Source organism: Mus caroli, unplaced genomic scaffold (genome assembly GCF_978045245.1).
Source record: "Mus caroli unplaced genomic scaffold, Mus_caroli_1 scaffold_4, whole genome shotgun sequence".
Taxonomy (NCBI): Eukaryota; Metazoa; Chordata; class Mammalia; order Rodentia; family Muridae; genus Mus; species Mus caroli.
The window spans coordinates 26,521,409-26,593,497 of NW_028227259.1; the positions used below are offsets into that span (position 1 = coordinate 26,521,409).

The 72,089-nt window shown below is 43.0% G+C and overlaps 2 protein-coding genes and 2 pseudogenes across 2 annotated transcripts; 2 read left to right on the forward strand and 2 right to left on the reverse strand.

Moving 5' to 3' along the window:
• Nucleotides 1-1,932: 1,932 nt before the first annotated feature.
• Nucleotides 1,933-6,110, reverse strand: LOC147005061 (disks large homolog 5-like). Its single transcript, XM_085836150.1, has 5 exons — nucleotides 5,947-6,110; nucleotides 4,800-4,959; nucleotides 3,436-3,579; nucleotides 2,620-2,803; nucleotides 1,933-2,122 (listed from the first exon to the last, which is right to left on the reverse strand). Exons 1-5 carry the CDS (start codon nucleotides 6,083-6,085, stop codon nucleotides 1,946-1,948), a joined length of 804 nt encoding a protein of 267 aa, XP_085692276.1. The 5' UTR covers nucleotides 6,086-6,110; the 3' UTR covers nucleotides 1,933-1,945.
• Nucleotides 6,111-30,371: 24,261 nt separating this feature from the next.
• LOC147005062 (14-3-3 protein eta-like) lies at nucleotides 30,372-31,318 on the forward strand (annotated as a pseudogene).
• Nucleotides 31,319-51,781: 20,463 nt separating this feature from the next.
• On the reverse strand, nucleotides 51,782-56,003 carry LOC147005063 (disks large homolog 5-like). Its single transcript, XM_085836153.1, has 5 exons — nucleotides 55,840-56,003; nucleotides 54,693-54,852; nucleotides 53,341-53,484; nucleotides 52,525-52,708; nucleotides 51,782-52,027 (listed from the first exon to the last, which is right to left on the reverse strand). The coding sequence occupies exons 1-5, from the start codon at nucleotides 55,976-55,978 to the stop codon at nucleotides 51,851-51,853; spliced, it is 804 nt and encodes a 267-aa protein (XP_085692279.1). The 5' UTR covers nucleotides 55,979-56,003; the 3' UTR covers nucleotides 51,782-51,850.
• Nucleotides 56,004-59,049: 3,046 nt separating this feature from the next.
• On the forward strand, nucleotides 59,050-66,796 carry LOC147005064 (chromatin remodeling regulator CECR2-like; annotated as a pseudogene).
• Nucleotides 66,797-72,089: the final 5,293 nt, after the last annotated feature.

Genomic DNA, 72,089 nt, shown 5'->3' on the forward strand with positions numbered 1-72,089 from the left:
CCTAGAGCCCCGTAGTCCAGCACCATCTTTCTATTCCTCCTTATTTTGTCCTTCATTCACTCTCTCTTCTACATCTCACTTCCCCTCTCTAAAAATCTCAGCTCTGCCTTTCTTCCCCCTGCCCAATAAGAGCCTCTAGCCTTATCTGATCAATTAAGATTTCACCTGACTGCACCTGTTTTTAGGGACTCTTGAGGGAGCAGAGCACACAAACAGCAATATTCCTTCCACCCCTTTTTGTTCACTTAAAAGGCTCTGAACACAGAAATAGCAGTGGTAATATCAGAGCCGTGTATACATGCCTGGCAGCCTAGGACACTGAGTGTGGGCAGGTCAGGCACTGTACCTACAGATCTTCTGAGTTTCTCCACTCAAGTGGATTTGAACCTGTTCATCTAATACAGCATATTCACTGGAAGGGCAAAAGCCAACGGCAGGAAGTGTGGGGATGCCTCACAGGTTAGAACATCTGCTACTCACTAGAAGACCCACATGGTACCTAACAATCATCTCCAGGAATGGTTGTGATTCCATCTGTGCTCTGAGGGAAATGTCCCTCAGGAGAAGCCACATACAGTATTATATTCAGTAGGAAAAACACCCATTCACATAAATGTTCAACATAAGTCTAATCAGCAACAGCAAAACAAAGCAAGTTTATGGTCAAGGACAACAGCATCTTTTAAAAGCTATTTCCCAGCAAGAAATGGAAGGTCATTATGTCTGTTGTGTGGTTATCACTTGACGAAGATGAGCTTTGTGAATGCCTTAAAGAAACAGACAGACTAATGCTCTGGTGGCAAGAAGCAAAGCTTTACTGATTTCTACAGCTTAAAAACATGGGTTATGACTTTGCCAATTAGGCCCAAACAATAACATTTTTACATAGTTGCACCGGGCAGACAATATTATCATTTTTGGAGTCATTTCCTCAGAAAGAGAACAAACTTCACAAGAAGAAACTGTTATCTGCAGACCCAAGGACATTTTCCTCTCCGGGTAAATATTAACTCTTGACTAGAAACAAGGAAAAACTCTGGCTCACAGAAAGCCATGTTTAGACATCCCTCCCTTTCAGGAGTGACGACCCCTGAACTTTCTCCCAGTTAATGGCTCTGACCTTTTCAGGCCAGAACCAAAGGGAAGCTATTGTTCGCCTCAATCACTGATGCTCTGTTGCAAGTAAACTGAGGCATATGGCTCTGGCCTTCCTGATTTATTTTGTATTCCTTTCTGAATGTGTTTATATCCTCAGCAGCTCTAGAACAATGATTGTATATTCCTCAGTATCTGGTTCACAGGATCATGAATGAATGTGTGTGTGTGACAGAGTGCTATATGTTAGGAGTATGAGAATTCATGACACCATGGATGCAGTATGGCAGTGATTACATCACCAAGTGTGTGTCCATGGGGTAAATAAAATTATTGATACACAAAAGTTCATCACCTTGTATACCCCTAGGTGGCTATGACTTTACTATATAGCCCTGGCTGTCTTGAACTTACAAAGATCCATTTCTGGATGTGAGTTCTAGGTCTACAGCAGGGGATAGAAAACCTGAATAAGGAAGATGGTCTCAAAAGTCACGACTTGCAAATCCATTTTTTGCATAAGAAATAGAATTTTTAAAAAATAGGTTTTACAATTTCAATTAATATAGAGATAAAGGCAAAAATAAACAATGAAATACAAGAACAAGAACATATAACTTTTAAATAACATAGCAAAAACTCAAAGAACAAAAAATGAAAACTTCAAACAAAACTATAAAAAAATTATTGTTCATCTTTTTTCTTCACTTTTAGCAGCACAGACCTATAGCCTGTTACTCCTCTTGGACATTTGTTAGCAGTGCAGTCACCTCCGTTATCTGCCAAGAGGAATTATCTGAAGAGAAAAGGGAATAACACCCTGAATCAGCCATGGCTTCCTAGTTAGGGCCTATTCCCACTCAGGACATGTGATATAAAGAGATTCATCTGAGGAAGATTCATCTGAGGAAGATTCTGGATGCTGGAGATCAGGGTCAGCAGGGGCCTCCTGGCATGACAACGCATTTTGCAAGATGGTCTCTTCTTTAGCTGTGGCCAATCCCAGCTCTCTAGCAGTTTCTGAGACCTGGGAAAGGAAGGCAGTTACTAAGACACAGGAATGGTGGGGAAAGGCATGGCAGCTGTCAGACCTTTATCTCCCACTACCTCATCTTTACTGGACAGTCAACATTAATATGCTAACTGAAATTACTGATGTGAAATCTGCAGATAGGACCCAGAATTCACTCAAACCTCCACATAGCATTCCACCTATCTGAAGACATGCATGCAAGAATGTGACATGTTATTCACCTGTCACCCTGAGTGGACAGAAGACTAAAGCAGAGTTGAAAGGTTCACTTGCCAGTGATAATAGTGCCTCCAAAGAGGCTAATTCAGAGTCTCACAAGAGGCTAACTTCCCAGAATACTTGTGTGAAAAAAGAGCAAAGAACAGCTACATTCCATGAGGAGGGCGGCTGCTTGGAAGTATGGATTAGAAAGTTGGTGGGAGGAAGCAAAGATAGATTCTATTGTGCCAATTATCAGATAGTCATAGCCTGGCCGAATTGTTTGTCCCTACCTGATGTTCTTTAGTCTCCAGGTTGTTGGTCTTCTCCTTTTCTTCTGTACCACTCAGGTTCAACTCCATCAAACATTGACGAATGACGGCCCAATCAGCCAGTACTTCCTTCTTCTCCTGCTGCAATATTGCCAAATTCTTCTTTATAAGATTCTTCTCCAGCAGGAGCCGGCTGTGCAGGTTACTGGAAACACACTCTGCATGGTAAGTTCCTGCAGCCTCCTCCTCCCATTTCTACTTACAGGTCCCATTAACCTGACATGTACCCTGATTCCTGTGAAGACCTAATACAATCCACCAGGATACATCCATGACAGCTGTACAAATAGCAAATAGCCATTTCATGGAAGAAGAAATTTGTGCTGCAGTCCAAACACCAAAAGGGTCCATGTTTTTCCAAAAGAAACAGGGATCTCCATCTACTCATGACAGCCCATGCATTGGGACAATACCAATTAGTAGGGTGCAACTACAATCAGGGTAGTCATTAGAACCAAAGGGAGGGCACTCTATCCTCATATTACACCTCACTTAGCTCTGTAAAATCCTGCCTGAGCCCCACAGGCCCAGTACAACATAATAACCTTCTGATGATCTGAATCACTTGTCTGTTTAGAGGCTCCTGAGGATGCTTGGAGAACACTGGCAGTGGTAACAGTCTCCTAGAGACCTAGGAAAACTGAGTCCAAAAATCCAAGGGACACTGATGCCTAAAAAGCATAAAGTATAGAACCAGACCTGCAGTCTCCCGACCAGAAACAAAGGAAGGCAGAAATGGCCATTTCACAAGTGTTGGCCTCCAAGACAAGTACTTACCGATAGAAATTTATCTCCTTCATGAGCTCCTGCTTGTTCTCTCGGGCCTCCATGTTCTTGTTCTCTAATTCATGTAGGAATGTCATGATCTCCTTCTCCTTTAATTTCAGTTCTTTATAGTGTCCATTTGGCCTGTGGTAGGGCCTGGCCCCAGGAAGACAGAACTCCATAAACTTAGGCTTTTAGTAACACATGAACTCAGGCTGGGTCCTGGACTACTGCAGCCATGGAAACCACACACTGCATTCTAAATGCTGGGATTTTCTTAACCTTGGGAAACTGGCTATCCTGGCCCCTGAACACCAGAAGCTAGGCATCTAGATTGAGGGTGCCCTGGCTCCCTGCATTACTCAGTAGGTCTGAAGGGCAGACTAAGCAGTTATGTTCTCAGGGTTCTAGGCTACAGGTCTTTACCCACCAAACAGCTGTGATGGTTTTTCCCCTGTTTCCATAAAAGGGATTCTAAATCCTGGATACCTAATACTGTAGAGACAGTTATTATATATAATTCTGGAGATGAGTCCAGACATCACCACAGATTTATAATCTGCCCCCAAAATACAAAAGTACTAACACATGTGACAACATAGTCAAAGTGCAATGCTATTTAAAGTGGGGACTACCAGGCCTCAGGACCCACCTCACCTGGATACTCTTAGGTAAGTAAATCCTCAGGCCAAAACACCTACCCCTAGATTCCAAATTGTGGAGAGAAATTAAAACATACAAAACATATTCACAGGTCTGTACCTGTGTATGCACATAGACTCATAGACTTAGACCTATACACAGGATGGAGAAACAAAGAGTGAGAGAATGAAAGAGAAAGAGAGACAGAGACAAAGGGAACACAATGAGAGGTAGAGCAATGCATGCAACATTACTGCCTCAGAGTATAAGGCACACAGACAAAGAGGAACAGGCATGAACTTCAGGCATTCTAATCAAGCACTGAGAAGAACCATGTGGGACCAGGCCCCTCCAGCTGCTACCTGGAGGTTCCAACACTCAGTCACCTTCGAAACAAGTAAAAACACAACTACAAACTCCCATCACCTAGCAACCTCCTGTCAAAGGCTTTCCAAATGAACCCTAGGAAATCATCACTGCCTCTATCCCTGAGTTCTTCACTCAGACTCCAAGTTCCTCTTTTCAAGTGGAGGGAGCAGAAGAGTCTATTTCCCTTCTCGCTCCTGACAAAACTTCTGGTGTGGCCACTCGTCTAATAAGTATTTAGGGGCATGAAGTGAGGCCCAATTATGTTCTGTTGGTATAGCTTCCTAGAACCCACCCCTTTAAAAGCATAAGATGAAGGAGGCATTGCAGACCCCGGAATGACATCACAGGTATGGAGCAACGTATACCTCTTGTTCATGGATCCCTCGGTCACATAGATCAGGCGATCTCTCAGCTCATTTGTCTCCTGGGTAGTGAGCTGGATCTCTTTAATCAGCTCGTTCTCTTCCTTCTCAAACTGCTCCTTGCTCATGACAGGTATAGGGGATGATGTCTGTCTGTGAGCCACTGTAGGTAGATGAATATGAGAATATTTGATGTGAGAATGCAAAGAGTGTGGACTTACCAAAGAGAAGGAAAAAGGCCTGTAACCTAGTGACACCACCAAGAGATTGGTCCCAGCATGAGATTTCTTCTGAGTGGATCTCAGTTCTACCATCACTCTAGAGAGATCAGGTGATGTAAGTAGCCAGATGTATCCTCATTCCCCCTTAAACGTGCTTATGAGGACCAGAGAGATGTCTTCTTCAGGGAACAACTTGGTTTCAGAGCCCTGAGCCCTGTGGTTTCACAAGTCAGACTACAAATTCACTATCACAAGTATTTGAGATCTTGGAGATGCTCAGATATCCAACCTGTTACTCTAAGCCAAGGAATTGGCTTAATAAGTCAGGCAGGGGGAGAATATGTTCATCACAATGATCAACTTCCCCCCTGAAACACAAAACATCCCAGAAATAAAAATAGAATCCCCCTCTGGGTCTATCAACTACTTGTTCTTTGTTTACAGTATAGAAATGGCTGCCACCCACAATTGGTGATAAAGAAAGTTAAGGTAGGAACTGTCACAAACAGGAGGTCAGAGTAGTTCTGAGAACATGACATCATGGTCTGGAGCACCATTCTCTCCCTGTGACTAATGTCAGATAACTACAGGAGCTAAAAGAAGCCATGGACTGAAGTGCAGGTATTCCTTCCCTCAAACTGGCATAGCTTAGACCCGCTGTCACTCCTGATGGTCTCATTCTGTCCCCAAGTAACACCCACAATACCCAGTGCAAGTCAAGACTTGAAGTTCATAGCCTAACAGCTTTGACCTTGCCAACTCCTGCCTTAGGGGATGGAAAAGTACTGTTCTGATATCCTTGATGATTCAAGAATTGTGATAACCATGGAAGTTTTTTTGCTACCCAGAGTCTCCAGTTCCACATTACTAGAAAGGCCAGCTCAGGCCACCCCTACCAGGAAGCTCAACATCCACTTCCCAGGACTTACTCCTCATTTGCCAAGTCCACCTCCTTCGTCCTTCATTACTCTCAGATGGAAGGCCAGCATCCTTCCTCCCCTCTCTGGTCTCTCTCCCATCCACATTGGTTCTCTGAAAAAGTCTACCAAGTCGGGCAAGCAGGGCCATCACTGCAATGTCCAGTCTCTGACTGAGAAATCTCAGTCAGCTTGTTGTAACTACAACACTGGTGACATCACAGAGGTTGCTTAGAACTTTCCAGGAGACAATAGAATGTCCAAGAAGGGACTGCTGATGTCATGGACTACATAAAGCCTTTGGTTCTCTGCTAATGTTCTCCCTGTACTGACAGGAAGTTGAGCTGCTCTTTCCTGGGGCATAGCCATTGAGCACATCCTCCTTCCAAAGCCAGGGTTTGCTCTAGGCTTGATTGGCCACACCTAAGTAATTCCTATGTATCTAACTCTGTGTTTCCTTTCCAAACCCTTCTCAGAAATATCTCATCCTACCTTAAATTTTCCTCAATCAGCAATAGGAGCCATTAAAACTTAGTGAGAAATCATACCAGTTTGAATATGCAGCCAAAATCTACTCCTGTCTAATCATATACAGGTGCATGAAATCTCATCCATTCTGAGCCTTCAGGGCTGGTTGCAGTGTGGGTGTGTGTTAGGGACCACACTCATGAAGCCTTGTGTTTAGCATTTGAAATTTGCCCCAAGATCCCTTAGGAGGGAGACATGCAGTCATCATGCTTCTGACAACATTCTAGAGATCTTTTGGCAAAGGAAACTGAAATATGGAGCCACCAATGTGTGACCATCAGATTGTGTGGGGGCTTTTCTCACTGCACCAATCTCACCGATCAGTATTGCTTATAGCCCTCTGTGTGCTAGACCATGAGTTTCTGTATGAAATAAATAATATATTCAACAGAGGTGCGGATGTGCAGGCAGAAAGTATAGGGTAATACTATAGACATAGGTTAGTTGACTGGGCAAGGTCCTAGCATCTTGTATTTGGGTTCATGTTTGGCCCCACAAACCACACAAAACCCAATTTCCGTCAAACATGAATGATTCATTAAATGCAGACCCTAAAGTTGATTGATCAGAACCATTGCTCAGGATTTGTGCCTGAGCCATAGCTCAAAAAATCTATCTTTGTTAACTTATAAAGACAGAAAACAAAAACCCAAAAACCAAACCAACCAAACAAACAAAAACAAATGAAAAAACAAAATTAGTTCATTTAAAGTTAGGGAAGTATCCAGTGCTCTGTTTGGATCAGGCCATTTTAGATATAACTGCATATTGACCCTTAATTTGAGGGGTCCCATGGAATGGTTTATGTACCATTGTAAGATTAACAAACCTCATACAGAACACAACAGAATGTGGACACCATGACTTTGCTGAGTCAAGTTGTTTTCTCTGTTGATGATTGGCTGTCATATGACAGCAACTATCTGAAATAGGGGGCAGACATAGAAATCAATGACTTTTGCTATACTGTGCTGTACATGCCTTAGCATTAGATTATCCAGGTCTCTCAAATGACTAGTTATGTTTCCACAGTACTTGGAGGCCCCACTTGGAAGCTCAAATATAGGAAAGTGGAAGCAGAATTGTCTGAGCTCAAGGTTAACTTGGTCCACATGGGGTATTTGAGACCCTGTTTCAGAAAACAACACTGAATCACACGCTACATCAAAGGCTTCACTTACCAAGTCTTTTCTATTATAAAGAACTTACCATTCTCTCCCTTCCAGTCTTTCTTTCTGGGAAGATGGAGAAGTGAGAATGATCTTTCCATTCTAAGGACTATGTTCTCTGTTTCCCTTAGCCCACATTAGGAAAAAATGAAAGTGAGTATCATCATCTGAACAACTGATTAATATCCACTGCTGGTAGCGTGATACTGTGTCTATGAAAATCTTAGCTTCCTTTAGTGTTGCTGACCCAGCAGGAAGTATTAAGTGCTGAGGCCAAAGCTCAGAGAACCTTTCAAGGGGCTAGACAGAAGCCATCAGCGACTCTCCACATCCTTGTCCTGAGATGAAATCCAGGAGCACAATGTGAACTTGGTGGCCAATTTACCATACATCAAACTTCTACCTCCACCTTTCTATGTTCAGTACAGGAAAGTGTGCACGCACCTCCATGCCAGATTGATCTTGATATATGTCCCAGGGCGCAGACTTTTTAGAGAGTTGGTTGTAGTCAAGCAATTGGTGCCCTCAGTAAGATGTGAAGACTATCAATAATAAGTGACCACACTGTATTTGTTTAAACATTAGTTAAAAATTGAGCATAACTGAGGAATTGGAAACCAGCTCTGCGTCCTGGTCTTTTTGTGCCTATACCTTGCTCAAAAGGAAGGTGGGAGGACAACTTGGGTTCCTCTGCATGGATAGAGTGAGGTGAAATCGGCACCGACCAGTCTGAGCAACAGTGCTGAAGCCCTTTATTTCAAGTAAAACACACATTCTCTGTCCTCCTTGAAAGTGCTCCTGTTGAGGCCATGGACCTTGTATAAACATGCTAACATCATGCAGACATCTTTCCTAATGATACAAAGTTCTCTCTGGTAAGGCTTGCCCCCTTACCATATCTGTAGGAAATTTGTTACATGGCAGCCGTCAGTCTATTTCATGCTTTTGCCATAATATGCTTCCAAGTTGTGATGGTTTGTATACTCTTGTACCAGAGAGTGGCACCATTTGGATGGGTAGCATTGTTGGAATAGGTGTGACCTGTTTGCAGTAGGCATGTCACTGTGTGTGTGGGCTTAATACTCTCATCCTAGGTGCCTGGAAATGGGTCTTTTACTAGCAGCCTTTGGGTGAAGATGTGGAACTGTCAGCTCTGCTCGTGCCATGCCTGTGTGGATGCTGTCATGCTTGATGATAATTGACTGAGCCTCTGAACGTGTAAGCCAGCCCCAATGAAATGTTTTTATAAGTCTTGCCCTAGTCATAGTGTCTGTTCCCAGCAGTAAAACCATAACTAAATCAGATGTTGGGACAGCCATTGAGGGAGGGGGCAAGCATGCGGCTGCTTGAGCGAGTTTGCAAGCTACTCCCCCAGTGCACTACCCCTGTCCTGGCCCGCCTCTGCTTGAGCTCTTGCTAAGCTGAGGGAGCTGACATTTGCTGAGTGAGAGGCGCTGCCCCATGGCCAGAGTTGGAGCTAGCAAGCAAGATTGAAGCAAGCAAGAGTGAGTGAGTAATCACAGCAGGGAGATGTGCCCAGAGGAAGGCTGCATGGCCATGCTGGGCATGCTCTGCTCCTGGTGGGAAGTCCCAGCAATCGCACAATTCTGCTTGTTCTTTCACAAGGCGTTATGCCTGCTCAACTTCGAGATCGAGGAGTTAGAGGCAGCTCTTCACAGAGATGACTTGGTATTTATCAGTGATCTGATTGCCTGCCTGCTTCAAGGCTGCTATTAGCGAAGAGGTATCACGTCTCAGACATTCCACAGCTACTTGGAAGATATTGTTAACTAAGGTTGTGAGCTTGAAGAAGGAAAGCCCAATCCTCTGAGAGATCCCAGTTTTCAAACCTTCCTCTGCGTACATGAGTAGAGATCCTGCATCTCCTCTGTGATTACCCGCTTGTTGCAGATGATGTCTTTGATCTTCTCAAGGGTCTGGATGCAGACAGTCTCCGAGTTGAACCTCTAGGTGAAGACAATTCAGGTGCACTGTACTGGTACTTCTATGGGACACAAATGTACAAAGAAGACCTAGTACACGGAAGGTCCAATGGAGAACTCTCCTTGAGCAGGGAAAGTGAAAGGCAAAAAAAAAAAAAAATGTCTCAAATGTTCCAGGAAAAACAGACAAAAGAAGAGGAAGGCCTGCAAAAGGAAAAAAAAAAAAAAACTACAGGAGGAGATTATATCCAGTGAAAAGCCGGAAGAAAACTCCTTGACGTGTGACATACACAAAAGAAATGGATCCGGAGGGGCAGGCCAAGGTACTTGGTGGATCCTGTGTCTAACAGAAGAATGGAGACAGGTTACTGAGAGCTTCCTGAGAGCCGACCTCTCTCCAAGAGCAGCAACTCTACAAGCTCCTTAGCAGGACTTCCTGCCTGAAATCTGCAACATGATTGCTCAGAAGGGAAAATGTCCACAGGGCACAAAGCCAGAGCTGCAACACAGGTTTATATCTGTCCACCTGCCCATCCAATTCATCAAGCTAGAGGATACTCCCATGCTCACCAAGATAGAAAAACAGAAGCACAGGGGGGAGGAGGAGGAACGACCGATCTTTCTTGCAGTGCAGAAGAAGGAGCAAGATCAGATGTTAAAGGAGGAGAGAATGCAGGAAAAGGAGGAAAAAGGTGAAGGCAGTGGAAGTCTGGGCTAAGAGGAGAAAGCTCAGGGAAGAATGAGCATGGCTATTGGCTAAAGGCAAGGAGCTACCCCCAGAACTTTCCCATTTGGATCTGAATTCTCCTATGAGGGAATGGAAGAAGACCAAGGACCTCTTTGAATTGGATGACGATTTCACAGCCATGTAAAAGTTCTAGATGTGGCGAAGGCTCACAAGAATTCCTGGCCCTTCTTGGAACCTGTGGATGAATCTTATGCCCCCAACTATTACCAGATTATTAAGACCCCCATGGATATTTCAAGCATGGAGAAGAAATTAAATGGAGGTTCATAGTTTACCAGGGAGGAATTTGTAAATGTCACTAAGACCATGTTCAAAAATTGCCGAAAATACAATGGTGACAGTAATGAATATACCAAGATGTCTGACAATTTAGAGCAGTGTTTCCATCGGGCCATGACAAAACACTTTCCTGGTGAAGATGGAGACACAGATGAAGAATTTTGGATCAAAGAGGATGAAAAATGCTAAAAAAGAAGGAGTCAGTCTGGTAGAAATAGTGGAAGCCATGTTTGGACTCTCTCAAGAAACACAGAAGTGTAGAGCAGGAAACAGCCACCAGTAAAGAATGGGGGAAAATCATTGCCCACAGCACACTGAGCTGCCTCCTCAGGGGACAATCAGTGCAGCAGTTCCATAAACTCCCTCCAGAGGTCCGCACATCAAATGGCCAAGGCTTTTCTTGCCCCCTGCATTGTGGTAGGGTGCCTAGTCACGCATCCCTTTTAAACCAGATGAAGCCAGCAGCACCAGGAACGTTTGGCTCTCTTCAAGGATCAGAACCCATCAACTTACATGGCTCCTCTTGAATTCTAGAGGTGCCCCCAGAGGAGCCCTTGCAACACCCAACCTTTGCTATACAGTCTCCAGTTGGAATTAGCAACCATTGGGGATCCCTGCTCAGTGCTTCAGACCTTTCCAATATGGTGTCACATGTCCCATCCTTACAGCTTGGGCAGATGAATTGTCCCAGTCAAGTTGGAAACATGTATCCACCAGCTCCATTCCAGGCAGGATTTATTCCTTCTAGGCATGGTGGGACTCCAGCCCGACCCCCAGACTTTCCTGAAAGGTCTGAAATTCCTCCTGGTCATATTTATCATTCATACAAGTATCTAAATCGAGGACACCCTGCTGTTTGGAATGGGAACCATGGTACTGTAAACCCTGGATGTTTGGGGCCAGTTGAGAAGCCCCACCTGGGTCCAGGACCCTCTCACCACCCTCATACCATTGGTCATGTGATGGATGGCCGAGTGATGAGACAACCTATCCCACCAAACCAGTGGACTAAACAGTCAAGCTTTCTACCTCATGGTGTTCCTTCCTCAGGGTATATGCAGCCACCCTGTAAGTCTGATGGACATGGTTTGTAGACACCTCCAACTCTAGCACCAAGTCCTGGATTCAGAGGGCCCTCCCAGGTGCCCCGGGGGGCACAAGTAGGGGAATCCATGATGGACAGCCCTGAAATGATTGCCATGAAGCAGCTCCCCTCCGGAGTCTTTCCCCCAGGTATGCCTTACCACCCCCCTCCAGCGCACTCTTCCCCAATAACTGGTCCCTCTCCAAAGGTAGCTCATTCGTCATCAGTATGTGTGTCAGAGCCCGAGACTGCATTGGACAACCCTGGGAGTACACAGGAGATGACTGAAACACAAGAGCCTGAGGAAGACCCAAGCCTTTGCCTGGACATGAAGAGAAAGCAGCAAGCATTTGTTCTTCAGAGGGGGTATACCTCAAACAACTACTTCACCCTGCACCTCCCTTGCAAGCCAGCGGTACCAGGCAAAGCTCACCACAAGAAAGGGAAACAGAGGACTTCTGACTCAATAGTGATGCTTCAGACTCTGCAGACACTTCTAACACATCAAAGAACAAGAACACCTGGCCTTTGGACAATAGCTACAGCAGCCCAGCTGTGCAAGGCTGTTTGAGAGACTTCTCCATAGTGGCAGAGATGGGGAATCTACCTGAAAATGAGGTCCTTGGTGAAGCATCTCCCTGTAGGTCAGAGGGGAAGGGCCTTGATGGTAGTGGTCCAGAAAAGCCAATCTGCCCCAGGGGTAAAACATTGCAAGAAGCCATGCTATGCATAGGACCGAATGCTACTACACCTCTTTGCACAGATCCCGGTTGCATGGCTGGCAAGGTGAACCAGTTTTCTCCCTTATACATGCCTGGCATAGAATACTCTAACTCAGCTACACAGTACTCTATGAGTCCAAGTTTGCAAGGCTTGGGCTCTATGATTGGAGGAAAGTCCTCAGGATCACAGCCTCAGTCCTTTCCTCCCAGGGGGTTCCAGGATAATGGTCCCCACCCTGGACTCTTTCCTAGGTACCATCCTCAGCAAGGAATGAGATATACCTACCAGCCTTCTTCTCTGCCTTCCTACCTCCCCTATCAGAGGACTCCTCATTATAAATGTCCACAGGGCTTTTCTGATCGGCAGAGATCTCTCCCTTCCCAGAGAAGCCCAAGTGGACCCCCAGAGAGTCACCCTCCATGCTCCCTCTTCCCAGAGAAGAATGTCCTGTCTAGTCTGCAAGGTTGTGAGACACTAAATTCTGCCTTAACTCCTCCAACTCAAATGGATGCAGTGACTGCTAAGGTTGTTCCTCCTGATGGACACAATTCTGGTCCAGAAGAAGAAAAGATGGACGAATCTGTGGAGAGGCCAGAGAGTCCCCCAAAATTCTAGATCTCGACAACCATGATGCAGCTCCCAAGTGGCAGAACTCACTGTCAACCAGTGTCTATCTTTATGGAACTCCACCACCATCTCTGAGTTCAGGAATGACTTTTGGTTCATCTGCTTTCCCACCCCACAGTGTGATGCTGCAGACAGGGTCTCCATACACTCCTCAGTGATCAGCCAGTCATTTTCACCGCAGGGCATACCCATCCTCTGTGCCTGCCCATCCACATCCCCACCCAGTAGCCACCCAACCCAATGGCCTCTCTCCAGAGCGTTCCCTCAACTTCTGTCACAAAGAGGGCCTAGGTCACTTTCAGGCTTCGATGATGGAGCAGACTGGCACTTGAAGCAGATTAAGAGGCACATTTCAAGAAGTACACAGACCAACGGGATTGCAAATGCATCCAGTCCAGTCACAGTCCTTATTCCAAAAGACCTGGGCGCCTGTGGAGTCACCAGAACAGTTGCTGACTCGTAAAATCCCAATACTTCCTTTGGATCAGAGCTAGTCTAGGGAGGACCTAAGCCCTAAGGAAGTGGACGGCTGCTTGTGGAGACCATAAGTCAGGCCTGGCGGATTTGGAGGAATGAATGCTGTACATCTCTGTCCTGTTTTCCGGTTCCACCTCTTCACTGTGAATCAAGCCTTCCTCAGAGCTGAACAGTATAAGCCTTAGGTGCATACTCTTTAGATAACTGGCTGGCCTGTAGCTGGGATCATCTGCACAGCTGACAAACTTACCCACAGCAATATACCTGGAGTTCTTGCTGGCTTCTCCAAATCCCAAGACTCTTGTCCAGGGAAAATCAATTTAAACTTGGGTGGAGTGTACATGTAATGCTGGAGTGGTGCCTTTAAACTTTCATGAGCAGCTAATCTCAGGTATATATTTGGTGAAGGGACTACTTTAGTATTAATGTTTTTGGAGCTGGTCCAGTTTACAGAAGTTTCATGTTGCCAAATTAAAATTATTTTTTTTTTTTGTGGTGACTGTATTGTATATATAGTGGGACAGTCAGGTGGGTACATGGAGGAGTTGGGAGTCCTTCCCCGATATGGCCAGCATACTGTACTGGAAGATTCTCTGTCTTTGTACAGTCAGGTCTCACTGAATGCCTGAGGAACGAGGAGAAGAGATCCAGAAGGCTGCAGCTTATATATTTCCCTTAACTTGTTTCCTCTGCAGCTGGCCTCGGAGACAACATGTCCTCCTCAGCATTCATTTCACAGTTGATTGGACGGTGCTGTCATGGGGCTTTACTGGGTGTTGCAGCCATAGGACAGGCTGCTCTCACTCTGGTGGCCTAAGTTCTGGACTTGGGAAAGCATGTCCCTTCCTGCTTTTCCACCAGCTCTACCAGATAGTTGTAAGCCAGGAATTTGGCTCTAGAGTGTTTTACTTATCAGAAGATAAAGTGGCTTCTTCATGGGCCTGTCAGGCCTGTGATCTAGAAGGCATCAAACAACACTTTCTAGCACAATCACATTTTGTGAAAGTGACTACTCAGGTTTCTTATGTATGTTAGTCCCAAGAAAGAAATTGCACAGGTTTGAAAAAAAAAAAAGACAGAAGTTGGTACCAGGGAATGGGGCATTGCTGGGATAGGACTGACCATGCTTTCATTTGAAGAATGTAGATTTAGGGACTTTGGATTTGGAACACAGAGGAATGCTTTAAAAGTGGCTTAATGGGTCATCCTAGTAGGAATATGGAAGACTTTTTTGCTGGGAGTTATTTGAACTGTGTTGACCTGGCCCAAGAGATTTCAAAGGAGAAGAATTTCAGAATGTGGCAGAAAGACTGTTTTTGTCATATTTTGATGAAGAATGTGGCTAGTTTTTGTCCTAGACTGACAAGTCTGCCTGAGACTAAGGTGAAGAGCCTCAGATTAATTGCATTGACAAGGGAAGTTTCAGAAAAGCCCAGCAGAGACTTTGTTCTCTGGTTAAGTCTTAGAAAGATAAGTTTTAACAAGCATAGCAAGCTTAGAAAGGAAAAATATAAAATACTTGGTTTGAGTATTAAAGGGGCACCAGGACGTGAAATGGAGCAAAATCCTATGTTAGGAGATAACAGATTAAGGAAGTGGGACCTTGGGGTCAGACTCTAACCATCTAAATTAGATTCAGGCATGGTGATGCACACCTTTAATCCCAGGAGACAGGCATGTTGATCTATGCCTTTCAAGGTCAATCTACAGGGCAAGAACCAGGATAGCCTAGCTTAGGCAGTGAAGGATTTGGAAAACAAAGCCAATGATAATTTAATAGTACAAGAGGGTCATGTTCTAGTTCCTGTAAGCAGCCGAACTCGGCACCTTCAGCCATGTGGCTCTGGCTCTAGACTTAGGAATGGAAGGAACTACTGGGACATTTGATTCGGGTTAGCTGGAGCTAAGATATTAGCAATGATTAAGAAGAGACCAGCATCACTGAATTGAAATATGGGAATTGTTTTCTTAGAGCACAAAGAAGCTGTGTTTCAGAGACAGGCAAGGTTGTACTTCATGCAGCTTCTGGACTTGGTAATGTGGAAGAGTCACCCAGGTGGCACTGGTTTGGAAGGCATGAGGTGTCATGAAGAACAGCTGATGCTTGGCATTGTGAGAGATCATGGAAGACCATTGGAGAAGGTGTAGCCTCAGCTGTAGTTGATGGCCCAGGACTGAGGGTGTCATGAAAAGGATTTGAGGCTTGGCACCATGAAGAGAGCCTATGAGAGGCTATTGGTGAAGCCTAGTTTGAGTGGAACACCCTTGTGTATTGGATTTGTCAGTACCATGGGATGATCACCAAGAACAGCAGCTGTAGTGGAGTGGATCAACCTGAACTTAGAGTGCTACAGAGGTCAGAGGTGGATAAGTGATGCCAGCCCTTAGGAGGAGCCCAAAAGTTCAAGTGGAATCCCAGACACTGAAACAAGAAGCTGTATCATTGAAATTACCTTGGAGACTCAAAGACGTTAAAAATGCCAGAGCCATGGTATACATGATAAGGAAAGCTCCTAAGAGGGAGTTGAACCAGCCGAGGATAATGCAGTTTGTTGCAGTCAACAAAGATGAAAAAGGAGTGGAGATCTGAGGTCTGTTAACCTTATAAATTTCCACATCTATATGTTTCACATAAGACCTTTCAAATTCAAGGTCAATATGAACTATTATGTTTAAATCGGCTTGAGTAAGGGCAGCATTTCCAGTCCTTGTGCATGAGCTCTTTGTGTTTTTTTTTTTCATGGAGCTGGCCCTAAGAAATATCTAGCATACAGTTTTCAGCTGTTGTCCTGGTTGTTCTGTCATGGGGTGTGCATTTAATAAACCTTCCGTGTTTAACTGAATTCAGTGTTTCTTTGGATTGTTTGTTGACCCTTGGACATAAACACTTCCATTCAGCAGCACATAGGACACTGAGCCAAGGTCAAGAATGGTGATATCTTGCCATAAATTATGTGAGAAGGGGGAAGGGGAATTTATCCCTTAGGATAAGGATCAGGGGTGGCTTGGTGCTTTTTAGGTTTCTTTTGCCTTTTAAACTGATTCAAGACCCCATTTCTGATGTCCTAGGAATCATCGTGTTCCCATGATGATGCACTCAGACATGCCTGGAAACTACCAGGACACTTGTCAGAGAGCTTGATTTCTAAAAGAAAGGGATTATGGTTAATCTATGCTGCAGGATATTTGGTCACATTGTAAACCTCAAGATTGTGTTAATTCTTGAAAAAGAAAATGAAAAAAGAAAAACACCTTTTTATGGTGTAGCTCAGCCCTAGCACAGACCTGTAATCCAAGAGCTTTCTGTTCAGTGTACATTTTTGTCCTGTGGTTCATCCCTATCACTCACATATATTGCAAAGCAAATTAAAGTCAACACCATGTCCAGAAGTAGAGCAATTAACCAGTTGAAAGGGAATGAATATAATTAAACAAAAGGATGGCCTTTTTGGGGGAGGGGGGGTTGAGACAAGATGTCTCTGTATAGCACTGGCTGTCCTGGAACTCATTCTGTAGACCAGGCTGGCCTCGAACTCTGAAATCTGCCTGCCTCTGCCTCCCAAGTGCAGGGATTAAAGACATGAACCACCACTGTCTGGCCTGAGAAAGAAGGACTTTAACTTGATGGATATTTTAGACAGTATGGGGAGGGATAAAGACTGCTTTCCTACTGGGAGTTCATCAGGGTAGGAAGGTCAGCTAGGTGCTTTCACTGACTCTCTGAGCTGGCTACTGCCACTGAGTCTTCACTGGTAAAATTAAATGCCTGGTTTACGTGTGTGTTTTAAAAATGTATTTATTAATCATTCCATCGGGTTACATCTCACATGATATGCCACTTCCTGGTTACCCTCCACTAACCCCTCAAAATACATCTGCACTCTCAGCCCCCACTGTGCCTGGATGAGGATTCTCCTTCAACCACCCTCCCTTTCTTGACCTACTGATTGAGAAACCCCCTACACTGGAACATCAAACCTCCATAGGACCAAGGGCCTTGCCTCCGTTGCTTTCAGTTAGGCCATTCTCTGCTACAATGTATCTGGAGTTATAGATCCCTGCTTATACACTCCTGGGTTGGTGGTCTAGTGTCTAGGAGTACTGGGTGGTCCGGCCAGCAGATTTTGTTTTTCAATAGGATTCCATTCCCCTCTTCACCTCCAGCTTTTCTGCAAGCTCCTGCAATGAGTTCCCTGAGCTCAGTGTAATAGTTGGCTCCAATGGTCAGTTGCTGGCCACACCTCCCAAAGAAACATCACTCCAAGTTCCTGTCTGCAAGCACCTCTTGACCACAGGAACAGTGTCTGGTTTGGTGTCTGAAGACAGGATGGATCCCCAGGTAGGGAAGTCCCTGGACAGCCCTTCCTTCAGTCTCTGCTCCATTTCTTGTCCCTGTTTTTCCTTTTCTCAGGAACATTTCTTGGTTAAAATCTTTGAGATGGGTGGATGGCACAATTCCTTGACAGAGAGCATTGGCAGGGGTCGCCTTTGGGTTTGGGGGACATGGGGGAGGCATACCTATCTATTGGAGGTGGTCTCTACAGGTTCTATCTCCCTGATGTCTGAGAGCCTCAAGGGTCTATTCCCTGTTCCTCATCCTTCCACTCCCCATGTAATTTTTTTTCCGATTTCTTAACCTCCTGTTCCTCTCTCCAATCCCTTCCAGTACCTGATACTGCCTCCCTTATTTCCTCCCCTTCCTCTCTCCCTCCAAGGTCCCTCTCTTCCTCCCAGAATCTTCCTTTTTCCGGCTTAATGCAGGATAGGGTAATGCCAGGACCAGGATTGGGAATGGGTGGGTTAGGGAGCAGGGGGAAGGTGGAGGAGATAGGGTATTTTCAGAGGGGAAACAAGGAAAGGGGATAACATTTGAAATGTAAATAAAGAAAATATATAAAAAAAGGAAAGAAAGAAAGAACATGAGACCAGAATCAACTGACAAGGACGCATGGGGAATGACATTGTGCAGAGGCCCAGTGTGGGTCTGATCTAGGTCCTCTGCATTTATGTTATGGTTGTGTAGCCTGGCATTCTTGCAAGATTCCTAACAGTGGGAGCAAGGCTCTCTCTGAATGTTTTGCTTACTTTTTGGACCCTTTTCCTCCACTGACCTGCCATGTCTTGTCCAAGCCTTGATATGATAACATGTGCTGAGTTTTATTGCCCCCTGTTATGCTGTATTTGGTTGATGTTCCTGGGAGGCCTGTGCTTTTCTGAGAGTAGTAGTGCTTCCCGGAAGGTGGATTTCAGGAAAGGGGAGGTGGAGGGGAGAGGGTTGGGGGAAGGAAAGGGACAGAATATACTATACGAATGAAAAATAAATAATTTGCCCTTCTTTTAAAATTTATTGAGGGAACACCCAACATCGTTCTCTAGACACACACACACACACACACACACACAGAAATGAAAACCACAAAAAGTCAATGGTATAGTTTTTTCTTTTTTTGAATATTATTTTTCTTTTTTTATTTATTTTTTAATTTTTTATTTTTATTGGATATTTTCTTTATTTACATTTCAAATGCTATCCTGAAACTTCCCTGTACCCTCCCTCCCCCATGCTCCCCTACCCACCTACTTCCACTTCTTGGCCCTGGTGTTCCCTTGTACTGGGGCATACTTTGCAAGACCAAGGAGCCTCTACACCCAATGATGGCCAACCAGGCCATTTTCTGCAACCTATACAGCTAGCAACATGAGCTCAGGGGTACTGGTAAGTTCATATTGTTGTTCCACCTATCAGGTTGCAGAACCCTTCAGCTCTTGGGTACTTTCTCTAGCTCCTCCAATGGGGGCCCTGTGTTTCATCCAATAGATGACTGTGAGCATCCACTTCAGTATTTGCCAGGCACTGGCATAACCTCACATAAGTCAGCTATATCAGGGTCCTTTCAGCGAAATCTTGCTGGCTTATGCAATAGTGTCCGGGTTTGGTGGCTGATTATGGGATGGATCCCAGCTGGGGTAGTCTCTGGATGGACCATCCTTTTTTCTTAGCTCCAAAATTTTTCTTTGTAATTCCTTCCATAGATATTTTGTTCCCTATACTAAAGAGGAATGAAGTATCAACATGTTGGTCTTGCTTCTTGATTTTCTTGTGTTTGGCAAATTGTATCTTGGGTATTCAAAGTTTCTGGACTAATATCCACTTATCAGTGAGGGCATATCAAGTAATTTCTTTTGTGATTGGGTTACCTCACTCAGGATGATATCTCCCAGATACATCCATTTGACCAAGAATTTCATAAATTCATTGTTTTTAATAGCTGAGTAGTAATCCATTGTGTAAATGCACCACATTTTCTATATCCATTCCTCTGTTGAAGGACATCTGGGTTCTTTCCAGCATTTGGCTATTATAAATAAGGCTGCTGTGAACATAGTGGAGCATGTGTCCTTATTACCACTTACAATATCTTCTTGGTATATGCCCAGGAGAGGTATTGCTGGATCTTTGGGTAGTACTATGTCCAAGTTTCTGAGGAACTGCCAGACTGATTTCCAGAGTGGTTGTACCAGCTACCAATCTCACCAGCAATGGAGGAGTGTTCCTCTTTCTCCACATTCTTGCCAGCATCTGCTGTCACCTGAATTTTTGATCTTAGCTATTCTGACTGGTGTGAGGTGGAATCTCAGGGTTGTTTTGATTTGCATTTCCCTGATCAGTAAGGATGTTGAACATTTTTTCATATACTTCTCAGCCTCTCAGCCTCATGTACTTCCTCAGTTGAGAATTCATTGTTTAGCTCTGTACACCGTATTTTAATGGGGTTGTTGGTATTTCTGAAGTCCAACATCTTGAGCTCTTCGTATATATTGGATATTAGTCCCTTATCAGATTTCAGATTGGTAAAAATCCTTTCCCAATTTGTTGGTGGTCTTTTTGTGTTATTGACAGTGTCTTTTGCCTTACAGAAGCTTTTCAGTTTTACGAGGTCCCATTTGTCAATTCTCGATCTTACAGCACAAGCCATTGCTGTCCTATTCAGGAATTTTCCCTCTTTGCCCATATTTTCTAGGTTTTCCCCACTTTCTCCTCTATAAATTTCAGTGTCTCTGTTTTTATGTGGAGTTCTTTGATCCATGTACACTTGAACTTTGTACAAGTAGATAAGAATGTATCAATTCGCATTATCTACATGATAATCACCAGTTGTGCCATAACTATTTGTTGAAAATGCTGTCTTTTTTCCACTGGATGGTTTTAGATCCCTTGTCAAAGATCAAGTGACCATAGGTGTATGGGTTCATTTCTGGGTCTTCAATTCTATTCCATCGATCTACCTGTCTGTGGCTGTACCAATATCATGCAGGCTTTTTTTTTTTTTTTTTATCACAATTGCTTTGTAATACAGCCTGAGGTCAGGCAAGGTGATTCCCACAGAGGTTCTTTTATTGTTGAGAATAGTGTTTGTTTCCTAGGTTTTTTGTTTTTCGAGATGAATTTGAAATTTGCCCTCTCTAACCCAGTGATGAATTGATTTGGAATTTTGATGGGGATTGCATTGAATCTGTAGATTGCTTTTGCTAGATAGTCATTTTGGCTATATTAATCCTGCCAATCCATGAACATGTGAGATCTTTCCATCATCTGAGATCTTCTTCAGTTTCTTTCTTCAGAGACTTGTCATGCAGATCTTTCACTTCCTTAGTTAGAGTCACACCCAGGTATTTTATATAATTTGTGATATTGTGAAGGGGTTTGTTTCCCTAATTTCTTTCTCTGCCCATTTATCCTTTTTGTAGAGAAAGGTCATTGATTTGTTTGAATTAATTTTATATCCAGGTACTGCACTGAAGCTGTTTATCAGGTTTAGGAATCTTCTGGTGGAATTTTTAGGGTTACTTATATATACTAACATATCATCTGCAAATAGTGATATTTTGACTTCTCCATTTCCAATTTGCATTCCCTTGATCTCCTTTAGCTGTGGAATTGCTTTGCCAAGGACTTCAAGTACTATATTGAATAGGTAGTGAGAAAGTGGGCAGCCTTGTCTAGTCCCTGATTTTAGTGGGATTGCTTCCAGTTTCTCTCCATTTAGTTTGATATTGGCTAATGGTTTGCTGTAGATTGATTTTGTTATGTTTAGGTATGGGCCTTGGGTTCCTCATCTTTCCAAGACCTTTACCACGAAGGAGTGTTGGATTATGTTAAATGGTTTCTCAGCATCTAACAAAATGATCATGTGGATTTTGTCTTTGAGTTTGTTTATATAGTGGGTTACTTTGATGGATTTCCATATATTAAACCATCCCTGCATCCCTGGGATGAAGCCTACTTGGTCATGGTGGATGATTGTTTTGATGTGTTCTTGGATACGGTTTGGGAGGATTTTATTCAGTAATTTTACATCAATATTCATAAGAGATATTGATCTGAAGTTCTGTTTCTTTGTTTAGTTTTTGTGAGGTTTAGATATCAGAGTAACTGTGGCTTCATAGAATGAATTGGGTAGATTACCTTCTGTTTTTATTTTGTGGAATAATTTGAGGAGAGTTGGAATTAGGTCTTCTTTGAAGTTCTGATGGAACTTTGCATTAAACCCATGCATGGCAAATACAGAAGTTGATGCTCCTCACAGTCATCTATAAGAAGAAACACAGGGCCTCCAATGGAAAAGCTAGAGAAAGAACGCAAGGAGCTGAAGAGGTCTTCAACTCTATAGGTGGAACAACAATATGAACAAACCAGTATCCCCAGAGCTCATATCTCTAGCTGCATATGTAGCAGAAGAGGACCTTGTCAGCCATCACTGGGAAGTGAGGCCCCTTGGTATTGTAAACTTTTTATGCCCCAGTACAAGGGAATGCCAGGGCCAAGAACTGGCAGTGGGTGGGTCGAGGAGCAGGGCAGAGGGAGGGAATATGGACTTTTGGGATAGCATTTGAAGTGTATATGAGAAAATATGTAATAATAATTAAAAATACATGCTTGGTGGAGACCTAAATGTCAGCTGTCAGATTGCGGTCTCCCACCACCTCAACAGGACAGTTAACACTGATCTATTAACTGAAACCATTGCTGTTATATACAAGCAGGGTAAAATGTCATACAACACTCACAAACACATGGGCTGACAAGCTACCACTCTGACTTCTATCTGTGGAAACCAAGAATTGGGCAATGGGAAGAGACCTCCTTGCATAACAAGAAGAAAGGAGAAGCCCACATGCCCACCAGATTAATGACAATGAGAAGCACTCATTGGTATTTACATTTTGACTTTAACCCTACAAGGTTCTTCCCACCTCAAGTCACATGACCCTTGCATGACCTCTGTCCCAGGACCTAAAAGCAGCTCAGAGGTCTGCATAACATCCCATGTATCATGTACACTTGCATGAATGTGGCATGTTATTCATCTGTCACCCTTCCTAGACTTCAGATTAAAGCAAAGCAGCAAGGTCCACTTGCCAATGATTTCGTTTCTCAGAAGAGGCTAACTTCTCTGAATATGTGAGTATAAAAAGAGAAATGAACATCTGCATTCCATGAGGTGGGCGGCTGGTTGAGAGTGTGGATTAGAAAGATGGTAGGGGAAAGCAAAGTGATTCCAATGGGGCAAATGTTGACAGACAGTATTAGCCTGACTGAGCTGCTTGTCCCTACCTGAAGTTGTTGGGTCTCAAGGTTGCTGATGTGCTCCTGTTCGTCTTTACCATTCAGGTCCAAGTCAACCAAATATTTCTGAATGAGAGCCCAATCAATCTCTCTTTCCTTCCTCTCCCAACCAGTGTGAAGGACATCTTAATAAGATTCTTCTCCAACAGGAGCCGGCTATGTAGGTTTCTGGAAACACCCTCTGCATAGTAAGATACTGCAGCTCCATCTTCTCATTCCTATGTACAGGCCCATTAACCCCACCAGGACCCTGGCTCCCATGAAGACCTAATACAGTCCATCTCAATAAATCCATCACAACTGCACAAACAGCAAACAGCCATTTCAAAGAAGAAGAAATTTTTGCTGCAGCCCAAACACCAAAAAGGTCTCATGTCTCTCCAAAATAAAGAGGAATTTCCATCTATCCATGACTTCCCAATGCACTAGGGCAACATCAATTAGTAGGGTGCAAACACCATCAGGGTCAATCAGTAGACCCAAAGTGAGGGCATTCTATCCTTGTGTTATATCACACTCAGCTCTCTAAAGCACTGCCTGAGAACCATGCTCTCAGTACTGCATGATAACCATGCACAATCACTCTTCTGTTGAGAGGCTTCTAAGGATGCCTGGACAATGCTGGGAGGGGTAACAGTCTCTTACAGATTTATGAAAACTGAGTCTATCATTCCAAGGCACACTGATGGCTGAAAGTAGAAGGGGTAGAACCAGAACTGCAGACTCTCCAGTCCAGAAACCAAGGAAGGTCGAAAATGCCATTCCACTATTGATTGTCTTGCTAACTGGTACTTACTTATAGAAGTTTATCTCCTTCTTGGGCTCCTGGATGTTCTCTCAGGCCTCAATATTCTCCAACTCTAAGTTGTTCACAGAGAACATAACCTGGTTATTCTTTAATGTCAGTTGTTCATAGAAGGGTTTTAGCCTCTGGAAGGGCCTAGTCTTAGGAAGACAGAACTCCATGAACATGGGCTTGTAGGAACACATTATTCAGGCTGAGTCATGGACTACCCCAGCCATGGAAAGCACATTCTGTATTCTATATACTTGGATGATCTTCAGCTTTGAAATATGATATCCTAGTCCAGGACAGCAGAAGCTAAGCATCAAGATGGAGTGTTCCATGGCTCTCTGTGTTCACTCAGTTGGGCTGGAGGGTGCAGTTTAATCATTTATATTCTCAAGAGCCTAGGCCACAGGTCTTTGCCCACCAGAAACCTGTGATTATATTTTTTCCTGTTTTCACAACTGGGGTTGTAAATCCTGAATAGCTTATACCATAGAGACAGACCTTACACATTATCCTGGAGATGTGATCAGACATCACCACAGCTTTTAATCTGCTCAAGGGATACAAGTGTGTGGACAACTGTGACCACATAGGCAAAGAACAGTTTTGAATAAAATGGGGGCTCCCAGAATTCAGCACTGAATTCACCTTGAAATTGTTATGAAGATAAATCCTCAAACCAAAACACAGTCTCCTAGGTTCACAAGTGTGGAGGAAAAATTAAACAACAAAACTCATGCACATGGAGGTACATATGCACACACAGAATCACAGACTTGAACAAACACACACACAAGGAGGAGAAAAGGAAACAGTCAGAGAATAAGAGACAGAGACAGAAACAGAGAGCACAATGAGATGCAAAAGAAATGTATGCAACGTTAGTGTCTCAGAGTATAAGGCACATGAACAAAGAGGAACAGGAATGAGCCTCAGGCCTTCTAGATATGCACTGAGAAGTAAAAGGTCGACCAGGTCCCTCTAGATACTACGAGGAGCTTCTAAGCACTCAGTCACCTGCCAGGCAAGTACAAACACTCACCATAAACTCACATCACCTAGAACCTCACAAAGCCACATCCTGTCAAGTGCTTTCCAAATGCATGCTGGGAACTCACTCTCCACTGCCTCTATCCCTGAATTTTTCATTCAGAATACAAGTCTTCTTCTCTACTGGAGGAAGCAGAAGAGTCCATTTCTCATCTCCCTCCTGATCAAGCTTCAAGTTCTGCGTCTCCAGTATGAAGCATTCATGGATATGAGGTTAGGCATAGGGACGATCTGATGGTACAGCTTCATAGAACACACCTCCTTCAAAGGATAAGATGAGGCTGACATTGCACACCCCAGACTGGTAACACAGGGTTTGAAGCAATGCATACCTCTTCTTCATGGATCCCTCTGTGAGGGAGATCAGCCTATCTCTGCTCATTTCTCTTCTGGGTAATGACTTACAGCTCTGCGGTTCGCCTCTCCTCTTCCTTTTTGAACTCTTTCTTGCTTAGGACAGGTGCAGTGGATGATGTCTGTCTTCAAGCCCCTTTAGGTAAAAGAACACAAGAATACTTTCATGTGAGAATGCAAAGAGTGTAGACAGACTACCCAGAAAGAGAACATGCCTGGAAACTAGGGACACCAGAAAGACTTTAGTCTGGACTTGAGATGTCTCCACAGAAGGTCTCTGTTCTACCATCACTCTAGAGAGACCAGCAGTTGTAGGCAGCCAGGAGATTCCTTTGTAGGCCAAATCATGCTCATCATGACCACAGAAATGGCTTCTCCAAGATTAGTATCAACTGCACTGGGTGCGACTTGGCTTCAGAGCCCTGAGTCCCATGCTTTCACAAGTCAGAGGCTATATTCACTATTCACAAGGACTTGAGTGCTTGGAGATGCTGAGATCTCCTACCCTGTTACTCTAGGCCCAGGGCTTTGACCTAAAGAGTGACAAAAGTGGAGAACATTGCCATCACACTATCGATTCCCCCTACAGAAACACCAAACACCAAAGCAGTAACAATAGGATCCCATCTCTGACTGTGCATATCCACTCTGAGAGGGCTTTGGTTACAGCACAGAGATGCTTGCCACCCACAACTGGTGATAAACTGTTGTGAACTGTCAGTGACAGGAGATGAGAGGAAGTCTGAGAACATAAGGTCATGTCCTGAAGCACAGTTCTCTCCCTGGTACTACTGTCACATAGCCACTGAAGCTAAAAGAACTATGGGAGAGATGTGCAGTGATTCCCTTCCCTAAAATGGTGCAGGTTAGACCCTCTATGACTCCTGATAGTCACTGAAAGTAAACACTTGGAGTTATTCTCATGATAACAGCTTTGGCCTCTTCAACTCCTGCCTTAGGGGATAGAGAAAGTAATGTTCTAAAATCATTGATCTTCAAGAATTGTGATGATCATGGAAATTCTGTGGCTACCCAGAGGCTCCAGTTCCTGTGCCCCATTACTAGAAAGACCAGCTCAGTCCAGCTCTGCCAAGAATCTCAACATCCACTTCCCAGGACTTACTCTACATTTTCAAGACCACCTCATTTGTCCTTCATTATGATCAGATGGAAGGCCAACATCCTCCCCCCACCCCCAGTCACTCTCAAATCCAATTTGGCTCTCCAAAACAGTTTCTAATTGGGCACACATGTCCATCATCGTAGCGTCTAAATGCAAACAGAGAAAGGTGAGCTTGTTGTTACTATTTTGATTATTGTTATTGATCACAGGGAATGCCAAAAACTCTCCAGGAGACAATAGAATGTCCAAGAAGGGATTGCTTATGTCATGGACTACAACTTCTGACTTTTTGCTAATGTTCTCCCTGTAAGTACAGGAAGGTGAGCTGCACTTTCCAAGGGCATACCCATTGAGCACATCCTCCATCCAAAGCTAGGGTTTGCTCTAGGCTTGATTGGCAATACCTAGGTCATTCCTATGTGTCTGAGTTTTTCTTTTCCAAACTCTTCTCAGAAATGTCTCATCCTACCTTAAATTTTCCTCAATCAGCAATTTGAGTCATTAAAAGTACTCAGACTTCATACCAGCTTGACTATGCATCCAAAAATGTCTCCTGTCTCATCTTTTACAGGTGCATGAAACCACATCCAGGCAGAGACTTCAAGGCAGGTTGCAGTGTGGTTGTGTGGTAGGGTGTACACTCATGAAGCCTTGTGCTTAGCATTTGATAGTTACCCTAAGTTGCCTTAGGAGATCAATATGCAGCCATTATGGTGCTGGCAACAATCAGGAGATCTGTTGGCAGAAAAAACTGAAATATTGGATCCACCAAAGAAATGGCCCTGAGGCTGAGTGTGGGCTCTCCACTCTCCACTGAAGTCACCAATCAGGATTGCTTACAGCCCTCTGTGAGCTATACCATGAGATTCTGTCTGAAAAAAAAAATTATCAGAGATGGAGAATACAGGCAGAAAGTATAGGAAAATACAACTGACATATACCAGTTGACATAGCAAAGGCCTAGCATCTTGTGTATGGTTTCATGATTGGTCCCACAAACCACACAAACACCTATTTCAGTTAAACAGGGATGGTGTATTGAATGCAGACCCTAAAACTGATCGATCAAAACCTTAACTCAGGTTTTCGGTGTTGAGCCATGGCTCCAACCACTGTCTTTGTTTACTTATAAAGAAAAAAAAAACTAAAAAACCATTGGGAGCAGATATGAACTGGCCAGTTCTGATCAGGCCATTGTAGGTATAAGAGTTCATAGTGACTCTGAAATTAATGGGTCCTAATAACTTTGTGGCACACTGTAAGATTAACAAATGTCATTCAGAACATAACAGCATGTGATCACCATGACCCTGCTCTGAGTCAAGTTATTTTTCTGTGTCAGTGATTGGCAGGCATATGACAACAACAATCTGAAATAGGGTCTGGACATAAAACAAAATGTTTGTAGCTATAGTGACAGGTGACCCCTGGACACCAACACTTCCATTCAGAAGCAAACGGGACAATGAACAAAGGTCAGGAAATGGTGACATCTTGCAGTAAATTTTGTGACAAGAGGGGTGAGGAACTTATCTTTTATGGTGAGGATCAGGGGTCTCCTTGGTGCATTTTAGGTCTCTGATGGCCATGTGCAACAGGTTCAAGAGCCCAGTTCTGATGCCCTTGGGATCCTCGTGGTCCATGGCGATGCACTCAGACATGCCTGGAAACTTCCAGAGCACTTGTCAGGGGGCTTGATTTCTATAAGGGAGGGAACATTGCTGACATCTGTTGCAGGCTTTTTTTTTTTTATCGCATTGCAAACCTCAAGATTGTGCTATTTGCTAAAATAGACAAGAACAAAAAATCAAAAAAAAAAAAAAACCAAAACTTTCTATTGTGAGGTCAGCCCTGGCACAGACCTTCAACCCAAGAGCTTTTATTTTATTACACTTTCTTGTCTGTGGCTCAGCCCTTGCACATGCCTTTACTGCAAAGCAAAAGAATGTCAATTCCAGGTCAAGTGGCAAAATGATTAACCAGTTGAAAGGGAATGAATATAACTAAACCAAAGGAAGGTTCCTATGTTGAAGGATATTTAAGACAGTGTGGAGAGGGAGAAAGAATGGTTTCCTTCTTAGAGATTAGCAGAGTAGGAAGGTCAGCTGAGTGCTTTCCCCGACTCTCTGAACTGGCATGTTTTCACCCCAGCATCTGTGTTTGTTCTTTATTCTTTAAATTAAATGGATTGCATATATGTATTTTTAAATTTTATGTATTAATCATTCCATTAGATTACATTCCAAATGAAATACAACATTCTGGCTACCCTTCCCCCAACCTTTCAAGCGCCATCTGCCCTGTTCCCTTCCACGTTGCCTGTATGAGGGTGCACCCCCAACTTTGCATACTCTTCTGCCCTACTGTTTCAGCATACTACTACACTGGGACATCAAACCTCTACAAGATCAAGAGCCCCCCTCCCTTTGTTGTCAAGCAAGGCCATTCTCTGTTACAATGTATCTGAAGCTATAGTTTCTTCCCAGTACACTTCTTGGTTTGTGGGCTAGACTTGGGGAGTCCTGGGTCGACTTGGCAGCAGATGTGGTTCTTTCAATGGAGTTGCAATCCCCCTTCTGCTCCTCCAAGCTCCCCTACCAGATTCCCTGAACTCAGTCTAATGGCTGGCTCCAAAGGTCAGTTTCTGGCCACACCTCACAAAGAACCATCACAGGAGGTTCCTGTCAGCAAATGCCTCTTGAGCATAGCAAGAGTGTTTGGTTTAGTGTCTGCAGACATCGTGGATTTCCAGGTAGGGCAGTCCCTGGATGGTCATTCCTTCAATCTCTGCTCCATTTGTCCTCCCTATTCTTCCTTTTGACAGGAATATTTCTGGATTAGAAAATTTGAGATCGGTGGGTGGCCCTGTCCTGCAACGCAAGGCCATGCCTAACCTCTGGATATGGTCTCTACAGGTTCTACCTCCCCTTTTTTGGGTATTTCAGCTATATTTTTACCTAAACCATAGAAGAAAATTTTCCTATTCTGGAGAAAGTAAAACTTGCAAAATTAGAAGTATCAGTCGGAAGACCAGTTTATTAAAACAGAAAAGAGAGTCTCCTGGACATATAACAATCAAAACACTAAGTACACAAAACTATAAAAGAATATTAGAAACTGCTAGGGAACATGGTGGAGGAACACAAAAAGACAGGCCTATCAGAAATCAGTAACACAGTGAGGTTTTGGAACAGGAACACTCTTCCGTTGCTGGTGGGAGTGCAAACCTGCACAGCCATTATTAGAATCAATATGGTAGTTCTTCAGAAAGTTGAGTATCAATCTACCTCCAGGTCCAACTTGGGTCTATACCCTAAGGATGCTTAATTTTACCATAAGGACATGCTCAACTGTGTTTATTTTTGCTCTATTTATATTAATCAGAAACTGCAAATAGCCTATGTGTCCTTCAACAGAAGAAGGAATAAAGAAACTGTGGTACATTTACACAACGGAGTATTACTCAGCTGTTAAAAAATGACATCATGTGTAGAATTCATTAGACCTGATAGGTTTTTCTGTGACTGTTGCACTGGAACACTGTCCAATCCTTGTACATTAGTAGGTGAGCCTACACAGGATACAGATAACTTTATATGACTCTGCTCCACCTGTAGCATCTAACATGTTGCAGCACAATTGAATTCGTTCCCTAAAGAAAAAGTCCTCTCCCTGCCTGCCCGCCGGCCTGCTGCACCCCCTATCCTCTCCCGGAGCCTCTGCAGCACTGGCCACATCGCATGCAGCCAGCCAGAGAGAAGGCGCGAGAGGCGGCACAGCCTGCAGCCTCCCGCCAGCCGGCGAGCCAGTGCGCGTGCACTGTAGCGGCCTAGGCGGTGACCAGGAAGCGGACGGGCGGGCGAGCGAGCAGGCGGTGTGGGCATGCGAGGCGAGGCCGAGTCACAAGCGACATGGGGGATCTAGAACAGCTGCTGCAGCGGGCGCTACTGGCAGAGCAGGCAGAGCGCTATGAAGATAAGGCCTCCACCATGAAGGCGATAGGGTTTCATGCATCTCAGGCTGGCCTCAAACACATTAAATAGATGAGGCTGGCCTTGAACTCCAATGCTGCTGCCTTAACTGTCAAATGCTGGGCTCACTGGTGCTCACCACCGTGCCTAGCTTCCCTCGGGGTGAATGTGGGCTTGCTTTCAGGCAATTGAAAGGCAGGTGACAGAGCTGAATGAACCACTATCTAATGAAGATAGAAATCTCCTCTCTGTGGCCTACAAGAATGTAGTTGGTGCCAGGCGATCTTCTTGGAGGGTTATTAGTAGCATTGAACAGAAAACCATGGCAGATGGGAACGAGAAGAAGTTGGAGAAAGTTAAAGCCTACCGGGAGAAGATTGAAAAGGAGCTGGAGACAGTTTGTAATGATGTCTAGGCTCTGCTTGACAAGTTCCTTATCAAGAACTGCAATGATTTTCAGTATGAGAGCAAAGTGTTCTACCTGAAAATGAAGGGCGATTACTACCGCTACCTGGCAGAGGTGGCTTCTGGGAAGAAGAAAAACAGTATGGTTGAAGCTTCTGAGGCTGCGTATAAGGAAGCCTTCGAAATCAGCAAAGAGCACATGCAGCCAACACACCCCCATCCGGCTTGGCCTGGCCCTCAATTTTTCTGTGTTCTACTATGAGATCCAGAATGCACCAGAGCGGGCCTGCCTCTTAGCCAAACAAGCCTTCGATGATGCTATAGCTGAGCTGGACACACTAAACGAGGATTCCTATAAGGACTCCACTCTCATCATGCACCCTCTGGACAAGCGACCAGCAGGATGAAGAAGCAGGAGAAGGCAACTGAAGACCCTTCAGGTCCCTGGCTCTTACTTCACCCACCACCCCCATTATCACTGATTCTTCGTTGCCACAATCACTATATTTAGTGCTAAACCTATCGGTATTGGCAGCACAGCTATTCAGATCTGCCCTAAAAAACTTTCATGGGCATTTGCTGGACTGATGGTTGCTTTGAGTCACAGGACGCTTCTTTTTTGAATTGTGCAGAGAAGTGTGTTCTGAACAAGGCATTTTATTATGTCTGTTGATCTCTAGTAAATCCAGGTGATGGTAATTGAGTGTAGAAAGGAGAATTAGCCAACACAGGCTATGGCTGCTATTTAAAACAAGCTGATAGTGTTGTGTTAAGCAGTACATCTTGTGCATGCAAAAATGAATTTGACCCTCTCACCCCTCCCTTCAGCTAATGGAAACTGACACAGCAACAACTCGTTCCTTCACCATCAGCTTTATAAACTGTTTCTTGTGAGCTTTCAGCAGCCCTTGCTGTGCCTCTTTAAATTATAATGTGCACACACCTTCTTTTCAATGCACTGCATCAGAAGTTTTTGATATGTGTAACTTTTTTTTTGATTGTGATTAACAATCATGGATTTATTTTTTGTAACTCTTTGGCTATTGTACTTGTGTACCCTGACAGCATCATGTGTGTCAACCTGTGTCAATTATGATGGGTGGTTATGAAATGCCAGACTGCTAAAATAAATGTTTTGGACTTAAAAGAGTAAATAAATGCTGCTTTGGGGATAAAAAAAGAAAAAGAAAAAGAAAAAGAAAAAGAAAAAGAAAAGGAAAAGGAAAAAGAAAAAGAAAAAGAAAAAGAAAAAGAAAAAGAAAAAGAAAAAGAAAAAGTCCTGCTATACAAATATAAGTAAAACATCTTTGGGAAGATAAAATCCTTGCCCATGCTACAGAATGAGACTCCACTGAGAAAAATGGATACACAAGGTCAGTTGTCACTATGAATCTCAAGCTACCAGAAAGGAAGTGGCAATATATTGACTCAGGATCTCAGACCTCGGGATTTTAGCATTACTACTTAAAAAGTTTTGAAGGGACAGAAGTGTAGAAACAAGCCACAATTTTGTGAAGATTCCCAACTTCTGAAAACACCAGTGTTTTTACAATGAGCAATGAATGCAGTGTGATTTGCAGCAATAATCTTCAGTCGACAAGCTGCTTTGTTGCTGCCTTTATGGACTTGGGTACCAATTGCTTTTTGTAATATGGTAAAAATATGGCAATCACTTCTGCATTGATTTTATAACATGTATTCAGATTGAGAATATGATTTTAATGCTGAAATCTCATGTACTTTGTTTTTAATTTCAAGCAAATCTTATTATACTTGAATATGCCTTGGTTTGTTAACACACCTAGACTTGCTATAACTGTATGCATGTAACAGTATGGATGTTCCTTCTAGGGAAGTAAAAACCACCAACTTTAAGTTATATCTAGTGATGTTTCTTGTATCCTTTATGAAGAATTAAGATGATTATTTCCTTCCTTTTCCTGAGGAGCATCAAAAATCTTCCCTAGAAAAAGTGAGTGCTTTACTGAGACTTCTTCCTAGGAAGGGAAACACTGTGAGACAAAGTATCCTTGTATCTCAGTTTGTTTAAGGGAAAAGCTCCTATGTTTTAAAGTATACTGTAGAAAGTCTCTTCAAAACCTGTATTTGAACTCTGTTCCTAGCTTTTTACTTAAACAGTTTAGACAAAACTTCTGGAAATGACAGCATCTTCCTGCATTAAGCAGTACATATACAGCTGTATTCAGCTTCATGGTGTCCCCCTGCCCACTCATTTATGTGTACTTGTGACAGTGGGCATAAAGAGCCTGAAAGTGTATGCATGTACCATAACTTCTAAACTTAATCTAGTGTGGAGTATTCAATAACCTTTTTTAGATGGTAGATAATAATTAAAATGGTTTAATTTCCTAGAAATAAAATGGAAAAATGGAAATATGACCATTTTTAAAAAATAAAGTTTATTAGATCATAAAAAATGACATCATAAGGTTTGCATGTAAACAGATGCAATTACAAAAAATAATTCATACTGAGTTAGTAATCCAGACCTGAAATATAAATATGGTATGCATTTCCTTATATATGGCTATCAGCCATTAAATGAATGCAAAGCAACCTACAATCTGTAGACCTCAAAGGTTATATATAGAGGAAGGAACTGGGGGGAAGGCTCGTTCATCTCCGTGGAAAAGGGAAACTTAGTATATTTCATAGGTGGACTGGGGGCAAAAGAAGATAGAAACAGGAGGAAAGAAGGTGAAGAGAGGGAGAGAATGAGGGAGAGAATTGACATGCCTTTGAGGGATTATATGGAAACATGGTGCTGTGCATATATCCTAAAATGTATGCAGCTGATTCTGATGAAGTCTCCTAAAATCAGGGTATACAAATCCCAACTGGCCATCTCTTGCTACAAAATAAGGCTTCAAGTACTGGGATTGGGTTGTATTCAATTGAGTTGTTGGCCATAGAAATCTCCAAACAACTCAGGCTAAGACCATGGGTTGCTCTCTACAATTTGACAGAGGGCCTCATTGCTGAGGACAGACGACACCCACACAACTCATTTAATGTGGAGAAGTTGAGCTGGTGTCTACATGAAGCCTTCACAGCTATGTTCCAATGTTTCCATACAAGATGATACTTGGCAGGCTACCAAAAGAGAAACATAAACACCAACCCATCCAAAACAAAAAACAAAAATCAAAAAACAAAAAAACAAAAAACCAGTTATCTAAAGCACTTTGATGGTTGGGGGAGGACAGCCCTTTAAGCAATTGATACTGGAGTGACAAGTGCACCTCCACAAATATGGTGAAATCCACCTAACATCAAACTTCAAAAATTAATTCCAAACTGACTTCTATTATACTATAGGGTTATCCTATCCTATATTCTATTATCCTCTATTACTGTCCTATACTATAGAGTTTTAAGGTTTTATAATTTTGTATTTATTTACATCCCACATGCTGCCACTCTTCCCCTACCTCCTATTCTCTTTCCCTCTGAGAGGGCAGCTCCCACTAGGTCGACCCTACCCTGTTGCATCAGGTCTCTGCAGGATTAGGTGCATCCTCCCCTACTGAGGCCAGACAAGGAATATGTGCCTTGTTACGTATGTGCCAGTGGCATCAGAGAAGCCCAAATATCTTCTTTGGTTGATGGCACAGTCTCTGGGTGCTCCAGGGGTATAGGCTAATTGACACTGTCAATCTTACTGTGCGGTTGCCATCTCCTTCAAGGACTCCAATCCTTCTCCTACCTGCAGCAAGAGGTCCCCAACCTCTGTCCAGTGTTTGGGTAAGGGTATCTGTATCTGTCTCAGTCAGCTGCTGGGTAGAGCATTTCAGAGAGCATCTATGTTAGGCTTCTGTCTGAAAGCACAACATAGCATCAGTAATAGTGTCAGAGACTGGTGCCTGCCCATGGGATGGGTCTCAAGGTGGGCTCGTTACTGGTCAGTTATTCCATTAATTTGGGCTCCATCTTTTTCCCTGCATTTCTTTTAGACAGGACCTGTCTCAAAGCTTGTATAATTTTGTACAAGTAGAATCCTTTAGGTAACATCAGAGGATAACATTTAGCATCTAGGGCCAAAGAAAGTGTTCTTGGGCTTCACATCAAAAGCAAAACCCATTTAAAAATTACAAATTGAGCTTTATCACAAATGTTAAAACAAATGCTTTGAACTCAATTTTGAATACAGCACCTTACACATATAAAGTATGCATTCTACTTTGAGCCTGCATTTTATTCCCTTAAACCAAAAGTTTTCAGTCTGTGATGGAAGCCAGCAAAGTTATGTGATACAGCTAGAAGTAAATACTTGAAAGGCACCAATTTCATCAAGGACCACTATCTCAAATATAAAATTCATAAATAAAATTTCATTATAAAATATTCAATTGGAAATATAACAGGATCAGTAAGAGACATGTCACTAAATAGGGATTATACTCAGCAAATGAAGATGTTCAACATCATTAGTTTTTAGAGAAACACTGACTAAGGCTTCAATGAGGTATCACTGCAATCCTTCCAAAGGGCACACATAACACACAGTGGCATAGCAAACTGTGGTAGGCTACAATGGACAACTAACAAAATTTTGTGGTGGGTTTAGCCACTGTAGAAAAGAACTCAGAACTTCCACTAAAATTACAATATGCCAGTACTATACAAATGTAACCCTGAATAAACAAAGAGTTTCAAAAGCTGAATAAGATGAAATAAAATAAAGAATATTAGCAAAGGGAGTGTGTAGTTCCTGGAGATACATTGCTGTTGAAGCAAGCAACTGCTGTCATGACAGCCCTGGGTTCCAGGCGGCCAACAAAGGCCAACAATTTAAGTAGATCATTGAGCTGAACTTGCTAGGAGGTGCCAAGGTGACTAGGTGCCAAGGCAACTTACTTGGACAAGCAAGTGCCTAATACCAGCATTCAAGGACAGATTAGATCCGGCTGTAGAAACATGTCTAGAGTCCCTCGGGTCCTTTTAAACAGACTCATATGAACTTCTTCATTATGTAGACAATTATCAATACTATCTCCATCTTCTAGACTATGATGGTGGGCTTGATTGCCTAGTGACCCACTCAAACACATTCATGTTAGCCACTTTTAATGTGCTTGAGATTTGGAATCAGACATTTCTTCAGAGTTTGGTCTATTTTGTTGGGAAACTAATTAGCACTGGCTGTTTATAACTGTCAGTCCATGGGTCTGACGCCTACAAAGACATCATACTAGCTAGCCTAAATTGAGTCCTCTGAGAGAATGCAGTGTTTAGGGATTGGAGATGACTTTGGTGAACTTGAGAAAAGAGCACCTGGTATGTACTTATTGGAGCCTCATTAACTTCTTGTTTAAGCCACTGGCTCCTATGTGTAGTCAGTCAATTGAAGTTTCCAGTTCTGGAATTAGGTTACATTTAGTTGAGTTGTTGACCAAAGGGATTCCATGGGGATCCGCATAAAACCTATTCTACTGGGAAGAATCTAGGTTGTTCTTCACAAACTGAATCCACTTTATTTATAATACTACCAACCCCAAAACAACTCACATGATATCCTTCCAAAATGTGATTGTTAAGCCACCCATAAGCATTTGTTCTTTGAAATGTTACATAGCAATAAAGTGAGATAATTCATTGACATACAACAAGTTGATTCTATATTTATAGAAGTGGACACATAACAAATGAAACAAGAAGCTAACACACTGAGGGATTGCATTCATATAATATTCTGAAAAGATATGGAGTGATTGCCAGATATAGTGGTTTGAATAACAATGGTCCACATCGACTCATATATTTGAAATCTTGGTCCCCAGTTGGTTGAACTTTTTCAATAAGGATTAGGAAATATGGCCTTGTTGGATGAATCATGTCCCTGTGGGTAGGCCTCAAGATTTCAAAAGCCCACGCCAGGCATTGTCTCTTTTTCTCTCTACCTCCAACTTGTGAATCAGAAATAAGTTCTCAGCTACTTCTACAGCACCATGCCTGTCTCCTAGCCTACTGCTATTCTTTTTACCATGGATTTATGCCCAGCAAGCCCCCTATTAATTACTTTGTTTTGTAAGTTATTTGGTCATGGTGTATCTGCACGGCAATAGAAAAGTAAATAAGACACCGGTAAAATCCAGGATCTGAAGAAATAGGTAAAACCATGGGTGTGGTTACTAAATAGCAGAAGTGATCCTTGTAGTAAAGAGAGGATGTGGCATCTTGATTGTGTCAACACCAAGGCCCTGTTGGAGGATTCCTAGTGCAGTTTTCTAGAGGGTTGTATCTGAAGAACTAGGACACTGAAAGAAAGTGTTATATTCCTTGTCTAAAGATTGATTAGATGTGCGAATCTACAATTATTTCAAACTGTTTTAGTTAAAAAAGATTGCAATATTATCAATATTATACAAAATAATCTCAAATGTGACTATATGAATACATTCATAATACATAAATATTCATATATCATTTATAGTCCACAGGAATTGTTTATATGTGTCTGATTTATGGTACTCAATTTAGAAAGACTTAAAAAATATGACCATGGGTAAGTTGAGAGATGAGAAACCTCACCAATGAAACCCTTTAAAAAAACAATCAAAATAATATGTACTTTCTTTGAAAGATCTGTAAATGAGCTGATTAAACCTGGCAAGTTATCTCTTAAGAAAGCAAGTGGACCCAGGCACATCAAGGTACAGTGGAAACTGGCATGAAATACTTTTCACACATGACAGCAATGTCAGATGTGAAGCTGAGGCAGAGGGCAAGCTGAAGGGGTGTGCTGAGCAGGGTCAGTAGGACCCACCAGGCAGTGACTTGCAACCTCCCCTCCCCCACAAATGGGATCTTAGAACACTGACACTACTTCTGAAGCCATGGGTGCCAACTTACACACAGTATCAAGCTGGGCCAAGCCAAGCCATGCTAAGAGAAAACCTAGGTCAGAAACAACCACTTAGTGTTAGGTGTGCCAAATAAGATTCCCAAAGTGATAGAAGTCAAGGATGATTGCTGTTAATTGGTTAGTATGACATTTGCATACTGGGTGTACTAAGCACTGAGGGTATACCCCCCAGTGAGCATTCTCCTCTGGGCATAATATAGAGGATACATTGTGCCCTCTCTGACCCTGAAGTGAGGATTTAACTGGTAAACTACTCACGTAACTCTACCACAACTCAGCTTCACCAGAACAATGTGAAGATATTAATTAAATGAATACACCTGTTAAAAACTTGAAAAGTGAAATAGCCCCTAATGTCTAATGCACTAATGTAAGGAGCATGAAAGTCTAAGGCAATATAAACCGTGCAAAAATTACTAATTACTAATCCCCCTTGGTGGCCTCCCATGAAAGTCACTTGGGTGATATCCCAGAGTGCACAATTGAAATTACATGAAGTTTAAAGTGCTGTCAAGATGACTCAGTGGGTAAAGTCCCTTGCTGCCAACACTGAAAACCTGATCACACAGAGTGGAAAGAGGACACTGACTCTTATTTATGTTGCCTTCTGATCTCCACACATATTCTCTGGCAAGTGGGTTACATGTGAATATTCTCATTCACTTGCACACATACATATGACTGGATTAGAAAACAATTACAATTATTTTTCAAAATAAGACTACTCAGAAGTATGGAATTCTACTACTATACAACCTTCCCAAAGTACAAGCATACATGTCTACATATAAAAATGTAAATGGAGTTTCCCTAACTTAAGAGTACAATATCTTACCCAAACACTATCAGAAAGATTAACATCAGTCGATTCTACATCCTGCTACACTGCTGAATTTGTTCATTGTTTCTAGAAGTTTTCTGGTCTAATTTTAGCCTCCCTATGAGCATGTTTCTCTCTATTCTACATCACTTCTTTTTTTTTAATTAGATATTTTTCTTTATTTCCATTTCAAATGTTATCTCCTTTCTTAGATTCCCCTCTGTAAATCCCCTATCTGCTCCCCCTACTCCCTGCTCCCCAAACCTCTCACTCCCATTCCTGTCCCTGGAATTCCACTCTACTGGGTCATGGAACCTTCACAGGACCTAGGGCCTCTCCTCCATTGATGACCAACTATGCCATCCTCTGCTACATGTGCACCTGGAGACACCAGTCCCACCATGTGTATTCTTTGGTGATTTAGTCACAAGGAGCTCTAGTGGTACTGGTTAGTTCATATTGATGCTCCTCCTATGGGGATGCAAACCCCTTCAGCTCCTTGGGTCCATTCTCTGGCTCCACCATTGCGGACCCTGTGCTCTGTCCAGTGGATAACTGTGAGCATCCACTTCTGTTTTGCCAGGCACTGGCAATTTATATCACTTCTTACAACACAATCACCTTCTGTCCTATAGCAGTGCCTAATTTCACAACTGTAAATACACAAGGAAGACATGTTCTTCCCTATTAGCAAGATAAGAAAATTTGCTAGGAAAGGTTAAAAAATGAGAAATTGGACTGAATATCTCTTTCCATGTTGAGACTTTGTGTGGTTTGGGTATCAGAGTGAGTATGACCTCACAGAATGAGTTAGCAATGTTTCTTCTGTTTCTATTTTGTGAATAATTTGAGGAGTATTAGCTCTTTGTTGAATGTCTCATAGAATCCTGCACTAAAACTTTCTGGCCCTGGGCTTTTTGGAATGGAAGACTTTTGATGACTGTTTCTATTTCCTTAGGGCTCATGAAACTGTTAGTTACTAGACCAGATTTTGATTTAGGTTTGATAGTTGATAACTGTTTAGAAATAACCCATTCCATTTAGATTTTCCAATTTTCTGCAGTACAAGCTTCTGCAGTAAAACTTGATGATTCTTTCAATCTCCTCAGTTTCCACTGCTAGGCCTCCTGTTCCATTTCTGATTTTGTTAATTTGGAAATGGACTCTCTGCCTTTCAGTCAGTTTGGCAAAACATTTGTCTATCCTGTTAACTTTTCTCAAGGAACTGGGTCTTGGTTATATTGATAATTTGTATTGTACCCTTTTTATCAAATTGACTGAATTCAGCCCTGAGTTTGTTCCCTGACATCAAATCCTACCTATCTCTCCATGAGATGAGGCTTTGTCTCACTTTAGGAACTGCAGAATGCAATACATCAAAATCTTGCTGATCTACATGGCGGAGATGCACACCACTCCCTCACTGAGAACAGCCACCCTGGAAGGATTCAGGGTGTGTTGATGTAGCCCAGCATGTCAGTGTAACCTGCAAGGTGCCCAGAGACATTAGGAGCCGAAATCTGGAGGATTCCTCCACAGCATTTTTCACTATGGTCTTCAAAAGCATTTTGTACAGAAATACAATGGGTTCACAGATGCACATACACACACAAACATGAAGACCAGAGGATTTTGTGGGATGAATGTTGTCTGTACCATGTGCATTCCAAGGAAGAAATTCAGGTTTCTAGGCTTGGCAGCAAGGATGAATACCTACTGACCCAAGTCATCAACTGATTATCTAAAGCAAAGAATTTTATAAGCTATGTATCTGTATTTATGCTCTCTCTCTCTCTCTCTCTCTCTCTCTCTCTCTCTCTCTCTCTCTCTCTCTCTCTCTCACACACACACACACACACACACACACACAGACACACACACTCACACACTGTGCACATTTTCCCACACCATGAAACACATGAAAATTAATGAAAATACACAAGAAATAGAATTCAAGGAGGGATCTGGGGGAAGGATGGGTGTTAGAGTGACTTAAAAGCCCCTAAGGTGACTCTCCTTTTGTTGTAGGTTGTACCTCATATAATTGGGTCCTTTATTGTATTTGTCTTTCCCTATAGCACTGCAGACTAGAATGGAACCAAGAGCATTGTGCATGTTAGTCAAATACTGTACACCTTAAACACATCCCAGGTCTAGAAACCCATTAATCTACAATTATTACAGGGCAGGTGGCATCAAGACCCTCAGCTGAGACACTCCAATGACAATGTGGCCATTTCAAGACTAGTTGTCAAGAATGGCAGACAAGACTGGAGTAATTCTAATAGGCCTTCCTTTATATGTTAATTGAACTTTTTCCCTTACTGCTTTTAATATCCTGTCTTTATTTAGTGCATTTGTTGTTTTGATTACTATGTGTTGGGAGGAATTTCTTTTCTGGTCCAGTCTATTTGGAGTTCTGTAGGCTTCTTGTATGTTCATGGGCATCTCTTTCTTTAGGTAAGGGAAGTTTTTTTTTCTATAATTTTGTTGAAGATATTTCCTGGACCTTTAAGTTGAAAATCTTCATTATCATCTACTCCTATTATCCATAGGGTTGGTCTTCTCATTGTGTCCTGGATTTCCTGGATGTTTTGTGTTAGGATCTGTTTGCATTTTGCATTTTCTTTGATAGTTGTGTCCATGTTCCCTATGGAATCTTCTGCACCTGAGATTCTCTCTTCCATCACTTTTATTCTGTTGCTGATGCTCACATCCATGGTTCCTGATACCTTTCTTAGGGTTTCTATCTCCAGAGTCCTCTCCCTTTGAGGTTTTTTTTGTTTGTTTGTTTGTTTGTTTGTTTGTTTGTTTCTACTTCCATTTTTGATCTTGGATGGTTTTGTTCAATCCCATGGCATGTTTGATTGTGTTTTCTTATAATTCCTTAAGGGATCAGGATCAGATTAACGATATTAACAGTCCCATTTCCCCCAAAGAAATAGAAGCAGTCATCAATAGTCTCCCAACCAAAAAAAGCCCAGGACCAGATGGCTTTAGTGCAGAGTTCTATCAGACCTTCAAAGAAAAACTAATACCATCTCTCCTAAAACTGTTACACAATATAGAAACAGAAGGAACTCTACCCAATTCAGTCTATGAAGCCACAATTACTCTGATAACTAAACTACACATAGATCCAACAAAAAAAGAGTACTGCAGACCAATTCCCTTATGAATATCGATGCAAAAATACTCAATAAAATCCTCAGAAACCAAATCCAAGAACACATCAAAACAATCATTCATCCTGACCAAGTAGGTTTTATTCCAGGGATGCAGGGATGGTTTAATATACAGAAATCCATCAAATAAGCCACTATATAAACAAACTCAAAGACAAAACCCAAATGATCATCTCGTAGGATGGTGAGAAAGCATTTGACAAAATCCAACACCCCTTCATGATTAAAGTCATTGAAAGATCAGGAATTCAAGGCCCATACCTAAACATGATAAAAGCAATATACAGCAAAATAGTAGCCAACTAAATTAAATGGTGAGAAGCTGGAAGCAATCCCACTAAAATCAGGGACTAGACAAGGCTGCCCACTTTCTTCCTACCTACAAAATATAGTACTTGAAGTCTTAGCCAGAGCAATTGGACAACAAACGGAGATCAAGGGGAAACAAATTGGAAAGGAAGAGGGCAAAAATATCACTATTTGCAGATGATATGATAGTATATATAAATGACCCTAAACACACACCAGAAAACTCCTAAACCTGATAAACAGCTTCAGCACAGTAGCTGGATATAAAATTAACTCAAACAAATCAGTGGCCTTTCTCTACACAAAGGATAGACTGGACGAGAAATAAATTAGGGAAACAACACCCTTCTCAATAGTCACAAATTATATAAAATACCTTGGTGTGACTAAACTAAGGAAGTGAAAGATCTGTAAGACAAGAACTTCAAGTCTCTGAAGAAAGAAATTGAAGAAGATCTCAGAAGATGGAAAGATCTTCCATTCTCATGGATTGACAGGACTAATATAGTAAAAATGGCTATCCTGCCAAAAGCAATCTACAGATATAATGCAATCCTTATCAAAATTCCAACTCAATTCTTCACTGAGTTAGAAAGGGCAATTTGCAAATTCATGTGGAATAACAAAACACCTAGGATAGCAAAAACTATTCTCAACAATAAATGAGCCTCTGGGGGATTCACCATGCCTGACCTCAAGCTGTGCTATGGAGCAATTGTGATAAAAACTGCATGGTATTGGTACAGCCACAGACAGGAAGATCGATGGAATAGAATTGAAGTCCAGAAATGAACCAACACACATATGGTCACCTGATCTTTGACAATGGAGTTAAAACCATCCAGTGGAAAAAAAAGGACAGTAGTTTCAACAAATGATGCTGGCACAATTGCTAGTTATCATGTAGAAGAATGTGAATTGATCCAGTCTTATGTTCTTGTACAAAGCTCAATACTAAGTGGATCAAAGAACTCCACATAAAACCAGAGACACTGAAATTTATAGAGGAGTAAGTGGGGAAAACCTTCGAAGATATGGGCATAGGGGAAAAATTCCTAAACAGAACAGCAATGGCCTGTGCTGCAAGATCAAGAATGGACAAATGGGACCTCATAAAATTGCAAAGCTTCTGTAGGGCAAAAGATACTGTCAATATGACAAAAAGACCACCAACAGATTGGGAAAGAATTTTTACCAATCCTAAATCTGATAGGGGACTAATGTCTAATATATTCAAAGAGCTCAAGAAGCTGAACTCCAGAAATTCAAATAACCCCATTAAAAATGGGGTATAGAGCTAAACAAAGAATTCTCAACTGAGGAATACTGAATGGCTGAGAAATACATGAAAAAATGTTCAACATCCTTACTGATCAGGGAAATGCAAATCAAAACAATCCTGAGAGTCTACCTCACACTCATCAGAATGGCTAAGATCAAAAATTCAGGTGACAGCAGATGCTGGCAAGGATGTGGAGAAAGAGAAACACTCCCCCATTGCTTGTTCAACCACTCTAGCAATCAGTCTGGAGGTTCTTCAGAAAACTGGGCCTAGTACTACCACTAGATCCAGCAATAGCTCTTCTGGGCATATACCCAGAAAATGTTCCAACTGGGAGTAAGGACACATGTCCACTATGTTCACAGAAGCCTTATTTATAAAAGCCAGAAGCTGGAAAGAACTCAGATGTCACTCAACAGAAGAATGGATATAGAAAATGTGGTACATTTACTCAATGGAGTACTACTAAGCTACTAAAAACAATGAATTTATGAAATTCTTGGGCAAATGGATGTATCTGGAGGATATCATCCTGAGTGAGGTAACCCAATCACAAAAGAAGTCACTTGATATGCACTCACTGATAAGTGGATATTAGCTCAGAAACCTAGAATTCCCAAGGTACCACTTCCAAAACACAAGAAAATGAAGAAGGAAAACCAACTGCATGGATATGTCATTCCTTCCTAGAATAGGGAATAAAATACCCATGGAAGGAGTTGCAGAGACAAAGTTTGGTCTTTGAGAATAGGATCGACCATCCAGAGATTGCACACCTGGGGGTTCATCCCATAATTAGCCACCAAACTCAGACACTATTGCATATGCTAGCAAGAATGAGCTAAAAGGACCCTGATATAGCTGACTTATGTGAGGTTATGTCAATGCCTGGCAAATACAGAAATGGATGCTCACAGTCATCTATGGTATGGAATATAGGGCCCCCAATGTAGGAGCTAGAGAAAGTACCCAAGAACTGATGGGATTTGGAACCCTGTAGGGGGAATAACAATATGAACTTTCAGTACCCCCAGAAAGTATGTCTCTAGCTGCATATGTAGCAGAAGATGGTCAAGTTGGCCGTCATTGGGAAGAGAGGTCCCTTGGTCTAGCAAACTTTCTATGACTCAGTACAGGGGAAAGCCAGGGCTATGAAGTGAGAGTGAGTGGTTAGGGGAGCAGGGCTGGGGGAGGCTATAGGGCACGTTTGGGAAAGCATTTGAAATGTAAATGAAGAAAATATCTAATAAGAAAAGAAAAAATATTTTCAATAAACATGAAAAAAGGAAAAATTTAAAAGGAAATGATGATAAATACAGAAAATGATGTGGGGAAAGGAAAACCCTAACTCCTGAGTTTACATATTGATACATCTGCTCTCCAAATTAATATGGAGAAATCTCAAAGAGCTAAAAGTAAATCTACATATCACTCAACATTCCACTCTTTTACCTATGGTCCAATGGAATGACATCCAACTCCACAGAAATCTGCTCAGCTATGTTCATTGGTACTGTAGTAACAATAGGTAGGGAATTTAAACCATCTAAATGTCCTTGAACTGATGAAAAGATAAGGAAAACAGGGCACATACACACAAGGCATTATTCAATTGTGAGGAAAAATGAATTCAAGAAAGTTTCAGCTAAATGCATGAACCTAAAAAATACACTGAGTGATATAAACCATACACAAGAAGAACAAACTCCACATGATGTTGATCATTTGTGTTTCCTATCTCCCAATCTTTAGATGTAAGTCCATAACTTGGAGCAACCACAGAAGACATGAAAGAAAAGGAAGACCATATATGAAAAGAAGAAGCTCTAGAGAGAGCTATAGCCGGGTACAGGTGATATGAAGTAAAGAATGGAAAAAACAGAAGTATAGTTGTTGAAGGAGGAGAAAGAACATTGTAGAAGAAGAGAGGGAACATCAATGCGAGGAGAGGCTCTTGGTCCTGTGAAGGCTCTATGCCCAAGTATAGGGGAATACCAGGACCAGAAATGGGAGTGGGTGGTTTGGGGAGCAGGGGCAGCAGGGAAGGATTAGGGGGTTTTGGAGGGGAAACTAGGAAAGGGGTAACATTTGAAATGTAAATAAAGGATATATCTTTTTTTTTTTTTTTTTTTTTTTTGGTTTTCCGAGACAGGGTTTCTCTGTATAGTCCTGGCTGTCCTGGAACTCACTTTGTAGACCAGGCTGGCCTCGAATTCAGAAATCTGCCTGCCTCTGCCTCCCAAGTGCTGGGATTAAAGGCGTGCGCCACCACGCCCGGCTAATAAAGGATATATCTAATAAAAAAGAAAAAATAAATAAATAACAATAAAATACTTGAGAAAATATAAAAAATATACCATGTTATATTTATCTAAAATTGCATGCACACACACACACAAACACACGCACACATTACGTATGTGTATCCATATATATATATATATAATTACTTGGTGTGAAAATGCTTCCCTCAGGACCCATAGACTACATAACAAAAGACATATTACAAGGCATAGAAAACCTCCTTTGGGTTGATGGTTAAGGGAGCCCAAGGGATAATACAAGTAATCAACTGCTTTCTCCCTGTTTTGTCTCCTAAAACTAGAAGGTAAATCCCTATTGGTGAGGACACTATACAGTTTGAGAACAGGACTTAGTGGAAGTGAGATGGGTGTGTTCCAGAAGCCTTCTTCCTGAGAACCTTTAGAGAAGTTAAATAAACATCAACAAAGCGTAACACATAAATTACTCACACACACACAAATACACATGCACAAACACACAAACACTCACACACACACATATACTCACACACACACAAAGTCCTGATATAGCTGAAGGAGAAAGTTTACGGGAATAAGAAAGTAGAAAAACAGGAAAAAGAAAATCTTTTCAGTTATTTTATAAATATTAAGTTACTCTGATTTCAAGAATATTAAAGGTCGGGAAGGACTGGAGGAGCTGAAAGGGCTTGCATCCCCTTGGGAAGAACAACAAAATCAACCAACCAGATTCCCCCAGAGCTCCCAGGGACAAAACACCAACCAAAGAGGACCCATGGTTCCAGCTGCATATGTACCAAAGGATGCCCTTATCTGACATCAATGAGAGGGGATTAATTCTTTCACACATTAACTCTCTGATTCATCTCCAGGCTGAGTCAGTTCTATTCAGTAAATACTTACACAGTCACCTGGAACAAGTACTTCCACAATATATTCTTAGATCTTCTATGGCAAAAGGGGAGCTTCAATTGTCCTTCCTAATTAGCACTAACAAAACACAGCAGTTTATATTCAAGGACAACCGCATCTATCAAAAGCTATTTCCCAGAGTGACTTGGAAGGTTATTATATCTGGTGTGTGGTTATCACTGATGCTGTATTGCAAGCAAAACTGAGGCACATGACTCTGGTCTTCCTGACTTATTTTATATTCTTTTGTGATGGTTTTTATTTCCTCAGCAGCTGTAGTGCAATGACAGTATATTTCTCAATGTTTGGCTACAGAGCCATGGATAGATGTGTGTTACAGAGTACTTTATGTTAGGAGTAGGAGAATTCATGACAGCATGGATACAGTATGGAGGTGAATACATCTTAAAGTGTGTGTACATGGGGTAAGCCACTTGATCCACACACAAGAGACCATCGCCTTGTGGATCCCTAGGTGCTATGGCTTCACACATATACAGGAAAGGATAGCTGGGTCTGGGTTTAGTCAGAGAAGATGCAACTGACCCTAAAGAGACTGAGGTCTCTGGAAGATTAGAGGTCTGGTGGGGTGGGTTTGGGGAACCTCGTGGACAGAGGAGGGACAGGGGAGGAGGTATGGGATGTGGAAGAGACAGAGGGTAGATCTGGACTTTAAAACAAAAATCATAAGTAAAACAAAAGCATAAAAGTTTTATTTTTTGCCGGGAGTAATGGCGCACGCCTTTAATCCCAGCACTCCAGAGGCAGAGGCAGGTGGATTTCTGAGTTCGAGGCCAGCCTGGTCTACAAATTGAGTTCCAGGACAGCCAGAGCTACACAGAGAAACCCTGTCTCGAAAAACCAAAACATAACAAAATTAGTGTTATTTTTCTTGTGTTTCAGACTTGCTTTTCTTTCTAAGCAGAGTAAGTTTGTCACCTTTCTGGATAGACAGAATTAATAGGAGCTAGAAAGTTGAAAGCAAAGATGGCTATTATACCAGCATGGGTTCAGCACATCACCACATCAAGGACAGGGTGAGGGAGTGGGCTGTGGAGCCAGCTGGAGAGCCACAGCCTCATGACTGGACTCCTGAGAGTGCCAGGCTCCCCTGTGCCTCATTCAGTCCTCACTCACCTCACAAGATGAGGACTTGCTCACTCTTGCTTGTAGGGAGTAGAGCATTGATCACTTTGACCACTAGGGGGAGCAGTGATGAGGGGTCAGGACTAATTCAAAGGTGTATATGGGCAGATGGTCTGTTACCCTGCCAGCTGGGTGTGGTATAAGAGAAGGAAGAGTGGGTGACCATAATCAGACTGACATTTTCTCAGCGCCATGCTCTAAGTACAGCCTTGGGCAAGTGGGTCCATCATACTGAGCTTTGGCTTCCTTATCTGTCATAGATGATAAGAATCCAGACCTCACATTGATGTTGTTTAAGTGAGATGCTTTGACAGCTGCCTAGCTATTGAAAAGAGATCAATATTATTGCTTATTACAGTGTAGACCCAGGGCCTTCCCTGGGAATAACAACAATAACGATTATGTTAGCAGCAATAGAAGTAAACGAAGGAATTATTGTTAGATTTTCCCCATCTTTTCTTTCAGTCAGGTCCAAGTTTAGGAGTGCAGGGGACTGGGCCTGGAGACTGCTGTAGCTGGTTAGGTTCACAGTTGCTTAGCTAGCCCCTGTGGAGAAACAGTGAAAGACACTTTTGGCTACTAGGTCCAAGACATGCATAGTTAGGATAGCCTCTACTAGTCACTTGCATGGTGGTGGCTGTCTTGGGTTGAATCTTTGTCCATTGCACTGCAGCTCAAGGCTTTTCTTAGGATTAAATCAGGGAGAACTTAGGGGGATTTGACCAAGAAGAGACTTTTATGAGATGTGTAGCAAATCCCAACTGTGACAGGCAGCTTTGTTATGAATACCTTCTTTATATACAGTACTGGAAATGCCCAAGTCACTTCTCCTTGCACAGTAGGCCATACAGCATGGTAATTCACTTTATGTTGCCTTCCTTTCTGGAGTTAAAATTTCATGTAAAGAAGAAAATAGATCCTATGACATCTGAACTCTTAAAATTGATCTGTGTGGATGGGTTTTTTTTTTGTTATTTATTGTTAATATTTTTGGTTTCTGAACCTGTTTTGTTTGCAAGAGGAGTATGTATTCTACAGGACTGTGACTGTAGCTATTCTGAATTTGGGTGCAGGGAAGCATGTTTCAATATGCCATTCTTACAGTAAACTTTTTTATAACCCAAATTAAATAACTATGTACAAATTACAGAAGCTGACAGAAAAGTCTCCTACATGTACAAATATGGATAAGAGTAGACACAGCAGGGGATAATAGGTGTGTATGCTGAGTGCTTACAGCAGCTGGCTTGCCCTAGGCCACCCAATACTCTTCCAGATTTCCCCATTACTGTTGTGCTCACCTTGTCCAGCAAGAAAATATGCAACAAGGTCAGATTCTTCTCAACAGCTTTCTTTATTTCAGGAACACCTCCATGCTACTGGGGAACTCAGGGAAACCCCTGGAGGACCGCCTATATCCACCCCAGCACTGTGGAGAGCTATGTGTCCTCCTGGGATTTGTCAGTATGTCGGACCCTTTGATGTGTAACACCCTCTCAGAAGGTTTGGCGCCAGATTCGGGCTGGAACCTGTGCAATGGCTTTGTTTAAGGCACTGGTGTACTGGAGGTCCAGGGCATCTTTTGGGTGTGCGGCTGCCTACACATTACACCCTTCACTTCACCACCTACCCTGTTCTTGTGTTAAGACTCCCACTTTGCAACAAACTTATCACACAGGGATTTTACACAGTTTGGGGAGGGCTTGGATCACAGGCAAAAAAACAGGTCATGAGGGATCTTTTATTTTTTTATCAAGTAGAACAGTTTGCTACTATGCTTAGAACAAAAATAAATACATTATTGTAGCTTATAGCAAAAAAATAAACAAAAAAACAAAAAAGAAAAACAGCAAAACATAAAAACAAAACCCAATCCATGCTAAAGTGGTTAGGGACAGGAAAGACGATCTCATTAACCTTGAGTGGCCAGCCCCATGTAGCACTATTGCCCTGTTTCCCATGTTTAGCTGCTGCCAGGCTGTTCATACTTCCAATGCCATCCACCACCTGTGGCTAGCCTCCAGTGAGCTGGCTGCCTCTCACACTTCCCCTTTACCTCTTAAAATAATAACACAAAACCCTTGTAATATGCCAGACAAATTTATTAGGGGAAATCTACAACCACAAAATGCCCACGTAAACAATGCAAAACTCAACACATACAAATACAACCTGCACACTTAGATCAGGAAAATGTACCTACATTACTCTATTTCCCATTTATGAAATCCCCAGTTACTTATGGCCCCTAGAGGCCCGTAGTCCAGCACCATCTTCCTATTCCTCCTTATTTTGTCCTTCATTCCCTCTCTCTTCTCCATCTCACTTCCCCTCTCTAAAAATCTCAGCTCTGCCTTTCTTCCCCCTGCCCAATAAGAGCCTCTAGCCTTATCTGATCAATTAAGATTTCACCTGACTGCACCTGTTTTTAGGGACTCTTGAGGGAGCAGAGCACACAAACAGCAATATTCCTTCCACCCCTTTTTGTTCACTTAAAAGGCTCTGAACACAGAAATAGCAGTGGTAATATCAGAGCCGTGTATACATGCCTGGTAGCCTAGGACACTGAGTGTGGGCAGGTCAGGCACTGTACCTACAGATCTTCTGAGATTCTCCACTCAAGTGGATTTGATCCTGTTCATCTAATACAGCATATTCACTGGAAGGGCAAAAGCCAACGGCAGGAAGTGTGGGGATGCCTGACAGGTTAGAACATCTGCTACTCAGAAGAAGACCCACATGGTACCTAACAATCATCTCCAGGAATGGTTGTGATTCCATCTGTGCTCTGAGGGAAATGTCCCTCAGGAGGAGCCACATACAGTATTATATTCAGTAGGAAAAACACCCATTCACATAAATGTTCAACATAAGTCTAATCAGCAACAGCAAAACAAAGCAAGTTTATGGTCAAGGACAACAGCATCTATTAAAAGCTATTTCCCAGCAAGAAATGGAAGGTCATTATGTCTGCTGTGTGGTTATCACTTGACGAAGATGAGCTTTGTGAATGCCTTAAAGAAACATACAGACTAATGCTCTTGTGGCAAGAAGCAAAGCTTTACTGATTTCTACAGCTTAAAAACACGGGTTATGACTTTGCCAATTAGGCCCAAACAATAACATTTTTACATAGTTGCACCAGGCAGACAATATTATCATTTTTGGAGTCATTTCCTCAGAAAGAGAACAAACTTCACAAGAAGAAACTGTTATCTGCAGACCCAAGGACATTTTCCTCTCTGGGTAAATATTAACTCTTGACTAGAAACAAGGAAAAACTCTGGCTCACAGAAAGCCATGTTTAGACATCCCTCCCTTTCAGGAGGGACGACCCCTGAACTTTCTCCCAGTTAATGGCTCTGACCTTTTCAGGCCAGAACCAAAGGGAAGCTATTGTTCGCCTCAATCACTGATGCTCTGTTGCAAGTAAACTGAAGCATATGGCTCTGGCCTTCCTGATTTATTTTGTATTCCTTTCTGAATGTGTTTATATCCTCAGCAGCTCTAGAACAATGATTGTATATTCCTCAGTATCTGGTTCACAGGATCATGAATGAATGTGTGTGTGTGACAGAGTGCTATATGTTAGGAGTATGAGAATTCATGACACCATGGATGCAGTATGGCAGTGATTACATCACCAAGTGTGTGTCCATGGGGTAAATAAAATTATTGATACACAAAAGTTCATCACCTTGTATACCCCTAGGTGGCTATGACTTTACTATATAGCCCTGGCTGTCTGAAACTTACAAAGATCCATCTCTGGATGTGAGTTCTAGGTCTACAGCAGGGGATAGAAAACCTGAATAAGGAAGATGGTCTCAAAAGTCACGACTTGCAAATCCATTTTTTGCATAAGAAATAGAATTTTTAAAAAATAGGTTTTACAATTTCAATTAATATAGAGATAAAGGCTAAAATAAACAATGAAATAAAAGAATAAGAACATATAACTTCTAAATAACATAGCAACAACTCCAAGAACAAAAAATGAAAACTTCAAACAAAACTATAAAAAAATTATTGTTCATCTTTTTTCTGCACTTTTAGCAGCACAGACCTATAGCCTGTTACTCCTCTTGGACATTTGTTAGCAGTGCAGTCACCTCTGTTCTCTGCCAAGAGGAATTATCTGAAGAGAAAAGGGAATAACACCCTGAATCAGCCATGGCTTCCTAGTTAGGGCCTATTCCCACTCAGGACATGTGATATAAAGAGATTCATCTGAGGAAGATTCATCTGAGGAAGATTCTGGATGCTGGAGATCAGGGTCAGCAGGGGCCTCCTGGCATGACAACGCATTTTGCAAGATGGTCTCTTCTTTAGCTGTGGCCAATCCCAGCTCTCTAGCAGTTTCTGAGACCTGGGAAAGGAAGGCAGTTACTAAGACACAGGAATGGTGGGGAAAGGCATGGCAGCTGTCAGACCTTTATCTCCCACTACCTCATCTTTACTGGACAGTCAACATTAATATGCTAACTGAAATTACTGATGTGAAATCTGCAGATAGGACAAAGAATTCACTCAAACCTCCACATAGCATTCCACCTATCTGAAGACATGCATGCAAGAATGTGACATGTTATTCACCTGTCACCCTGAGTGGACAGAAGACTAAAGCAGAGTTGAAAGGTTCACTTGCCAGTGATAATAGTGCCTCCAAAGAGGCTAATTCAGAGTCTCACAAGAGGCTAACTTCCCTGAATACTTGTGTGAAAAAAGAGCAAAGAACAGCTACATTCCATGAGGAGGGCGGCTGCTTGGAAGTATGGATTAGAAAGTTGGTGGGAGGAAGCAAAGATAGATTCTATTGTGCCAATTATCAGATAGTCATAGCCTGGCCGAATTGTTTGTCCCTACCTGATGTTCTTTAGTCTCTAGGTTGTTGGTCTTCTCCTGTTCTTCTGTACCACTCAGGTTCAACTCCATCAAACATTGACGAATGACGGCCCAATCAGCCAGTACTTCCTTCTTCTCCTGCTGCAATATTGCCAAATTCTTCTTTATAAGATTCTTCTCCAGCAGGAGCCGGCTGTGCAGGTTACTGGAAACACACTCTGCATGGTAAGTTCCTGCAGCCTCCTCCTCCCATTTCTACTTACAGGTCCCATTAACCTGACATGTACCCTGATTCCTGTGAAGACCTAATACAATCCACCAGAATACATCCATGACAGCTGTACAAACAGCAAATAGCCATTTCATGGAAGAAGAAATTTGTGCTGCAGTCCAAACACCAAAAGGGTCCATGTTTTTCCAAAAGAAACAGGGATCTCCATCTACTCATGACAGCCCATGCATTGGGACAATACCAATTAGTAGGGTGCAACTACAATCAGGGTAGTCATTAGAACCAAAGGGAGGGCACTCTATCCTCATATTACACCTCACTTAGCTCTGTAAAACCCTGCCTGAGCCCCACAGGCCCAGTACAACATAATAACCTTCTGATGATCTGAATCACTTGTCTGTTTAGAGGCTCCTGAGGATGCCTGGAGAACACTGGCAGTGGTAACAGTCTCCTAGAGACCTAGGAAAACTGAGTCCAAAAATCCAAGGGACACTGATGCCTAAAAAGCATAAAGTATAGAACCAGACCTGCAGTCTCCCGACCAGAAACAAAGGAAGGCAGAAATGGCCATTTCACAAGTGTTGGCCTCCCAGACAAGTACTTACCGATAGAAATTTATCTCCTTCATGAGCTCCTGCTTGTTCTCTCGGGCCTCCATGTTCTTGTTCTCTAATTCATGTAGGAATGTCATGATCTCCTTCTCCTTTAATTTCAGTTCTTTATAGTGTCCATTTGGCCTGTGGTAGGGCCTGGCCCCAGGAAGACAGAACTCCATAAACTTAGGCTTTTAGTAACACATGAACTCAGGCTGGGTCCTGGACTACTGCAGCCATGGAAACCACACACTGCATTCTAAATGCTGGGATTTTCTTAACCTTGGGAAACTGGCTATCCTGGCCCCTGAACACCAGAAGCTAGGCATCTAGATTGAGGGTGCCCTGGCTCCCTGCGTTACTCAGTAGGTCTGAAGGGCAGACTAAGCAGTTATGTTCTCAGGGGTCTAGGCTACAGGTCTTTACCCACCAAACAGCTGTGATGGTGTTTTCCCTGTTTCCATAAAAGGGATTCTAAATCCTGGATACCTAATACTGTAGAGACAGTTATTATATATAATTCTGGAGATGAGTCCAGACATCACCACAGATTTATAATCTGCCCCCAAAATACAAAAGTACTAACACATGTGACAACATAGTCAAAGTGCAATGCTATTTAAAGTGGGGACTACCAGGCCTCAGGACCCACCTCACCTGGATACTCTTAGGTAAGTAAATCCTCAGGCCAAAACACCTACCCCTAGATTCCAAATTGTGGAGAGAAATAAAAACATACAAAACATATTCACAGGTCTGTACCTGTGCATGCACATAGACTCACAGACTTAGACCTATACACAGGATGGAGAAACAAAGAGTGAGAGAATGAAAGAGAAAGAGAGACAGAGACAAAGGGAACACAATGAGAGGTAGAGTAATGCATGCAACATTACTGCCTCAGAGTATAAGGCACACAGACAAACAGGAACAGGCATGAACTTCAGGCATACTAATCAAGCACTGAGAAGAACCATGTGGGACCAGGCCCCTCCAGCTGCTACCTGGAGGTTCCAACACTCAGTCACCTGGGAGACAAGTAAAAACACAACTACAAACTCCCATCACCTAGCAAAGGCTTTCCAAATGAACCCTAGGAAATCATCACTGCCTCTATCCCTGAGTTCTTCACTCAGACTCCAAGTTCGTCTTTTCAGTGGAGGGAGCAGAAGAGTCTATTTCCCTTCTCGCTCCTGACAAAACTTCAGGTGTGGCCACTCCTCTAATAAGTATTTAGGGGCATGAAGTGAGGCCCAATTATGTTCTGGTGGTATAGCTTCCTAGAACCCACCCCTTTAAAAGCATAAGATGAAGGAGGCATTGCAGACCCCGGAATGACACCACAGGTATGGAGCAAGGTATACCTCTTGTTCATGGATCCCTCGGTCACATAGATCAGGCGATCTCTCAGCTCATTTGTCTCCTGGGTAGTGAGCTGGATCTCTTTGATCAGCTCGTTCTCTTCCTTCTCAAACTGCTCCTTGCTCATGACAGGTATAGGGGATGATGTCTGTCTGTGAGCCACTGTAGGTAGATGAATATGAGAATACTTGATGTGAGAATGCAAAGAGTGTGGACTTACCAAAGAGAAGGAAAAAGGCCTGTAACCTAGTGACACCACCAAGAGATTGGTCCCAGCATGAGATTTCTTCTGAGTGGATCTCAGTTCTACCATCACTCTAGAGAGATCAGGTGATGTAAGTAGCCAGATGTATCCTCATTCCCCCTTAAACGTGCTTATGAGGACCAGAGAGATGTCTTCTTCAGGGTACAACTTGGCTTCAGAGCCCTGAGCCCTGTGGTTTCACAAGTCAGACTACAAATTCACTATCACAAGTATTTGAGATCTTGGAGATGCTCAGATATCCTACCTGTTACTCTAAGCCAAGGAATTTGTTTAATAAGTCAGGCAGGGGGAGAATATGTTCATCACAATGATCAACTTCCCCCCTGAAACACAAAACATCCCAGAAATAAAAATAGAATCCCCCTCTGGGTCTATCAACTGCTTGTTCTTTGTTTACAGTATAGAAATGGCTGCCACCCACAATTGGTGATAAAGAAAGGTAAGGTAGGAACTGTCACAAACAGGAGGTCAGAGTAGTTCTGAGAACATGACATCATGGTCTGGAGCACCATTCTCTCCCTGTGACTAATGTCAGATAACTACAGGAGCTTAAAGAAGCCATGGACTGAAATGCAGGTATTCCTTCCCTCAAACTGGCATAGCTTAGACCCGCTGTCACTCCTGATGGTCTCATTCTGTCCCCAAGTAACACCCACAATACCCAGTGCAAGTCAAGACTTGAAGTTCATAGCCCAACAGCTTTGACCTTGCCAACTCCTGCCTTAGGGGATGGAAAAGTACTGTTCTGAAATCCTTGATGATTCAAGAATTGTGATAACCATGGAAGTTTTTTTGCTACCCAGAGTCTCCAGTTCCACATTACTAGAAAGGCCAGCTCAGGCCACCCCTACCAGGAAGCTCAACATCCACTTCCCAGGACTTACTCCTCATTTGCCAAGTCCACCTCCTTCGTCCTTCATTACTCTCAGATGGAAGGCCAGCATCCTTCCTCCCCTCTCTGGTCTCTCTCCCATCCACATTGGTTCTCTGAAAAAGTCTACCAAGTCGGGCAAGCAGGGCCATCACTGCAATGTCCAGTCTCTGACTGAGAAATCTCAGTCAGCTTGTTGTAACTACAACACTGGTGACATCACAGAGGTTGCTTAGAACTCTCCAGGAGACAATAGAATGTCCAAGAAGGGACTGCTGATGTCATGGACTACATAAAGCCTTTGGTTCCCTGCTAATGTTCTCCCTGTACTGACAGGAAGCTGAGCTGCTCTTTCCTGGGGCATAGCCATTGAGCACATCCTCCTTCCAAAGCCAGGGTTTGCTCTAGGCTTGATTGGCCACACCTAAGTAATTCCTATGTATCTAACTCTGTGTTTCCTTTCCAAACCCTTCTCAGAAATATCTCATCCTACCTTAAATTTTCCTCAATCAGCAATAGGAGCCATTAAAACTTAGTGAGAAATCATACCAGTTTGAATATGCAGCCAAAATCTACTCCTGTCTAATCATATACAGGTGCATGAAATCTCATCCATGCTGAGCCTTCAGGGCTGGTTGCAGTGTGGGTGTGTGTTAGGGACCACACTCATGAAGCCTTGTGTTTAGCATTTGAAATTTGCCCCAAGATCCCTTAGGAGGGAGACATGCAGTCATCATGCTTCTGACAACATTCTAGAGATCTTTTGGCAAAGGAAACTGAAATATGGAGCCACCAATGTGTGACCATCAGATTGTGTGGGGGCTTTTCTCACTGCACCAATCTCACCGATCAGTATTGCTTATAGCCCTCTGTGTGCTAGACCATGAGTTTCTGTATGAAATAAATAATATATTCAACAGAGGTGCGGATGTGCAGGCAGAAAGTATAGGGTAATACTATAGACATAGGTTAGTTGACTGGACAAGGTCCTAGCATCTTGTATTTGGGTTCATGTTTGGCCCCACAAACCACACAAAACCCAATTTCCGTCAAACATGAATGATTCATTAAATGCAGACCCTAAAGTTGATTGATCAGAACCATTGCTCAGGATTTGTGCCTGAGCCATAGCTCAAAAAATCTATCTTTGTTAACTTATAAAGACAGAAAACAAAAACCCAAAAACCAAACCAACCAAACAAACAAAAACAAATGAAAAAACAAAATTAGTTCATTTAAAGTTAGGGAAGTATCCAGTGCTCTGTTTGGATCAGGCCGTTTTAGATATAACTGCATATTGACCCTTAATTTGAGGGGTCCCATGGAATGGTTTATGTACCATTGTAAGATTAACAAACCTCATACAGAACACAACAGAATGTGGACACCATGACTTTGCTGAGTCAAGTTGTTTTCTCTGTTGATGATTGGCTGTCATATGACAGCAACTATCTGAAATAGGGGGCAGACATAGAAATCAATGACTTTTGCTATACTGTGCTGTACTTGCCTTAGCATTAGATTATCCAGGTCTCTCACAATGACTAGTTATGTTTCCACAGTACTTGGAGGCCCCACTTGGAAGCTCAAATATAGGAAAGTGGAAGCAGAATTGTCTGAGCTCAAGGTTAACTTGGTCCACATGGGGTATTTGAGACCCTGTTTCAGAAAACAACACTGAATCACACACTACATCAAAGGTCTCACTTACCAAGTCTTGTCTATTATAAAGAACTTACCATTCTCCCCCTTCCAGTCTTTCTTTCTGGGAAGATGGAGAAGTGAGAATGATCTTTCCATTCTAAGGACTATTTTCTCTGTTTCCCTTAGCCCACATTAGGAAAAAATGAAAGTGAGTATCATCATCTGAACAACTGATTAATATCCACTGCTGGTAGCGTGATACGGTGCTGATGACAACCTTATCTTCCTTTAGTGTTGCTGACCCAGCAGGAAGTATTAAGTGCTGAGGCCAAAGCTCAGAGAACCTTTCAAGGGGCTAGACAGAAGCCATCAGAGACTCTCCACATCCTTGTCCTGAGATGAAATCCAGGAACACAATGTGAACTTGGTGGCCAATTTACCATACATCAAACTTCTACCTCCACCTTTCTATGTTCAGTACAGGAAAGTGTGCATGCACCTCCATGCCAGATTGATCTTGATATATGTCCCAGGGCGCAGACTATTTAGAGAGTTGGTTGTAGTCAAGCAGTTGGTGCCCTCAGTAAGATGTGAAGACTATCAATAATAAGTGACCACACTGTATTTGTTTAAACATTAGTTGAAAATTGAGCATAACTTAGGAATTGGACACCAGCTCTGTGTCCTGGTCTTTTTGTGCCTATATCTGGCTCAAAAGGAAGGTGGGAGTACAACTTGGGTTTCTCTGCATGGATAGAGTGAGTTGAAATGGGCACCGACCTGTCTGAGCAACTGTGCTGAGGCCCCTTATTTCAAGTAAAAAACACACTCTCTGTCCTCCTTCCAAAGAGCTCCTGTTGAGGCCATGGACCTTGTATAAACATGCTAACATCATGTAGACACCTTTCCTAATAATACAAAGTTCTCTCTGGTAAGGCTTGCCCCCTTACCATATCTGTAGGAAATTTGTTTCATGGAAGCAGTCAGTCTATTTCATGCTGTTGCTGTAATAAGCTTCCAAATTGTGATTGTTTGTATACTCTTGTACCAGAGAGTGGCACCATTTGATGGGGTAGTATTGTTGGAATAGGTGTGACCTGTTTGGAGTACTCATGTCACTGTGGGTGTGGGCTTAATACTCTCACACTAGGTGCCTGGAAATAGTTCTTTTACTAGCAGCCTTTGGATAAAGATGTGGAACTCTCAGCTGTGCTCGTGCCATGCCTGTGTGGATGCTGCCACGCTTGATGTTAATTGACTGAACCTCTGAACCTGTAAGCCCACCCCAATGAAATGTTTTTATAAGACTTGCCCTAGTCATAGTGTCTGTTCACAGCAGTAAAACCATAACTAAGACAGAAGTTGGGACAGCCATTGAGGGAGGGGGCAAGCACGCAGCTGCTTGAGCGAGTTTGCCAGCTGCTCCCCTCCCCCCCCCCCCGGCCGGCCTCTGCTTGAGCTTTTGTGAAGCTGAGGAAGCTGCCATTTTCTGAGTGAGAGGCACTGCTACATGGCCAGAGTTGGAGCGAGAAAGCAAAAGTGAAGCAAGCAAGAGTGAGTGAGTGATCCCAGCAGGGAGATGTGCCCAGAGGAAGGCTGCATGGCCATGCTGGGCATGCTCTGCTCCTGGTGGGAAGTCCCAGCCATCTCGCAATTCTGCTTGTTCTTTCACAAGGCCTTATGCCTGCTCAACTTCGAGATCGAGGAGTTAGAGGCAGCTCTTCACAGAGATGACTTGGAATTTATCAGTGATCTGATTGCCTGCCTGCTTCAAGGCTGCTATTAGCAAAGAGATATCATGTCTCAGACATTCCTCAGCTACTTGGAAGATATCATTAACTACGGTTGTGAACTTGAAGAAGGAAAGCCCAATCCTCTGAGAGAAGCCATTTTCCAAACCTTCCTCTGCATAATCGAGTAGAGAGCCTGCATCTCCTCTGTGATTACCGGCCTGTAGGGGATGATGTCTTTGATCTTCTCAAGGGTCTGGATGCAGACAGTCTCCGAGTTGAACCTCTAGGTGAAGACAATTCAGGTGCACTGTACTGGTACTTCTATGGCACACGAATGTACAAAGAAGTCCCAGTACACGGAAGGTCCAATGGAGAACTCTCCTTGAGCAGGGAAAGTGAAAGGCAAAAAAAAAAAAAAAAAAAATGTTTCAAATGTTCCTGGAAAAACAGACAAAAGAAGAGGAAGGCCTGCAAAACGAAAAAAAAACTACAGGAGGTGATTATATCCAGTGAAAAGCAGGAAGAAAACTCCTTGACATCTGACCTACACACAAGAAATGGATCCGGAGGGCCAGGCCAAGGTACATGGTGGCTCCTGTGTCTAACAGAAAAATGGAGACAGGTTACTGAGAGCTTCCTGTGAGCCAACCTCTCTCCAAGAGCAGCAACTCTACAAGCTCCTTAGCAGGACTTCCTGCCTGAAATCTGCAACATGATTGCTCAGAATGGAAAACGTCCACAGGGCACAAAGCCAGAGCTGCAACACAGGTTTATATCTGTCCACCTGCCCATCCAATTCATCAAGCTAGAGGAAACTCCCATGCTCACCAAGATAAAAAAACAGAAGCACAGGGGGGAGGAGGAGGAATGACAGATCCTTCTTGCAGTGCAGAAGGAGTAAGAGCACATGTTAAAGGAAGAGAGAAGGCAGGAAAAGGAGGAAAAAGATCAAGGCAGTGGAAGTCCGGACTAAGAGGAGAAAGCTCAGGGAAGAATGAGCATGGCTATTGGCTAAAGGCAAGGAGCTACCCCCAGAACTTTCCCATTTGGATCTGAATTCTCCTATGAGGGAATGGAAGAAGGCCAAGGACCTCTTTGAATTGGATGACGATTTCACAGCCATGTAAAAGTTCTAGATGTGGTGAAGGCTCACAAGGATTCCTGGCCCTTCGTGGAAGTTGTTGATGAATCTTATGCCCCCAACTATTACCAGATTATTAAGACCCCCATAGATATTTCAAACATGGAGTAGAAATTAAATGGAGGTTCATATTGTACCAAGGAGGAATTTGTAAATGTCACGAAGACCATGTTCAAAAATTGCCTAAAATACAATGGTGACAGTAATGAATATACCAAGATGTCTGACAATTTAGAGCAGTGTTTCCATCGGGCCATGACAAAACATTTTCCTGGTGAAGATGGAGACACAGATGAAGAATTTTGGATCAAAGAGGTTGAAAAACGGGAAAAAAGAAGGAGTCGGTCTGGCAGAAATAGTGGAAGCCATGATTGGACTCACTCAAGGAACACAGATGTTTACTGCAGGAAACAGCCACCAGTAAAGAATGGGGGAAAATCATTGCCCCTGACACAATGAGCTGCCTCCTCAGGGGACAATCAGAGCAGCAGTTCCATAAACTCCCTCCAGAGGTCCGCACATCAAATGGTCAAGGCTTTTCTTGCCCCCTGCATTGTGGTAGGGTGCCTAGCCAAGCATCCCCTTTAAACCAGATGAAGCCAGCAGCACCAGGAACGTTTGGCTCTCTTCAAGGATCAGATCCCGTCAATGTACTTGGCACCTCTCAAATTCCAGAGGGGCCCCCCAGGGGAGCCCTTGCAACACACAACCTTTGCTATACAGGCTCCAGTTGGAATTAGTAACCATTGTGGATCCCTGCTCAGTGCTCCAGACCTTTCCAATATGGGGTCACACGTCCCATCCTTACAGCTTGGGCAGATGAATTGTCCCAGTCAAGTTGGAAACATGGATCCACCAGCTCCATTCTAGGCAGGATTTATTCCTTCAAGGCATGGTGGGACTCCAGCCCGACCTCCAGACTTTCCTGAAAGCTCTGAAATTCCTTCCGGTCATATTTATCATTCATACAAGTATCTAAATCGAGGACACCCTGCTGTTTGGAATGGGAACCATGGTACTATAAACTCTGGATGTTTGGGGCCAGTAGAGAAGCCCCACCTGGGGACAGGACTTTCTCACCACCCTCATACCATTGGTCATGTGATGGATGCCAGAGTGATGAGACAACCTATCCCACCAAACCAGTGGACTAAACAGTCAAGCTTTCTACCTCATGGCCTCAAACTCTGAAATATGCCTGCCTCTGCTTCCCTAGTGCAGGAATTAAAGGCATGTACCACCAGTGTCTGGCCTCAGAAAGAAGGACTTTAAGTTGAAGGATATTTAAGATAGTGTGGAGAGGGATAAAGAATTCTTTCCTACTGGCAGGTCATCAGGGTAGGAAGGTTAGCTAGGTGCTTTCCTTGCCTCTCTGAGCTGGTTACTGAGTCTTCACTGGTAAAATTAAATGCCTGGCTTATGTGTGTGTTTTAAAAATGTATTTATTAATCATTCCATTGGATTATATCTCACATGATATGCCACTTTTGGTTACCCTCCACTAACCCCTCAAACTACATCTGCACTCTCAGCCTCCACTCTGTCTGAATTAGGATTCTCCTTCACCCACCCTCCTTCTCTTGCCCTACTGATTGAGAAACCCACTACACTGGAGCATCAAACCTCCACAGGACCAAGGGCCTCCCCTCCCATTGCTTTCAGCTAGGCCATTCTCTGCTACAATGTATCTGGAGTTATAGATCCCTGCTTATACACTCCTGGGTTGTGGTCTAGTGTCTAGGAGCACTGGGTGGTCCTGCCAGCAGAAGTTGTTTTTCAATAGGATTCCATTCCCCTCTTCACCTCCAGCTTCTCTGCATGCTCCTGCAATGCTCAGTCTAATAGTTGGCTCCAATGGTCAGTTGCTGGCCACACCTCCCAAAGAACCTTCACTCCAGGTTTTTGTCTGCAAGCACCTCTTGACCACAGGAACAGTGTCTGGTTTGGTGTCTGAAGACAGGATGGATCCCCAGGTAGGGAAGTTCCTGGATGGCCCTTCCTTCAGTCTCTGCTCCATTTCTTGTCCCTGTTAGTCCTTTTCTCAGGAACATTTCTTGGTTAAAATCCTTGAGATGGGTGGATGGCAACATTCCTTGACAGAGAGCATTGCCAGTGGTCTTGTTGGGGTTTGGGGGATGTGGGGGAGACATACCTATCTACTGGAGGTGGTCTCTACAAGTTCTATCTCCCTGATGTCTGAGAGCCTCAAAGGTCTATTCCCTGTTCCTCATCCTTCCACCCCCCTTTTATTTTTTTAGATTTCCTGACCTCCTGTATCTCAGTCAAACATGAATGATTCATTAAATGCAGACCCTAAAGTTGATTGATCAGAACCATAGCTCAAGTTTTGGGGTTGAGCTATAGCCTCAAAAATCTATCTTAGTTAAATTATAAAGACAAGAAAACAAAACCCTAAACCCCAAAACCAAAATAAACAAACAAACAAAAACAAATGAAAAAAAGAAATTAGTTCATTTAAAGTTAGTGAAGTATCCAGTGGTGTGTTCAGATCAGGCCATTGTAGATATAACTGCATATTGACCCTTAATTTGAGGGGTCCCATGGAATGGTTTATGGACCATTATAAGATTAACAAACCTCATACAGAACACAACAGGATTTGGACACCATTACTTTGCTCTGAGTCAATTTGTTTTTCTGTGTTGATGATTGGCTGTCATATGACAGCAACGATCTAAAATAGGGGGCAGACAGAACACAATGGCTTTTGCTATACTGTGATGTACATGCCTTAGCATTAGATTATCCAGATCTCTCACAATGACTAGTTCTGTTTTCACAGTACGTGGAGGCCACACTTGGAAGCCCAAATATAGGAAATTGGAAGCACAATTGTGTGAACTCAAGGTTAACCTGGTCCACATGGGGTATTTGAGACCTTGTTTCAGAAAATAACACTGAAACACATGCTACATCCAAGGCCTCACTTACCAAGTCTTGTCTACTATAAAGCACTTACCATTTTATCCCTTCCAGTCTTTCTTTCTGGGAAGATGGAGAAGTAAAAATGATCTTTCCATTCTAAGGACCATGTTCTCTGTTTCCCTAAGCTCACATTAAGAACAAATGAAAGTGAGTATCATCATCTGAACAACTGATAATATACATTGCTGCTAGCATGATACTGTGCCGATGAAAATCTTAGCTTCCTTTAGTGTTGCTGACCCAGCAGGAAGTATTAAGAGCTGCAGCCAAGCTCAGAGAACCTTTCAAGGGGCTAGACAGAAGCCATCAGAGACTCTCCACATCCTTGTCCTGAGATGAAATCCAGGAACACAATGTGAACTTGGTGGCCAATTCAGCATACATCATACTTCTACCTCCACCTTTCTATGTTCAGTACAAGAAAGTGTTCATGCAACTCCATGCCAGATTGATCTTGATATATGTCCCAGGGCGCAGACTGTTTAGAGAGTTGGTTGTTGTCAAGCAGTTGGTGCCCTCAGTAAGATGTGAAGACTATCAATAATAAGTGACCACACTGTATTTGTTTAAACATTACTTGATAATTGAGCATATCTGAGGACTTGGACACCAGCTCTGCGTCCTGGTCTTTTTGTGCCTATACCTGACTCAAAGGGAATGTGGGAGGACAACTTGGGTTCCTCTGCATCGATAGAGTGAGATGAAATGGGCACTTACCAGTCTGAGCAACAGTGCTGAGGCCCTTTATTTAAAGTAAAAAACACATTCTCTGTCCTCCTTCCAAAGAGCTCCTGTTGAGGCCATGGACCTTGTATAAACATGCTAACATCATGCAGACATCTTTCCTAATGATACAAAGTTCTCTCGGATGAGGCTTGCCCCCTTACCATACCTGTAGGAAATTTGTTACAAGGCAGCCGTCAGTCTATTTCATGCTGTTGCTGTAATATGCTTCCAAGTTGTGATGGTTTGTATACTCTTGTACCAGGGAGTGGCACCATTTGGAGGGGTAGCATTGTTGGAATAGGTGTGACCTTGTTGGAGTATGTGTGTCACTGTGGGTGTGCGCTTAATACCCTCACCCTAGGTGCCCGGAAATGGGTATTCCACTAGCAGCCTTTGGATGAAGATGTGAAACTCTCAGCTCTGCTTGTCCCATGCCTGTCTGGATGCTGCCAATCTTGATGATAATGGACTGAACCTCTGAACCTGTAAACCAGCCCCAATGAAATGTTGTTTTTATAAGACTTGCCATGGTCATAGTGTCTTTTCCCAGCAGTAACACCCTAACTAAGACAGAGGTTGGGACTGCTACAGAGGGACAGGGCGAATGCGCTGCCCCTGCCAGCTACCCAAGCAGTGGCCACAAGATCAATTCCTCCCGGTCATATTTATCATTCATACAAGGATCTAAATCGAGTACACCCTGCATTTTGGAATCTGAACCATGGTACTACCAACCCTAGACGCTTGGGTCCAGATGAAAAACCCAAATTTGGGCCAGAATTCTCTCACCACCCTAATACCCTTGATCATTTGATAGGTGGCCGAGTGATGAGACAACCTATCCCACCCAACCAGTGGACGAAACATCAAGGTTTCTACCTCATGGAATTCCTTCCTCGGGGTATATGCAGCCACCCTGTAAGTCTGACGGACATGGTTTGCAGACACCTCCAACTCCAGCACCAAGTCCTCGAATCAGAGGACCCTCCCTGGTCCTCCGGGGGACACAAGAAGGGGAATCCATGATGGACATCCCTGAAACGATTGCCATGCAGAAGCTCTCCTCCCGAGTCTGTCCCCCAGGTGTGCCTTACCACCACCTCCAGCCCACTCTTCCCCAGTTACCTGGTCCCTTTCCACAGGTAGCTTATTCATCATCAGTATGTGTTTCATCGCCCAAGCCTGCATTGGACAACCCTGGGAGTACACAGGAGATGACTGAAACACAAGAGCCTGAGGAAGACCCAGAGCCTTTGCCTGGACATGAAGAGAAAGCAGCAAGCATTTGTTCTTCAGAGGGCGAATACCTCAAACAACTACCTCACCCAGCACCTCCCTTGCAAGCCAGCTGTACCAGGCAAAGCTCACCACAAGAAAGGGAAACAGAGGACTCCCGACTTCAAAGTGATGCTTCAGACTCTGCAGACACTTATAACACATCAAAGAACAAGAACACCTGGCCTTTGGACAATAGCTACAGCAGCCCAGCTGTGCAAGGCTGTTTGTGAGACCTTTCCATAGTGGCAGAGATGGGGAATCTACCTGAACATGGGGCCGTTGGTGAAGCATCTCCCAGTAAGTCAGAGGGAAAGGCCTTGATGGTAGTGGTTCAGAAAAGCCACTCTGCCCCAGGGATAAAACATTACAAAAAGCTGTGCCATGTACAGGACCGAATGCAACTACACCTCCTTGCACAGATCCCAGTTTGATGGTAGGCACTGTGAACCTGTTTTCTCCCTTATACATGCCTGGCATAGAATACTCTAACTCAGCTACACAGTACTCTATGAGTCCAAGTTTGCAAGGCTTGGGCTCTATGATGGGAGGAAAGTCCTCAGGATCACAGCCTCAGTCCTTTCCTCCCAGGGGGTTCCAGGATAATGGTCCCCAACCTGGACTCTTTCCTAGGTACCATCCTCAGCAAGGAATGAGATATACCTACCAGCCTTCTTTCTTCTCAGCCTTCCTACCACCCCTATCAGTGGCTCCTCATTATACATGTCCACAGGGCTTTTCTGATTGGCAGAGATCTCTCTCTTCTCTTAGAAGTCCAAGAGGACCTCCAGAGAGTCACCTTCCATGCTCCCTCTACCCAGAGAAGAATGTCCTGTCTAGTCTGCAAGGTTGTGAGACACTAAATTCTGCCTTAACTCCTCCAACTCAAATGGATGCAGTGACTGCTAAAGTTGTTCCTCCTGATGGACACAATTCTGGTCCAGAAGAAGAAAAGATGGATGAATCTGTGGAGAGGCCAGAGAGTCCCAAAGAAAATCTAGATCTAACAACCATAATGCATCTAATAAGCAGCAGAACTCACTGTCAACCACTGACTATCTTTATGGAACTCCACCACCATCCCTGAGTTCAGGAATGACTTTTGGTTCATCTGCTTTCCAACCCCACAGGGTGATGCTGCAGACAAGGTCTCCATACACTCCTCAGCAATCAGCCAGTCATTTTCAGCCCAGGGCATACCCATCCTCTGTGCCTGCCCATCCACATCCCCACCCTGTAACCACCCAACCCAATGGCCTCTCCTAGAGGGTTCCCTCTACTGCTGTCAGGAAGAGGGCCTAGGTCACATTCAGGCTTCAATGATGGAGCAGACTGTCACTGGAAGCAGATTAAGAGGCTAATTTCAAGAAGTACACAAAATACCAGGATTGCAAATGCATCCAGTCCATTCACAGTCCTTATTCCCAAAGACCCGGGCGCCTGAGGCCTCACCAGAACAGTTGTAGCTGCATAAGACCCCAACACTTCCTCTGGATCAGAGCTAGTCCAGGGAGCAACTAAGCCCCAATGAGGTGGACGGCTGAATGTGGAGACTGGAAGGCAGGCCTGGCCGATTTGGAGGAATGACTGCTGTGCATGTCTGTTTTGTTGTCCTGTTCCACCTCTTCACTGTAAATCAAGCCTTCCTCAGAGCTGAACAGCATAGAACTTAGGTGCACACTATTTAGATGACAGGCTGGCCTGTAGCTGGGATCATCAGCACAGCTGACAAACTTAGACAGAGCAATGTACCTGGAGTTCTTGCTGGCTTCTCCAAATCCCAAGACTCTTGTTCCGGGAAAAATCACTTTAAACTTGGGTGGAGGGTACATGTAAAGCTGGAGTGGTGCTTTTAAACTTTCATGAGCAGCTAATCTCTGGTATATATTTGGGGAAGGGACTATGTGTACTATTAATGTTTTTGGAGCTGGGTCCAGTTTATAGAAGTTTCATGTTGCCTTTTGTAAATTATTTTTTTGGGGGGTTAATGTATTGTATATATAGTGGGACAGTCAATGGGCACATGGAAGAGTTGGGAGTCCTTCCTCGATATGGCCAGAATACTGTACTGGAAGAGTCTCTGTCTTTGTACAGTCAGGTCACACTAAATGCCTGAGGAACTTGGAGAAGAGAACGAGAAGACTGCAGCTTATATATGACACTTAACTTGTTTCCTCTCCAGCAGACCTCAGAGACAACATGTCCTCCTCAGCATTCATTTCACAGTTGGTTGGACTGTGCTGTCATAGGGCTTTCCTGAGTGTTGCAGCCATAGGACAGGCTGTTCTCACTCTGTTGCGCTAAGTTCTGGACTTGGGAAAGCATTTTCCTTTCTGATTTTCCACCAGCTCTACCAGAGAGTTGTAAGACAGGAATTTGGAATCTAGAGTGTTTTACTTATTAGAAGATGAAGTGGCTTTTTCATGGGCCTGTCAGGCCTGTGATCTAGAAGGCATCATACAACCCTTTCTAGCACAAATCACATTTTGTGAAAGTGACTACTCAGGTTTGTTATGTATGTTAGTCTCAAGAAATGAATTGCACAGGTTTGGAAAAATAAAGACAAAAGTTGGTACCAGGGAATGGGGCATTGCTGGGATAGGCCTGACCATGCTTTCATTTGAAAGAATGTGGATTTTGAGACTTTGGATTTGGAACACAGTGGAATGCTTTAAAATTGGCTTAATGGGTCATCCTAGTTGGAATATGGAAGACTTTGTTGCTGGGAGTAATTTGAACTGTGTTGACCTGACCCAAGAATTTTCAAAGGAGAAGGATTTCAGACTGCGACAGAAAGGCTGTTTTTGTGGTATTTTGGTGAAGAATGTGGCTACTTTTTGCCCTAGACTGAAAAGTCTGCCTGAGACTAAGGGGAAGAGCCTCAGATTAATTGCATTGACAAGGGAAGTTTCAAAAAAGCCCAGCAGAGCGTTTGTCCTCTGCTTAAGTCTTAGGAAGACAAGTTTGAACAAGCATAGCAAGCTTAGAAAGGAAAAATATAAAATACATGGTTTGAGTATTAAAGGGTTAACAGGAAGTGAAATGGAGCAAAATCCTCTGTTCTAGGAGGCAACAGATTAAGGGAGTGGGATCTTCGGGTAAGACTCTACCCAGCTAAATTTAGATACAGGCATGGTGGTGCACACCTTAAATCCCAGGAGACAGACAGGCCTGTTAGCCAAGTTTAGGCAGGGAAGGATTTGGAAAATAAAGCTAGTGATAATGTGATAGAAAAAGGGAGTCATGTTCTAGTTCCTGTAAGCAGCAGAACTCCGCACCTTCAGCCATGTGACTCTGGCTCTACAGTTAGGAATGGAAGGAACTACTGGGACAGTTGATGTTGGTTATTTGGAGCTAAGAAATTAGCAATGATTAAGAAGAGTCCAGCATCACTGAGGTGAAATCTGGGAATTGTTTTCTGGGAGCACAAAGAAGCTGTGTTCCAGAGACAGCCAAGGTTGTACTTCATGCAGCTTCTGGACTTGGTAATGTGGAAGAGTCACCCAGGTGGTACTGGCTTTGAAAGCATGAGGTATCATGAAGAACAGCTGAGGCTTGGCATTGTGAGAGATCATGGAAGGCCACTGGAGAAGGTGTAGCCTCTGCTGTAGTTGAAGGCCCAGGACTGAGGGTATCATGAAAAGAATTTAAGGCTTGGCACCATGAAGAGAGCCTATGAGAGGCTATTGGTGAAGCATATTTGGAGTGGAACACCCTTGTGTATTGGATTTGTCAGTACTATGGGATGATCACCAAGAATAGCAGCTGTAGTGGAGTGGATCAACCTGAGCTTAGAGTTCTACAGAGGGCAGAGGTGGAGAACTGAGGAGCCAAAAAGATCAAGTGGAATCTGAGACGCTGAAACAAGAAGCTGTATCACGGGCTGGTGAGATGGCTCAGTGGTTAAGATCACCGACTGCTCTTCTGAAGGTCAGGAGTTCAAATCCCAGCAACCACATGGTGGCTCACAACCATTCGTAACAAGATCTGATGCCCTCTTCTGGAGTGTCTGAAGACAGCTACAGTGTACTCACATAAAATAAAATAAATAAATCTAAAAAAAAAAAAAAAAAAAAAGAAGCTGTATCATTGAAATTACCTTGGAGACTCAAAGATGTTAAAGATGCCAGAGCCATGGGATACATGCTAAGGAAAGCTGCAAACAGGGAGTTGAACCAGCTGAGAATATAGCAGTTTGTTGCAGTCAACAAAGATGAAAAAGGAGTGGAGATCTGAAGACCACTTTGACATCTTGGAGATGCAGTGTTTGGAGTTTACCCAGCTGGTTTCATGTCTTTCATGGGGATTACAGTGAAGTGATTGGATGAATCTCAGAAGAGACCTTGAACTTTGGACTTTTACTATTGTTGAGACAGCTATAGACTATGAGGGTTTTAAAAGTTGGACTATATGCATTTTACATTATGTAATGTTTAAGTATGGCCCCCATAGACTCATGTGTTTGAACAAATCTATGGGGGACAGGGAGTGGAAATCAATGGTTTGTATATTCTTGCACCAGGGAGTGGCACCATTTAGAGGTGTGGCCTTGTTGGAATAGGTGTGACCTGGTTCAGTAAGTGTGTCACTGTGGATGTGGGCTTAATTCTCTCACCTTAGGTGCCTGGAAGTCAGTCTTCCACCTGCATCCTTTGGATGAAGATGTAGAACTCTCAGCTCTGCTTGTGCCATGCTCCCACCTTGATGATAATGGACTGAACCTCTAACCCTATAATCCAGCGCCATTGAAATGTTGTTTTTATAAGACTTGCCTTGGTCATGGTGTCTGTTCACAACAGTAAAACCCTAACTAAGAAACCAGTCATTTATGTAAAACAAAATGAAACAAAATCTTAACTCAGAGCAGGGTTATGCCGGCCATGTACTCTGTTATGTTCTGTATGTTATGACGGTTGTTAACCTTATAAATTTCCACATCTATATGTTTCATATAAGACCTTTCAAATTCAAGATCAATATGAACTGTTATGTTTAAATAGGCTTGAGTAAGGGCAGCATTTCTAGCCCCTGTTCATGAGCTCTTTGTGGTTTTTTTTCAAGGAGCTGGCCCTAAGAAATATCTAGCATACAGTTTTCAGCTGTTGCCCTGGTTGTTCTGTCATGGGGTGTGCATTCAATAAACCTTCCCTGTTTAACTGAATTCAGTGTTTCTGTGGTTTGTTTGTTGACCCTTGGACAGAAACACTTCCATTCAGCAGCACATAGTACACTGAGCCAAGGTCAAGAATGGTGATATCTTGCCATGAATTATGTGACAAGGGGGAAGGGGAATTTATCCCTTATGATAAGGATCAGGGATGGCTTGGTGTTTTTTAGGTTTCTATTTGCCATGTGAAACAGCTTCAAGAACCCATTTCTAATGTCCTTGGAATCATGTGTTCCCATGATGATGCACTCAGACATGCCTGGAAACTACCAGGATACTTGTCAGAGAGCTTGATTTCTATAAGGGAGGGAATATGGTTAATTTATACTGCAGGATATTTGGTCACATTGTAATCCCCAAGATTGTGTTAATTTCTGAAAGAAAAAAAGAATAAAAAACTTTTTATGGTGTAGCTCAGCCCTAGCACAGACCTGTAATCCAAGAGCTTTCTGTTCAGTGTACATTTTTGTCCTATGGCTCATCCCTATCTCACACATTTATTGCAAAGCAAAATAAAGTCAACACCACTTCCAGAAGTAGAGCAACCTACCAGTTGATAGGGAATGAATATAACTAAACAGAAGAATGGCCTTTTTTGGGGGTGGCGTGCAGGGGGGTTGAGACAGGGTTTCTCTGTATAGCCCTAGCTGTCCTGGAACTTGTTCTTTAGGCCAGGCTGGCCTCAAACTCTGAAATCTGCCTCCCATGTGCTGGGATTAAAGGCATGTACCACTACTGTCTGGCCTCAGAAAGAAGTACTTTAAGTTGAAGGATATTTAAGACAGTGTGGACAGGGATAAAGAATGCTTTCCTACTGGGAGTTCATCAGGGTAGGAGGGTCAGCTAGGTGCTTTCCCTGACACTATGAGCTGGGTACTGAGTCTTCACTGGTAAAAATTAAATGCCTGGAATATGTGTGTGTTTTAAAAATGTATTTATTAATCATTCCATTGGATTATATCTCACATAATATGCCACTTCCTGGTTACTCTCCACTAACCCCTCAAACTACAATCTGCACTCTCAGCCTCCACTCTGCCTGGATGAGGATTCTCCTTCACACCCCGTCCCTTTCTTGCCCTACTGATTGAGAAACACACTACACTGGATCATCAAACATCCACAGGACCAAGGGCCTCTCCTCCCATTGCTTTCAGCTAGGCCATTCTCTGCTACAATGTATCTGCAGTTATAGATCCCTGGTTATACACTCCTGGGTTTGTGGTCTAGTGTGGTAGGGGTCTGGCCTTTCCCTCTCCTGTAGTCTGAAGAACTCACACTCCATGGAGGATGGACAATAGGTATGGTACAAGGGTAGCCAGCTTGTGTGTATTACTTGATATGTTTTTTTAAAATACCAAAGTCAGCATAGGGAAAAGTATATTTTTTAAAAAAATCATAAAATTAAGAAGATTTAGAAATGTCAAGTGGAAGCATTTAATATCAAACATCTTGAAATAATCTGTAAATGAGAACAAATTCATTATTTCTTTGTAGTCCCAGGGAGGGTTTTGTCCACTCTAAGCAAAGGCTGTCTGCAATGAGAGCTGGGATCAGCTGGGATCAGCTGAGTTGGGGCCCTCAGACTCCTCAAGCTCCTGAGACTGCTTTTCTGTGTACCCTTCCAGCAG

Coding starts and splice junctions, on each gene's coding strand:
- LOC147005061 (XM_085836150.1), bottom strand. CDS start 6,085: ATGGCCCTGCTTGCCCGACTTGGTAGACTTTTTCAGAGAACCAATGTG. Junction 2,804..3,435: donor AAGGAGATAAATTTCTATCG/GTAAGTACTTGT, acceptor GTGTGTTTCCAG/TAACCTGCACAGCCGGCTCC. Junction 2,123..2,619: donor TGGAGACTAAAGAACATCAG/GTAGGGACAAAC, acceptor TTCCTTTCCCAG/GTCTCAGAAACTGCTAGAGA.
- LOC147005063 (XM_085836153.1), bottom strand. CDS start 55,978: ATGGCCCTGCTTGCCCGACTTGGTAGACTTTTTCAGAGAACCAATGTG. Junction 54,853..55,839: donor GTGGACTTGGCAAATGAGGA/GTAAGTCCTGGG, acceptor ATCTACCTACAG/TGGCTCACAGACAGACATCA. Junction 52,028..52,524: donor TAGAGACTAAAGAACATCAG/GTAGGGACAAAC, acceptor TTCCTTTCCCAG/GTCTCAGAAACTGCTAGAGA.